General features: G+C 43.5%; 1 long non-coding RNA gene and 1 other non-coding gene across 2 annotated transcripts; both read right to left on the bottom strand.

Annotated features, from left to right (window-relative positions):
* Positions 1–57640: 57640 nt before the first annotated feature.
* LOC121134112 lies at positions 57641–62694 on the bottom strand. The gene is made up of 3 exons (XR_005871133.1): positions 62647–62694; positions 58556–58700; positions 57641–57933 (listed from the first exon to the last, which is right to left on the bottom strand). It is a non-coding gene; the product is annotated as an uncharacterized LOC121134112 (long non-coding RNA).
* Positions 62695–68748: 6054 nt separating this feature from the next.
* Positions 68749–68875, bottom strand: LOC121134202. Its single transcript, XR_005871241.1, has one exon. It is a non-coding gene; the product is annotated as a small nucleolar RNA SNORA40 (small nucleolar RNA).
* Between the last annotated feature and the right edge of the window lie 3214 nt (positions 68876–72089).

Below are 72089 nucleotides of genomic sequence, written 5' to 3'. Positions count from 1 at the left end.
CAGAATTGGCACAAGGGAAGGGTGGAGGGATACACTGGAGCAGCGTGTCGGGTTTCTGTGGCTGTTTTTAGGTTTTTTCCTTCCATCAGAATTCAGCATTCCCTTGAAGAACATGGTACCAGATGCAGCATCACCATTAAGCAACCCTTAAAGGAAGCCCTGACAAGGTCAATAAAATATCTGTAAAACACAAATACGGAAGGAGATGAAGATTAAAATGTTGCCCTAAAATTGTTTGCTTCCCTTGAGAAGGATTCTAGGACTAGACAGGTGGCCCAGCAGTAAAAAGAATATTCTGTTTTCTCAGGGATCCGAGTTCGGTTCCCAGGATCCACATGAGGCTGCTCACATCTGCTTATAATTCTAGATCCAGGGGATCTGACACCGTGGTCTCCACGGTGACCTGCACAAATGCGTATAAACCCATATGCAGACAACACATAATTAAAAATAAATTATTGTAAGAAAAGGAGGGCTCTCAAACAAAAAATAAAAAATAGAAGTGGGGGGGGGCGCGGACAGACCAAAGAGGATTCACAAAATGGATGAGCTACCCCGTGGGTTAATATATTTAAAGGTCTTAGGACAGTGCCGGCCACAGGATAAGCCACTCCAGGTCTGTGGCGTTGTCTCTGTCTTGCGGTCCATTCGAGGGGTAAGGATGGAGGATCGCAAGTGTGTAACTCTGGAAGAAGGTCAGGAAGCCACCGAGCAGCCCCAAGGCGTGGAAGGAAGCCCTCTGACTTCCAAATAGGGCAACAGCGGCGGGGGCAGGCGCAGGGGGCAAGGATGGGACATTTATCAGAGGATAGACAGGAAGGTGTGTGGTGATTTGAATAGGAATGGGCCCCGTGGATTCACAAGTTTGAATGATTGGTCACCAGGGAGCGCCACTATTAGGAGGTGTGGTCTTTTCGGAGCAGGTGTGGCATTGTTGGAGAAAGCGAGTCACGGTGGGGGATGGGGGGGGCTCTGAGGTCTCACATGAGCAAACCAGGCCCAGTGTGGCATTCTCTCTTCCTGTTGCCTGTCAATCCGGATGTGAACTCTCAGCTCTCTAGCACCATGTCTGCCGGCACGCCTCCTCTCTCTCTGCCTCAGGCTAGCTTCCTGCACAGCCTTCTTCAGCTTCCTCCTGACGCCCTGGCCTGTGAGGCCTAGCTTCCTTCCTGCCCCCGGCTCCTCCCCGGCTCCTAAGACCTTCTTTTGGCTCTTCTGCCTAATAAGACCCCAGGCTGTCTCCTCCCCCCCCCCACACCTTTGACTTCCTAAGCTCTTCAACATTAGTTCCTTAATTAGTTCCGTATTTTAAATAATCCCCTCTGTGGCTTTTCGTCCGGGGGGGGGAAGCTAGCTGAGAAGGTGAGGAAGTTGGAAACCAGAAATTTGCATACCAGTCAGTTAGAAAAACATAAGCTCTTTGTCCACTTCAAGAAATGTCTCCTGCAGGAGCCTTCGCACAAGTTTCAATAACGCTTGTGCAAGATTATTCATTGCCACATGGTTTGTAAAATAAAAGATTGGAAACTACCTAAAAGTCCAGTACTGTTGGGAGGTGGGAGAAATAGACTTGGACACGGCCGTAAACCAATTGGCTTAGAACAATGGGGACTCTGGAGTGCAGTTTCGGATCGATCTCTAAGACTAAAACGCCACCACACACAGAATAAATACGCTTATCTTCTTCATAATGACTCCCTCTGATAAGACAGCGTACACTGTCACTATGGTAGAGAAAGGAGACTGTTTTTCATTGCTTACTCTTTAGTATTTTCCGATTAAAAAAAAATAAGTCAGAGTCACATTTAACAATAAATATGTCTTTTTTTATGTACTCTACACTGTTTACAAAATACACACGCCTGCAGGTGTGGGATTGGAACTAGTTGTTGGAAGGAAAGTATGTACTATGACAGACTAAATAACAAGCTAGCGAATGCTTTCTTCCAAGGACGTTTTACGGCTGGAGAGGTGGCTCAGTGGTTAAGAACATATATTGTTCTTGCAGAAGACCCAAGTTCCCAGCACCTATGTTGTGTAGCTCTCAACTACCTGGAACTCCAGCTCTTGGGGAATCCAAGATCTCTGACTCTTACCAGCACACAACCACATAGAACAAACACGCGCGCACGCGCGCGCACACACACACACACAATTTAAAATAATGAAATAGGGGGTTCGAGAGGCGGCTCAGTGGTTAAGAGCACCGCCTGCTCTTCCAGAGGACCCAGCATGCACCTGCCCTTTTCTGATGTCCACAGGCACCAGCCATATGTGTGGTACCCAGACAAACATTCAGACTAGCACTCATACACATTAAATAAGTTAATAATAATAATAGCCTTTGTGTCAGCCACCTGTCTCTAGAAATGCTTTCCACCTGGGATCCTCAGCGTCCTCACCAGACCTGGCCTCAGACCAGTGTCTCACTGAGCCACCATCTATCAAAGAAGTTTCCTTCTGTGGTAAGTAGATGGGAATTAACACAGAGCCCCGCAACTGAACAATGTATGGAGAGTGTGAGACCTTAGAACACTCGAACCTAAATGGATGTCTTCATGAACTCCTTCTCCTCGTGGCTCAGGGAGCTATTAGGAGGAACGATTATTTAACATCAGAGAGAATGGGTGACACTAGGGAAATGGTGTCTGTGTCTTCCAAACACAATAGGAGTACCACACGTATGAACTCAGAGATTGTGGCAGCGTGCATAGGATCTGCACAGATCTAACCTAGATGGGGGCTCCAGGGTTGAGATGGGGAAGTAAATACAGGTGCCCATCCCCAACCCAGAAGCTATCTCCAATTGACAACCACGTGCAAAGGGAAAGTTAGTTTCTCCAAGAGTCTCGCTAGGAAACACATCACGCTTAAGGGCAGACCCCTGCCCGGTACTAGTTGGCCAACACAAAAACGAACTTTTGAAACATCTTAAAAAGGGGGGTCACATACACTGGGTGAAAAACAGAAATGAAACTGGAGTGTGCGTGTGGAGGGATGAAGGCTGATGGCTATCTATCCCCTTGTCACTCCAATCAATACAGAACACTTCTGCACCCTTCACTCCACTGCTCCATCTCTAATGGCGTCTCCAGGGTGCCCTTCCCTCTGGCTCTCAATAGTTTGAAAGACGGTTTCGAGGAAAGGAAACCTGAGTGGTGTGGGCATTTCTTCCACATTTTGTGTTCGTACCCTTTGCAGGGCATCCAACAGCGGTATGCTGGGTCCAGGACTCACCGCCTCACTGATCGGTCGCAGCCACTATGCTAGGATCTGGGGTTGTGGCACCTTTCTTTTGCGGCTCTTGAGACAGTTTTCTTTCTAACTTATTGAATAAAAAATGTTTTTTCTCAGACCAAAGACAGCAAAGTTAGATTACAAGGTACAGTGTATTTGCAAATTAAAATAATGGAAAGCTACTCTCGGGGCTGCTGGGGAAAGCTACTCTCGGGGCTGCTGGGGAAAGCTACTCTCGGGGCTGCTGGGGAAAGCTACTCTCGGAGATGCTGGGGAAAGCTACTCTCGGGGATGCTGGGGAAAGCTACTCTCGGGGATGCTGGGGAAATACAGATGCGAGAAGAGCAAGGGTGGCTGAGGCTAGAGGAATGTGATCTCAGACACCTTCCAGAAGGTGTGGATGCTCGGCTGTAGCACTGCATCTGGTAACTGCATCCCGAGGTTCTATTTCTAGATGCACACACTACAGAAGAATTCATTTGTGCACTAGGAGACAGATTATAGTAGTGTAATTAGTGCAGCACTTTGTAAAAGGCTGGAAAGGGGGAATAAAATAAATGTTAGTCAAACACATAGTGTGTAAATTATAATATTAGCAAAAAGGAGCAGTATAGTAAAAAAAAGTGAAAGAGATCTCTGAAATCAAAAAGAGATGAAAAGACAAACTGTATAAGGGTCCTTAGCTGTCCCAGCTATCTGTGACAGAGTACAACTCAGCGGATCAAGGAAACTTGAGTGATGTGGACATTTCTTCCTCATTTGGTGTTTGCACAGCTGCAGAGCAACCAACAGTGGCATGTTGGGCCCAGGATCCACAGCTCGGTGGATCCAGGTACTTGCTCAAGAGAACAGAGTAGGCACAACGGCACAGAATTTTTGTTTGTTTGTTTGTTTTTTGAGACAGGGTTTCCCTGTAGCTTGTTCTGGAGCTAGCTCTTGTAGACCAGGCTTGGTCTCAAAACTCACAGAGATCCACCTGCCTCAGCACTGAATTTTTTCAAGGCTCCATGCACATAAAATAAACATATAAAAATACATGTACATGAAACATGGCAAATTCGAATGATGAAGAAAGGTATCGAAGAGGAGAGAAGCAAGAGAGTGAGACAGAGAGTGAATTGAAGGAGTTCTGGGCCCTTGGGTGCACTGCTAAGATTTATGATAAAGAATAAAACGGGTTTTGATATTTGCTTGTTACACTGCTCTGTTTTTCTATATATTAAGAGAATATTCATCCCATGACGAAAACATTTGTGAGCTTGCTGTAACCTTAAGGGTTGTCTAAGGCATTTGGCGCAAACGGGTGGGAGTCAGAGGCCTCCTTCACTCCAAGTCACATTAACCAGGTTCCCCGGGAAGTGCTGCAAGCCAGTACAGACCCTCCATAAACACATGTCCAACTTGGAAGAGACTCTCTAACCTGTCAGCAGCCACCAGGCAGGCCGGAAGAGAAACAAGAGAGGCACCTGTGATGGTTAGCCTGGAGTCCCCGGCTCTGTGAACCATTAAACTGAGTGGGGCATGCCAGAAGCTCTAGGAATGTCATCCTGGAAAGTGGCAGCCTGCCAGTGACCACTTTGTATTCCATGAAGGGTATACGTTCAGATGTAACACAAACGCTGTCTGGCTCTCAGCCTCATCTAGTTGGAGGGCAGCCCTGGCCATATAGATTCATCTCGAACAGAATGATGCCCATGCAATCACCAGCTGAAGGGTGCATAGGCCTTTAGACAAGACATAAACACCCCCCTGGCTACACCCTGAGCCCCAACCAGTCAGTCCCCTGCTGAACTGACCTTAGGCTGATCTTGTGGCAGCCAGGCACACCGGGCTACACAGTTCAACTGGCAGTGTATGGTTTTCAGACTCACTGGAGTTTGGGGTCTGAATCCTGGAATGGCATACCTAAGTGCCAACAAGCTGCAATCTATTTACACTCACTGGAGTGAACCAGTAAATGGGCAAAGAGCTCATCTGTGACACTAAGCACAGCTTCTCTCTCACACGAACAGTCAACAAGCTCCTTGGCATTTCTGTTCCATTAAACATGGCAAATTAGAGTCCAAGGAGGAAGCTAATTTCCAATCAAACAGAAAAACCAAGGGGCTTGAAATCTGTTCTCCAGTTTTCACCCAGATGGCTGTGTGGGCACACACACAGACCAGCTCACCCACTTCAAACGTAGCCCAGCTAAATACATAAAAATAAACAAGTGACGTGTTTCGGGGTGTACTCATCCATTTCTGAAACAACTTGAGGGGTATGGTTGGGATGTTATAAGGGTACAGGCGTCTCAAGTGGGCTTGCTTCCTGGCTTGGGTTCTCCCACCACAAGTGACCACCAGCGGAAAGCATATTGCAATCTTCCGAAGAGCCACCGAGTGCTCTGCCAACCAGAGCACCACAGCCAGATTTGAGGCTCCCCGTTCTCCTTGAATATAACATGTCTCATTAATCTCTTCCATCTGTCGCTGTGTGCAGGGAAAATTCTAAGGGGAGATAGAAAGGACTGACACAGGATTTACTGCTCGGGCCTCTAATCCGTGCTCAATTTGTAAGGGGTTACAATTCCTCCAGATGGGACACATCTAAAAACTGGCTTTCCCCCAGTCCTCCAAACATTTGCGAGAACTTCCCAGTCGACTTAGGCAGCGTTCCCAAGGGTGGCAGCACGCAGATGCTCTTGTGACACTCTACCCCAGCACCGTCAGAAATCAAAGGCAGGACAGGATTTCCAAGGCAGGAACTGAGCGCTGCCAGCTCTGAGAACTTTCCTCTTCCCTCTGCCCCACTATCAGATCAGTCTCTTGCTCAACATCCTCTCCACCAGACTCTGATACAGGACAGATGAAAATGTCAGTCAGTGTTGCTCCTGGGAAAGATAGCAGTTGAAAGTGCTCCTGGGAGAAGGTGCTGACATTAAGTTGGCCGCCTTAAGGGCTAGAAACTGCTAACAGTACCATCTCCTGTCCTCACACAGCTGAGGATAAGTTATCTGTGATGGGAAATCAACACTACATGTAAAGTCCATCTGAACACTCCCAGTGAGACCAGACTTGGATAATCACATGCATTAATTAGTTCAACAAATGTTTGAGGATTCAGTATGTGATGTACCTTGTTCTAAACATCAGAATATTCAGTGGTACAGGAACAGCCAGAGTTCTGACTTATCTAAATTATTCAGTGTGTTTATGGGTTGCATTGTGATCCCCCAGAGACTCATGTACTACAGTCTTTTTATTTTTAATCTACTGTGTGTGTGTGAGAGTGTGTGTGTGTGAGTGTGTGAGTGTGTGTGTGTGTGTGTGTGTGTGTGTGTGTGTGTGTGTGTGTTATGCTGTGTACCACTGCATGCAATGGTCTGGAAGCCAGGGCATTGGATCCCCAGAAACTGGGATTGTTGTGAGCCACCATGATGATGCTAGGACTTGAACCTGGGTATTCTGGAAGAACAAGTTCTCTTAACTGCTATACCATCTCTCCAGTGTCATGTAGCAGTCTTTTAACCCTTAGAATGTGACTTTATTTGGAAATGGGGCTTTTAAAGAGAGGATCAAGTTAAAATGAGGTCATTAGGATATTCAATATGACCTTATCAAAAGTAGAAAGTTGGCTTGGGGAGATCGCTTAGTGGCAAAGCACTTGTTTGGCATGCAAAAGATCCTGGAGAGAGGGATGACAGACAGAGAGATGAGAAGGAGAAGGAGAGGAAAACAGACTAAGAGAGACAGAAAAGGAAAAGAAGGAACAGTGCAGTCCAAGGCATAGGTTGGAATGACAGTTCCAGAAACAAAGAAGATGCCAACGATCGCCAGTAACTCAGCAGCAACCTGCAAGAGCAGAGCAGTTCCCTGCTTGTTTCCCTTGGGAAGCAGGCCTGCTGACACCGTCATTTCAGACGCGTAGCATCATAACCGAGGCGATGCATTTCCTACGTTTTCCACTGCATTGCCCCAGCAAGCTCCATATAGACCTTTTCTATGGAACTGTGTGAAATGGGAGTCTTGAGAGTCTTCTTTTCAGGCACAGAGGCTACACTTGCACTTCCTTGTTGTCAAATCATCTGCAATAGCCATGACCATAACTAAACATGAGTGCTCGCTTTTGCCTAATCTTGCCTTACGCAGTTTTCCTTGCGTTGTCATGCAACTCTTGAAAAGCAAAAGCAAATAACTCCATTATTTTGAAAATTTTCCATGCATCTAGGCTTAGTGAGACAAAGAATCTTTATTGTTCCCCCCAAAAGAAAAGCACTGTCTTATGCAGATTATGAGATGGTCCCTGGCCTAGAGAATGCCAGAAATCTGTCCTGAGTGCTAAATGTTGCGCCTGTAGCCAGCTGAGAAACATGCTGTTCTATGTGTTGAACAGGTAGGTATGGTCCATTAGAAATTTCTTGTGAGCAATCTTAGAGACTATTGGTGGAGAAGAGAATGCGGTGTGGCAATCACTGAGATGATTGCTTGCTAGCCCAATGCTTCTTAGAATAGAATAGTATGGATAACACCTCTTAGAATAGAATAGTATGGATAACACCTCTTAGAATAGAATAGTATGGATACCACCTCTTGGAGAAGACCGTTGACACACGACAGTGGATCCTGGGTGTCAGTAGAGGCTACTGCTTTTGTCTGAAAGTAGAAGGTCAATTCTGAGACTTTGTATGTCAGCATCTCAAACTGAAAACAAGAAGGTCACAAGTATCTGACTTATCTCACAGAGCTGGCCTATGGAACCAAGACCTCCAGGGTCCGTCCACAGCTGCCATCTGCTGCAAGGAGAGGAATTCTGAGCCCAGAAGGACTTCTTGAATGTCATTCCTGAAATGATGAAGCTTGTGGGAAAGCTTGGGGATTAAATAGGGCCCTCCAGCCACACATTTCTCTCCATAAAACATCATTTGAGAGAAAGCACAGTGGGAAGTCAATATTTTTTCTTTAGTTTTTTGAGACAGGGTTTTTCTGTGTAACCTTGGCCTTGAACTCAAAAAGATCTGCCTGCCTCTGCTTCCCAAGTTCTGGGATTAAAGGCATGTGCCACCACATGGTAAAACATTGTTTTTCTAAATTCTTGTGCCTGCAGCCAGATTTTTCTACTGAATAGTACAATTGAGTAACTTGAAGTCCATTGGCAAACTGTCTACCCTGACCTTCCTTTTCTGTCCTCTAATGTGGGAGAATGAGGTACCATACAGGAAGAATAGTAGAGGAAGAAACTCCATATGTAGGTAAGTACAAAACCAGTCACCGGTCACCAAGGCCTGACAAAAGCCCAGGAGAGGCCAACAGCAGTGTTAAGGAATCAGTCCCTTCTAGAGGGGATCCCCAGTGGACAGACTGTGAACTGAAGATTAGCTCTCCACAGATAAACCGTGTAGGTCAGTGAAATGTGGTATCATGTCATTCAGGAGTTGGAAACTCTTAGGACTGGACCATCACAATTTCTTGCGCAATTCAGAGGGTACTGAACTCTGGGATGTTTTTTGTTCTCATTTCTAGATGGTGAGATTTCTAGACGCGGTGTTCAGACAGGGGTATGCATGCAGTGCTTGTGGGTAAAGGAATGAGGTTGCTGATGTGTTATTAGAAGAGAGGGTATGCATAAGCCAAACCAACAAGAGTCCCAGGTTACAAAACTATCACTGGGTTTGTCTGCCTAGGCCTCACTATCCTCAAGAGGGTTCTGAGGGTTGAAGGGACTTTCCTTGTATGTGCCTTTGTTTAGAAAAGCTTATCAGCAGAATATTATTTATCATCAGACAAAGAATGAAGCTTTGTAACAGCTTTCATTTCAGAGTTAGCTATCCAGTCTCACAAGGAACACACTGGTCAGAGAGTGGGGCATTCGATTTTATTTTCTAGGCCTCTACTGGACAGACACCAAAAATCTGACTACACACATGTCACTTTTGCTCTCTTCAGTCAGTGCAAAATCTTAAACGACTTTCTGAGCCCACACATAGAGTCCTCTCATCATACTTTTAATATCTGCATGACCTTTCCATTCTGTATATGAGGCACATTATTTAACCCATCTTTTACAGACAGCAACCATAAGTTTTCCCATTCTTACAAAGAATGTTTCCATAAATATCTTTCCTACAGATTACTTTGGCCAGTTGCGTGATTTATTTCTATAAAGTAAGTTCCTTGAAGTAACGATTACTGTATCAAATATGTCTTTTGGGGACTGGAGAGATGCCTCAGCAATTAAGAGCACTTGCTGCTCTTGCAGAGGACCTGGGTCTGGTTCCCAGAACCTGCATGGCAGCCCACAACTGTCTGTAACCTCAGTTCTAAGGGATGCAATGCCCTCTTTTGGCCTCTGCGAGCATCAGCTACACATGTGGAGACAATCACTCATACATATAAAATAAAAATAAATATTAACAAGAACCCCAGAAAGATGTGTTAGTCTGTATTGCTTTTGTCAATTAAGGGAGGCTAGGCCCTGTGGGTTGAGTATTTGTCCCCTCTGAAAGTCATTGAAACTTTGCTATTAAGGTACTTATGTTAGGAAGTGGAGTCTCCAACATGTGATTAAATGGTCATGAAGCTTATAGTTTCATGGATGGATTTTAAAAGGTGATTTGGAGGGTGTTTCCTCTCTCCTTCTCCTCCTCTTACTCTCTTCCTCCCTGCTTCTGTCCAGTCTCCTTGTCTCACCTGTCCCCTCACCAGATGAGAAGCAGTTACTTCCCTTCTGAGAACGGAGTGTGGAGGGCACTATCTTAGGAGCAGAAATGTGACCTCTGTCAGACACGAAGCTTGTCAGTACCTTGATCTCTAGCATCCCATCTTTTCAAAGAAATAAATTTCTGTTGCTTCTGTGGGCTGTATTCTGTTTAGTTGCATAGAACGGATGAAGGTATTGAGTAATTTATTAGTAACAGTTTATTTCTCAGTTCTGAAGTCTGGGAAATCCAAGATCGGGTGTTGGCAGATTGCTGTCTGGTGCGGGCTGCTCTCTTCTTCTAAGACTGTGCCTTATTGCCGTGTCCTCACATGGTGGAGGACACGATGAACAGACCACGTGACTCTCTGAAGCCTCTTACGAAATAAAGTAGTAGTCATGGTTAGAAGACCTCATAGTCTAGTCACCTCCCAGAGTCCCCACCTCTCAATGCTGTCCCAGTAAACCTTATCCCATTGTAAATTCCATTTATTATTATCATTATTAATAGTAATTTTCAAGGTAGGGATTCTCTGTGTAGACCTGGCTGTCCTAGAACTTGCTCTGTAGACCTGGCTGTCCTGGAACTTGCTCTGTAGACCAGGCTGGCCTCGAACTCACAGAGATCCACCTGCCTCTGCTTCCAGAATGCTGGGATTAAAGGTGTGCGCCACCATGCCTAGGTACATTGTAAATTTTAGACGGAAACAAGCATTCACACCAAATCAAAGGATAGGCTTATTTTTGTTAGTTTGGATAAATATTTCCAATTGATAGTTCTAACTTTTTCAGACACAATATCATGGCTGTAGACATTGATGTGACTTCAGCAATAAATGGTTCCATCTGTGACTGAAAAATCTCTCTGTTACTCAGAGCTACCTGCAAAGTCAGCCATCTCTCACAGCTTCCCCAGCTGACTGGTGAAAAAGGTGGCCTTCAGCACTTCTGGGAGAGGTGGAATTAAGGAAGTTTGCACAGTGGCATCCTCAGGAAGAAGAGCTAGTCAACTTTTCCCAGTTCCTGGTGAGCAAATGGACCTGTGGGCAGGTGCTATCCCTGGGTGCACACTACTCAGTTCCTGTCCTTCTGGAACGTCCTTGAGCATCACTCATCCAGAACACCTGGGTCTTTCAAACCCAACCTTGGAGGAGAATGCATGTTCTCATCGGGGCAGCTTCTGCTAGGCTGAGAGAGGTGTCCTCACAGTGGGCATTTCCCAGGATAGGGATGAACTCCATGCTCCTGGCTTAACTGTGACAATGACCAACAGACTGAAGTGTGAACCCATTTTCGATGGCGATCCTCAGTGTGTGGTTGCTGGAGAGTCGCCTTCTTCCATCCTAGTCTTTCTTCTTCAGTCTTGAACGTCTCTCCCTTTTGTAAGTCAGAGAGGGGCAAGTTCCTCATATCTCTGCTTCCCTCTCACCTCACTGAAGGTGGAAGTCTGCCTTGTGTGAGGTCAGTCTGGGAAGAAAGAACGGCCACCAGAGCCTGTTTCAGAAGACCAGAACTTGAGGCACGATACCCCCCTACACACACACACACACACACACACACACACACACACACACACACACACACTGCCCTCTGAGTAACTCCTCAGGCCCAGGAAAATAGCTTGTGGGAGGAAGCCACATTGTGGCCATATTTCTGAGTCCCCTGTCTAGCTGACAATCAGAAGGCAATATTTTTAGCTAACTTGTTTTTTAACTCTTGGTTAATGTAGAATTTATAGGAAAAGGGGTCTCATTAACTGGCTTCCCTTAATTCATAGCATTACCCTTAAAACCTGTGGGTGTCAAAGCTCAGGAAATGAGACAGATCTAATTATGGGAGCAGCAGCTGATAGAGTCCTCATCCACTATGCACAAAGCCCTGATTCATAGCATCCCATAAAGCAGGCATGGTGATGCACGCATGAAACCTCGGCATTTAGGAGGTAAAAGTGGGAGAATCGGAAGTTCAGTGTCATCCCCAGCTAAATAACAAGTTAGAGGCCATCCTGGGCGACATGAGACCCTGTCTCAAAACAAACAACTATTGTGGGAGCAAGCAAATATTCTGTGGCTTCCTACATGCAGAGGTGGTTGGCCCACAAGTTTTCCATTCTCTCCCTTCTTGAAAATTATTTTTTAAAAGCTTTGATAGTTCCATACACACACTCACACATATATGCATGCACACATGCACTAAATTTTAGTCTTTTTCATCCTCCCACCATCTCCAGCTTGTTTCCAACAGTTCAACCTCTACTTTCATGTGTTGGGGGAGGGGAGAGTTATGAGCCCTTCCCCTTTCTGTGTTGAAATGCTTTCTGGCCCAGTCTTGCTCAGGATTCATGTGGGTAATTACAGCGGGGGGGGGTTCTGGAGCTCATTAGCCATGTCATGTCCAGAAGATACTGTTTCACAGTGTTCCCAAACTCTGATTCTTTTACCTTTCTGCCCCTTTTCCTCAAGTCCCCTGAGCATTGGCAGCAGGATGCCTGTGTATAAAATAGATGAGAGGATGAACATTCAATGGTGATTCTCTGACCTTTGACTGGTTGTGAGTCTCTGTATCACCACCACTGCAAAAGAAGCTTCTTTGATAGAGACTGATAGCTGCATTAATCTATGGGTATAAAAACAAATATTTAGAAAGCAGTTTGCTACCATGTGCACTTAGAAAAATAACAGTAGTGGATTTTCTTTTGGAGCTTATGGGTACCCTAGTCATGAGTTTATAGTCCCAGACATGAGTTTCCTCATATAGAGTAGCCCTTAAATCTAGTCACAAATTGGTTGGTTACTCCCCATGACACTCATGCCACTATTACACTAACAGGCACATCTTGACAGGCATGTCATCATTGTGGTGTGCAGGGGTCATGGCCAGCTAAGACTGTTGATGAATTTTCTTTCCCCAAAGTCTGCATTGTACCTTCTGGCACTATGAAAGCTAGCCAGCAGGGAGGAAGCTTCCAGCTTGGTTTCTCCATGTCCTGTGACCAAAGCCTGTGGTGCTTGCAACAGTAGGGTCTTTTCATCAAGTGCTGTTGGGAAACCAAGAGCAGTAGCTGGCAATAGCCTGTATTGCTTTGGAGATACCTGAGATCTTCCCCACCAACAACTCACTGGGAAGTAGCCTATACCTGGCGTTGGCCTTTTTGCTTAATAACCTATGGCTTCTGGGAGGTGCATTATCTCTTCTGCTAGTCTCTTTTGTTCCAAGAATCATGAACCTAGCAGGTTGTAATCTCCAAGGCAGATACCTTCATGAAATAAGATTAGGAGCTATAAACATCGGGAAACATGAATAGGCATGTGAGGACAGACACTAACAGAGACAAAGTATAAATAAGAATTGTGAAACCAAACACACACACACACACACACACACACACACACACTGGGGTAGAAGAGAAAGACAAAATTGTAAAAAAGAAGGAAAAAATATTTTTTTCTGAGATAGGGTTTCTCTGTGCAATAGCCTTTGATTTGTAGATCAGGCTGGCCTTGAACTCACAGAAATTCCCCTGCTTCTGCTGGGATCAAGGGCATGCACTACCACCACCCGGAAAATGTTCTGGATTTATTTATTGTCAAGTCATGGGGAGTGGAGGATGTACACAAATTGCAAACTAATGCATTTACTTTAATTACATTTGTGTAGAAGCAAGCTCAGAAAGGCTATCTATGTAAATATCCATTTGCGTCTGTTTGACTGAGTAAGGGGAAAGCATGGAAAGTGTACAGTGTGTGTTAGCCTTGGCAGCTCAGGGGAATGGGGATACAGAAGAGGCCAAAGGAAGTGATGTTTCAGCTTCCTGTGGCTTTCTCCGTCTCAGCTGGTATAATAAGCATGCTTTTGTATTGAAGAACATCAGCCAAGGATAGCTGATCAAGCTAAAAGAAAATGCTTGTTTCTCCGTGTTTGAGAAGTAGGTACAGAACGGTCTGTATCACCTGGCCCTACTTATGCCACCCGGAATGCTCATTCAGGAGCTGAGGGTGTAGCTCAGTGGTAGAATAGCTGCTTAGCTGACTGTCTACCACCATGAAAAATCAATTTGCATATATATAAATATATGCATCAAAATATCCTTTAGAGTTATTTGAAATATTTCCTATGAGCATCTTTCATGTGTCACAAAACCTAAAATGTCTGAGGTGGTAATTTTGACAATTACCCTGATCAGATAATTATACATTGTGTGTAGGCACTGAAATGTCACCATATCCCATAAATCTGTGTAATCACTATGTGACAATTAAAAATACACATCAAAATGCATTAAAATAACATTTAAAGTGAAAGCATTACCTTTTAGCTTTTGTTTCTAGGAATAGCATTTCTCCCCTTTATCTTTTAGTTTTCATTGTTCCTTTGGAATCTCAAAAGCTATTTTTAGAATGGATTATATTTATAGGTAAGAAAATACAAGAAGAAAACACTTAGGATATGGGGACAACATGAAATTTGTTTATAAACTGCACCTTGAGTTGTGGTGATGTAATGCCATGTTAAATTCATCTTGAGTTGAAAATGCAGGCAATCACCTCTCTGTATATATACTGTAGTGTACTGGAATTTCTCCTTAGGGATTGTATGATGGCTGAGGCTACAGTTCACCACCTTGCCCAGCCCTGGAGCTCATGTCCTACAGTTTATTGCTAGCCTGGAAAACCACCAAAATTCAGACTTCAAAGCCTGTCTACTGAGTGGGTGTGACTGTTACACCGTTGTAAACTTGCAAAATTCTAGACTGAAGCATCATAAATGAAGGACCACCTAAATATTATAATTTCAATAGGAGTGTTGTACCATCAAAAGATTGGATGGGGAGACATGAAACTGTTCACGGTGATGGGAGAAATATATGGTGTTGGTTAGCATGAAGAAAGTGTTCTATGGTGGTCTGAATGAGAATGGCCTCCTCCACGGGAGCTCTTATATTTGAATGCTTCATCCCCAGTTGGAGGAGCTGTTAGAGAAGGATCAGGATGTTTGTGGCCTTATTATGAGGGGAAAGAAATCACTTGAGGTTCCTTTGAGGTTTCAAAAGTCCATGCCATCCCCAATTCTCTGTCTGTCTCTCTCTTTCAGTTTTGTGCTTCTGGATCAAGACGTAAACTCAGCTACTGCTCCAGCACCATGCCTGCCTGCCTGTCTGCTGCCATACTCCCTGCTGTGGCAGCCATAGACTCACCTTCTAGAACTGTACACTTCAATACATTCTCTCTTTTAGAAGTTGTCTTGGTGATGGTGCTTTGTCACGGGAGTAGGGAAGTGGGTATGGCCTCACCTCAGGTTTTAGGCTAGAAAGGGGTTGCCCGATTGCATGGGTAGCATGTTCTGGGACCACTGTACCAAGTTGGTGTGTCTTTGGGGTCACAAGTGATATCCTTAGCCTTGGATAGCACAAGAAACAACAATCATGCCAGTGCAGACAAAAAGAAGCTGTGGGTCTTTGCCCTGGTGGCATGGGTCTTCTTCTCTCTGAGAACAACAACGTTATTTAAGATGATAAGAATGCTGTCTGAACCAACATAAATTAGCAGTGCTGCATGCTGAACAGCTTACTTCTGCCCGGGTAACTGAGAGCATGAACCCTGGTGTCACGCTGCCCAGGGTTCACTCTGAGTCCCTCAGTCTGAATCACATCTCTCTGGGTTAGCCCGCTTCTTGTCTGAGAGAAATCAGCTTTAAAAGAAGGAAAGAGCTGTCTTGGTTCACAGTTTCGGAGGCTTGAGTCAGTGGTCTCCTGGCTTGATTTTTGTGAACCGGAAGTGAGCTGGATACTCACAGAGTGAGTGGAGTGAAGCAGCATTCCTCATGGTGACAGGAGTCAGAGAGACAGACAGAGACAGAGCTCTGCTAGCTGACTGCTCTACTAACATACTATAGCATGTTTTGAAGTCAGATATTGTAGCTCCCCCAACTATGTTTGTCTTGCTTTGGCTATTTGAGGTCTTTGTAGATCCATGTGAAGTTTGCAATTTTTCACTCCTAATAATTGTGTGAAGAATATCATTGGGATGTTGACATCAACAGCATTGAATTCATAGATGGCTTTTGATCAGACAGGCATTTTAATAATCCTAACTTTTCTACTCCATGAACATGGGGTGTCTTTCTACACTGTGTGTCTATGTGCCTGAATTCACTTCAATTGCTTTCACCATTTGTGGTGGTTTGAATAAAATGACCCCCATAGGCTCATAGACTTGAATGTTTAGTCACCAGGTAATAGATTGAAAGAATTAGAAGGATTAGAAGATGTGGCCTTGTTAGAGTTAGTGTGGCATTGCTGGAGGAAGCATGTCACTGGGAGATGGGTTTGAAAACCCATGCCAGGTCCGAGTTCTTTCTCTCCCTCCCTCCCTCCCTCCCTCCCTCCCTCCTCTCTCTCTCTCTCTCTCTCTCTCTCTCTCTCTCTCTCTCTCTCTCTCTCTCTGTCTATGGATCAGGATGTAGCTCTCAACTAATGCTCCAGTGTCACGCCCACCGCCACCATGCTCCCTCTTACAATGACAATGGACTAAATGTTTGAAACTGTGAGCCAGTCCCCAGTTCAATGCTTTCCTTTGTGATAGCTGTCTTGGTCATGGTGTCTCTTCACAGCAACAGAACAGTGGCTAAGCCATCATATTTTTATAATTTTCGTTGTAGACATCACTATCTTGGTTAAATTTAAGCCTGGTTTTATTGTTGCTATTTCTGTTGCTTGTTTGTTTGAATTTTGTTTTTTTTTTCCTACTGTGAGTTTGATTACTTCGTTGATTTCTTTCCCAGAAATTTCATCACTGGGGTATAAAACAGCTAGTGATTTTTATATGTTAATTTTATATCCTGGGATTTTTATGTCCTGCTGGTTTTATATCTTTACTGCATTCATTTATTAATTATAACAGTGTTTTGGTGTAATCTTTAGATTTTTCTATACATAAAATCAAGTTATGTGCAAACATGGACTACTGGATCTCATTTCCTGATCAGATGTCCTTTATTTGTTTGGCTTTCCTTTTTGCTGGGACTGAGAATTCTAATACCAGATTGAGTGTATGTGGTAAGAGTAGACATCCTTGTCTTCTTTCTCATCTCACAGGAAATGATTTCAGCTCTTCCTCATTCAGCATGCTGTGGGCAAAGGGTTTATCATCTATAATTCTTATTATGCTTCCCTTAATGTTTTTAAACGACTCACTCTTGAGGGTACTAATCTGGTCTTACGAGAACTACATGAATTCCTTCTGAATTCCACTCAATTTCCACTGGGCCTACCTTTTCAAGAGTCTACCACCTCAATACTGCCTCGCTGGTAACCAAGGTTCCAGAATATGAAATATTTAGGGGGCAAGCCATTTTCAAACCACAGCACGAATGTTCACAGCAACATTCTTCACATTACCAAAAGACAAGATCAGTTTGTGTCCATCAACGGATTTATCTTTTTTTCTCAATATATGTTTTTATTTAAATTAGGAAAGTGAATGTTTCACATGGCAGTCCCAGCTCCCTCTCCCACCCCTCCTCCCTTGTCCCTCCACTAGCCTTCCAGCCCCCCACCCAATCCCCACATCATTCCCCAGGGAGGGTGAAACCCTCCTTGGGGGGATCTCTAAAGTCCGACAGATTTATCTTATCATTTTACCACATACAAAAAAGGAAAACGCTTGGTGATACAACCTTGTCTAAAAACCTTAATTTTTTTATTATAGGAAATCAATGCTCATCTTTGAAATTAAAATTTTAAAAAATACCACATAATACATGCGTGTATATATAATACATGTGCAATCTTACTAACCATCACCAAGAGCTGTAACAGAGTTCTGTGTATGTATACTGCTACAAGCAGCTTTTTTTCCCTCTGAACAATAGTACATGGGTGTCTCACTTTAGCATCTGAAGTCATAGCACAGTCACAGAAGGAGGAACCGCACTCTGTGTGGACTGCAGACTTTGGCTGAGTTGCAGCAGGCCCCCAGCAGTAGGACCACGACCCAGTTACAGTTCAGCTTTCACGTGTTAGGCACTAAGCGTGTGTCACTTGTACTTCTCAGAAGCCGCATGAGTGCAAGTTTTCAAATTGCAATCATGTCGATGGGCCTCACTCTTCCTGCCCTTGTAGATAGGTAGGACTTAGAACAGGGATCAAAGTCATGTCCTAGAAGAAGAGGCTGATCTCTTCTGAGAAGGGCGCCATGGGACTTAAGGTGGATGGAACTCCAGATGAGAAACCCCACTGAGTTGTGAGTTCCAGAAATCCCTTCTCCACCTGATGCCCCCAAGCAAACTTGAGTTTCAGAAGCCAGGGTTCTGAGAGGATTATTAGTTGCTGGAAGTTGTGGAAACAAAGACAGGAGACACCTATATCCAGGTCTTGGAATTTCCAGGGGTAGATGGAATTGGCTTTAGATAGAGGTAATTAACCAACACAGTCAACATGTCCATGGTACTAAGCGGTATGTCATTCATACAGTGAACTGAGCAAAGTCCCAAAGAAATTTCTACTACTTATTTTCAAATTTTATGTCCTTGTATAATTACACGGACAAGGGCTGGCCTCTGGATATTTCTGTGGGGAACTGTCTTGATTATTAACTGACCCAGTCCACTACGGGATAGCAGGACATCGTTCCCTGAAACTGTATGCATGAAGAAATCTGCTAAGCAAGCTAGAGGCCTAGATGCATTCTCTTCATTCTGCTTTTGTCAGTGGCTGTGATACTTCAAGTTCCTGCCTTGACTTTCCCCGAAATGATGAACTGTGACTTGGAATCCTAAGTCAAACAAACCCTTTCCTCCTATTTGCTACTTGTTGTCAGGGTATTTGTCACAAGATAAACGGAACCAAGAGCACTCCCTGTCTTAGTCACTGTTCTATTGCTGTGAAGAGACACCATGACCATGGCAACTCTTATAAAGGAAAGCATGTAATTGGGGCTGGCTTACAGCTTCAGAAATCTAGTCCGTTATCATCATGGCAGGGAGCATGGTGGCATGCTGGCAGACATAGTGCTGGAGAAGTAGTAATAAGATGTAGGACTTTCTATAAATTACTATTAGTCACATATTCTAATGCATGTCCAAACAAATAGAACAGCAACTATACTTGTATCTCTGTGTGTGTATGTATGTATATACATACATACATACATAATCTGTTTTTATCAAAAAGCTGAGATTTAGAAAGGAAATTATGTTTAAGTAAAGAGAAAGTATCTGCCGTCCATCCTAGAGTCTATTATATTTGGACTTTGGGGGAATGTATTTTCTAGCAAATTCGGAAATCATTTCTTAAATCAATTTTAGACAAGAGGAAGGGTTTTCTGATTATGCTGTGGTGAGCAGTCGTCTTGAGAGGCATAAGCCTTCCGTGTGTTTTATTGACCTAGCCTTTGCAACATCCTCAGCATGAATCACTCCACTCTTATAGTTCTTTTAAAAGAACAGAACGATGGATTTAATGCACTAAGAAACAATAAAGATGAACAAACTAGTCAATCAAAAAGCACAACTGTGCTTTGCCAAATGTCAGCAGTTGGCCTACATTTCCAGGATACACAGTAGATTTTACAGGGATGTGAGCTTGATTGCAGCCAGTTCTGCTCAGGGCGGACTGGATCCTTTTGTTGATTCTAGACCACACGGCAGTCCCTGCCCCCTGCTATGCTTCATGTTACCCATTGCTTAGTGCCCTGGTCTTTGTGTGCAGTGAAATGCAAACCATCACCACTGGAAAACCAAAACAAAAATCCCCATCGCATCATCCTGTCATACTCTTTCAGGGTGTTTGCAACTACCCCTTCCCTGCTTCTTTTCCCCACAAGAGTGGGACTATAGGGAGTGAGACCCATTCCTTGGGAACAAAGGTTGAGGACTGAAAAAAAAAAACTCAGTTATCTAAAAACATGACATATTGGTGCAATGTTTAAAAAATAAGATCTAGTGCCAAAGGTTCATAATGAATGATATCTTAAAACTTCAATTTTTTTAGATTGAATTGTTTTATTTTATATGTATGAGTGTTTTGCCTACCTGTGTGTATACATACCAAATGTGTGCCTGATGCCCACAGAGGTCAGAAGATGGCCCTGGATCCCCTGCAACAGGGCATAGAGATGGTTGAAAACATGTGGGTTCTGGGGACTGTACTCAGGTCCTTTCCAAGAGCAAGGGCTCTTAAATACTTTGCCATCTCCCCGGTCACACGCACTCATACACACATACACACTTACACACACACTCACACAGTCTCACACAGTCACACACGCAGTTACACAAACACACACACACACAACATGTTAAATAACAACTTTCACAGTCTTCCCTCATGTGCTCTATTTCAACCTCAGCTTTGGCCAATGAAACTTCATTTGTTAAAAAAAAAAAAAAGAGCAATCTGGATGGCTCATTTCTAAGACTATGAGGCTATACTGGTTTTCAGTATGGGTGCAGGGTTTGTGTGTGTGTGTGTGTGTGTGTGTGTGTGTGTGTGTGTGTGTTCATGTGCATGGAGGCCAGAGTCTTCAAGCACACCATCTGTTTCCTTTGAGGTAGGGTCTCTCATTTTTCTGGGACCCATCAATTATGCCAGGCTGTCTATCCAGGGGGTTCCAGGGAATCCTCCTGTCTCTGCCTTTCTGTGAGCATTTTCATGTGGATTCTGTGACTTGAACTCAGTGGGCAACAACGCAGAGCAGACCGTCTGAAACACAATTAGGTAGTTAGTAAACATAACGGATTCGTCAACAGACTTGTGTAAAGTTAAATGCAGTGATCTGTTCACAATACAATACTGAGATATCCTCACCTCTACCACATTGCTATTCGGATTTTTTTAAATGGAAATTTAGAGCAAGTCCAGTGTCGGAATAAACGCAGTCACCCGAGGCAGGAGTCTGAAGGGTTCATCACTGACCGAGATGAGGAAGTTGAGCAGGGAAGAAAAACTTACTGAGAAAGTCAAAAACAACTCTAGATTCATTGTATACTTATTTGTATATAAATGCATGCACTTATTATAATTTGAAGAGACATCTCTGGTCCTAGAATCTATTTATAGAAGGGACCCATTAGGGGGACATCATTCTAAAATGAAAGTAACTACTAAGTTACTAAAAAAATAACAATTTTAGAAAGCGTTGTCATTTCCTTTGGCATATACTTCAAAAGCACACGAGTAAGCCAGGGGTTACAACCTGAAGAGTTGCCTGTGTGGATGTCTCCGCATTCTTCTGTCTTCCTGCTAGAGTTAAATAAAAATCAGCAGTACTATTCTCTATACAATAATAATCTGTGGTCTAGGAAGCCTTTTCCTAATGCTATCTCATTTATTTACGTGGGAAAAGGTATTGTGGGGATCAAACCAACCCAAGGCCTGGCGCCCTTAAGACTGTGATCTATGGCGGACCCACAACCAGCCTACGAATGCAGTTTTTGAAAACTGCACCTCAGGATCACCTCCCACCACGTACAAACCAATGCCCCATCCTGTCATCCTCCCTGTACCTGCCAGGAACAACACTCTGAGCTCACTCCATCTCTCTGTAATATTTTGTCCCAGAATTAGACCAGAACCAAGAGTGTTTTATTTTGCTTTTGTTGTTGCTGTTTTTCCTGATGCTGTCTTATTATATAGCCCAGGTTAGTCTCAAGCTCAAAATCTTCTTGCCTCTTCCTTCTAGGGCAGTGGTTTTCAACCTTCCTAATGCTTTCGCCCTTTAGTACAGTCCCTCATGTTGTGGTGACCCCAAGCCATAAAATCATTCTCATTGCTACTTCCTAACTATAATTTTGCTAGTGTTATGAATCATAATGTAAATATCTGATATGCAGGGCATCTGATGTGCAACACCTATGAAAGGGTCTTTCTACCTCCCCAAGGTGTCTCAACTCACAGGTTGAGAAACACTGTTCTAGGTGCTGAGATTCCAAGAACATATGACCATGCTGTCTGACTTTTTTTATAGCCTTCGTGCTTCCCTAAGTGTTCGCCCCAGAAGAGCTAATGACTGGTGTGAAGAAGTGTATTTATTTGCACAGACCTAAACTATAAACTATAGACAGGAGACCATATTCATTTTGATCACTGCCGGGGATGTCCACCTGGCTGCCGTGAGTCACCTATAGAACAGGATATTTATGAATGAAGTCCGTGTCACATCGTAAACTGGCTCAAAACATTATGGAGGGAGGGGGTTCGGGTTTTTGTTTTCTGTTTCTTCAATGTGAGTTATACAGATGATAACATCATTTTGAAATGTCAAAAGGTGGGTGGGATGCATTTAACTCTTGACTCACAAGGCTTTTAAAAAAGAGCTCTCACAGTGTTGTGGATTCTTTCCCAGGTCCCCTCTGACCTCACCAAAGGCACTCAATGTTTCTGATGCATTTTGGTTTTGTTTTTGGTGACTAAAGATTTTTGTCTGGCTCTAACTATCAAGGGTGTTCATACCTTTCACAGTGACTTCCTCCTCTGAGCTGTCATTGGAAGTTATTACTCAAGATCACAGTACAGATCTGAGTAAGAACCTTCTGGCCTTTCTGATCTCAGATGCTACAAATCCATGACCCATTTTGTGATTTTTTTCATTCTATAAAAAAGAAAGAGTATCTTTTTTCTTGAAGTGTTCTGCGGCCCTGACTAAGCTTAGAAGGCAGGCCAGATGATCTGGCTTTCTCACGAGAATCCTTCAGACAAGGGTCTGCGTGATGGAAGCAGCGGGGAAAGACTTGACACGCTGGCCGCATCCTGAAAAGCCTGGTGTGTCTCAGCTACTCACAGGCTCGCTTTGTCTCAAGGGACCATCCATCTGCTCATGCTGCCTGACACTATCGAACCAGACAAGCTGTGACCAACCTGGCTCAGGGTGCGGAAATGTCTGCTTGCTCCAGAATGGCTCCCTCCAGGTATGTTATTACAGTAGCACCTGAAGATACTAAAAGCAGGCTCCTTGTACATCTTCTAAAATTACCCTCTTAGGCATTAAATACTGAGACTAAGTTAGCTGAAGAAGGATAAAGGGGGTTATTGTATTGTTACCTTAATTAATTTCAAAGGTTTTATTTTCTTCCCCCCCTAAAATTCCTCTTTAGCTGTGTGGTATTTAGGGAGTGGGGATCATACATTTAAATACAAATTTGCCACCCAAATAATCCTCCCCTGTTCATGCTTTGTCGAAGCGAAAGAGGAGAGAAATTGGTTCTGCAGCCCAATACACATTAGCCAGGTAGCACGGGTGACATCTTTTGTTCTATGTTCGCCAGCAAGGATCACCAGAGCTCACACTTAGAATTCGTTCATTCATATAGGAAGATCGGAGTTGATGACTTCTATTAAAAAGAGCATTCCTTGGGAGACCAATACAATTAACCAAGAGGTAAGAAACTAGATATCTAAGTGAATAAACAGGCAAGCCTGTTTAGCCTTAGCGATCCCTCTTTGTTTTGGTGTCTTGAAAACAGAAAAGCATTTTCCACATCCTCAAAGAGTGATTTTTCCCTCTTCCTTAAAACCTTCCGGAAGGACACACCCAGGGAGTTCCATTTGCATTTTGATGACAGCCTTTGTCCCTTATTTTACTTCCAAAGCCTGTTATTGTGTTGCCTAACTAGACTGATAACTGCTTCATTTACAATCCAAAAGACTCTTTAAAAGTTATAAGGGGAATTTAATAGGTAATCCCAACTGGGTTCCTGAATGAGTACAGAAACCAATTATGCTAACCCTGCTGTTTTAACTCCCTGGGGTCTATCCCAGCGCCCTTTCCCCACCCCCATCCTCAAACTGTTGGCGAAATGTTGTTGTGAAAGTCCCTGAGAGCATTCCCCGCTTTGGGGAAAGAGTCCTAAGATCTGATCAGATTTCCAATAGCGTCCAGTGCTCAAGGGCATTAGAGCCAGCACTGCCCACATTGGATAGCCAGAGCCACGATCAACAAGCCTGTAAAAAATGAAAGTCACCTGACTCTCTCCAACAAAGCCTACCAGAGGTACCGCGGCTCAGTCAGGAGATTAAACCTGTTAAAACCGGAGGCCGGATGAGCTTCCTGTGGGCTCCAGAGGGATGAGACTCTCCTGAGAACAGGGACTTCTGTCATGGGTGCTGCACATCGCCACAAAGGACGCCAGAAAAAGAAATAAGACTCCTGGCATTGCTGGTTGCCTACCAAGTGGGACAGTGAGTGACAGTTGGCTGGGTCACCCTAGGCTCTCTCACTTTATAAGGTGCATTACTCTTCGGTCCTTACAAACCTCAAGTCCATATGGAGTTAGTCGAAATGGAAATGAACTTCTAAGTAGTGTGTTTATAGAAATAAGTGTAGCAAACACCCAGGAACAAGCAGAAACAGCATACAACTTTGATATATTGCCACAACATGAACTCAGGCCAATGAAGATAACGCCCCCCCACACACACATACACAAGCCTTTTCCTGTTGATTAAAATGACTGGTAAGGCAGAACGCCTCTCATGTATATGATTCTGTCTATATATGAATATACTCTCTTGTTAAGGCCTTTTTGGGTCTTTTTCTCCTTTGTGTGTTGAGGTATTGTCCTAGTTGGTGTTTCTATTACTGAAATAAAACACCATGATCAAAAGACAAGTTTTGGCCAGGCGTTGGTGGCGCACACCTTTAATCCCAGCACTCGGGAGGCAGAGGCAGGTGGATCTCTGTGAGTTTGAGACCAGCCTGGTCTACATAGCGAGTTCCAGGACAGCTTCCAAGACAATACAGAGAAACCCTGTCTCGAAAAACCAAAAAAGAAAAAAAGAAAAAGAAAAAGACAAGTTTTGAAGGAGAAAAGGGTTTATTAGGCTTACACTTCAGCATTGCTATTTGTCACTGAAGGAAGTCAGGACAGGAATTCAAGCAGGGCAGGATCCTGGAGGCAAAAGCTGATGCAGAAGTCATGGAGGAGAGAGGTTGCTTACTGGCATGCTTCCCATGGCTTGCTCAACCTGTCTTCATACACCACTCAGGGCCCCTCCCCCTCTTGGCATGGGTCCTCCCACATTAATCATAAATCAAGAAAATGCACTACAGATTTGCCTATAGGCAATCGGAAACATTTCCTCAATTGAGAATGTCAATTGTCAGTTGTACGTTTTGTGAGTATCTTCTGCCACAATGCTGGTGGCCATCCTACGAGGATTTCAGCAATGGAGGCAATACATAATAAATATTGAGTCCTGTCCTGGGATAGTTAGTCTTAGACCACTGCAAGTGATAGCACACAGGCCAGCCCCTTTAAGCTCTTACAAAGCCGGACCCCACAGCCTGAAGAGAGCAAGTTCTGCCTCTTTTCAGGGCTCCCTGAGACAGTCAGGTATCTGTGCCTGCACTCTAAACACTCTTAATGTATGAACCTGGCTTTCCCCTGTGCCTTGTCTCATATTCGGTGTTGAACTAAACCACAGAACATGCAGCTTCCCCCAGACTCCCAACTTTGCACGAGTCTGATATTCCCTTTGTTCTTGAGATTGGCTTTAGGGGTTCTCTCTGAAGAGGTTTCTCTGCACCCCTATCCTCCACATGCCCTCACTCTAACTCTTAATGAGGCTCCTCTCGGTTGTTTTTTATTAATTAAAATTTGTCATTTATTTTACAACTCAGTCACAGTTTCCCTTCCCTCCTCTCCTCCTGTTACACACACACACACACACACACACACACACACACACACACACACACACACTCCTCCTCTCCTCCCTCAATCTATTCCTCAGCTGTTTCTGTTCAGAAAGGGGCAGGCCTCCCATGGATGTGAACAAAGCATGGCATATCTAGTTGAGCAGAACTAAGCTCCTCCCTTTGTATGAAGGCTGGGTGAGGTTGCCCAGTACGGGCAAAAGGTTCTCAAAAACCAGCTCAAGCATTAGGGTATTGGAGAAAACAGCAGAAGATAGAAAAGTAGGTCTCTCATGCTCATGAATTAGTAGGATTAACAGTAAAAATGGCCATCTTACCTAAAGCAGTCTACAGATTCAACGCAATCCCCATTACAATTCCAACACAATTCTTCACAGACCTCAAAAGAACAATACTCAACCTCATATGAAAAAAACAAACAACCCAGGATAGCTAAAACAACCCTGTACAATAAAGGAACTTCTGGAGGCATCACCATCCCTGACTTCAAGCTCTATTATAGACCTTGAAGCTTGGTATTGGCACAAAAACAGACAAGTAGTTTGATAGAATCCAGTAGAAGAAACTGACATAAATCCACACACCTATGAACACCTGATCTTTTTTTCTTACAAAGAAGCCAAAATGGAACAATGGGAAAAAAGAAAGTATCTTCAACAAATTGGCATGACTGGGTGTCAGCATGTAGAAGAATGCACCCCGCACAAAACTCCAGTCCAAGTGGATAGAAGATCTCGACATCAATCCAGCTATACTGACGCTGATGGAAAAGAAAGTGGCAAGTAACCTGAACACAACGGCCCAGGAGAGCACTTCCTCTCCAGATTTAAAGGGAGGTTTCCCCTTTAAGGCTCCATTGAGCAATTTAAATATACTAGAGCATTTTCTGTCTAATGATCTCTCCCTCCCACCTCCAGCTCTTTTTCTTAAAAAATCACACCTCTAAAGGGAACTTGTGCCAGTGTCCTTTTGAGACCGAGCACTGCTACGCTTACTTTGCTATATTTAACCAAGGTCGTGAATTACCATCACATCTAAAGACAGAGTCCACTTGAAATAGATTTCTAAGTATGGGTGGGTCAGATTTCAACTTTTCTGTATGGATATCCAGTTGGCCAGGCACCACTTAATAAAAAGACCCCGTCATTTCCCACTGATCAGGGATGTTCCTTTGTCGTGGATCTAGCGTTGCATGTGTGGTTCTTTTAGGACGCTGTTTGTCCCACTTACTTGCCTTCGTACCAGGTATGTGCTCTGTTAATTTCTGTAGCCAAATAGAATCTTGATGCTAGTACTGGAAGTTTTCCAGCGTCTTTGTTTTCTGGCTTTTCTTGTCCCTTTGCATTTCAAAATAAGAGTTTAGAATCAGTTCCTCATGCCCAAAAGAAGCCTCCTGGGACCACACCTTTATCAGTTGGGGAGAAGTTCAATTCTCATGGCGTTCGATTTGTTTGTTTAGATTTTCTTTTTCTTCTTGACTGGTATCTGGATAGATGTTTTGCACATCTTTGTTAGGTTCATTCTTAAACAACTGATTTTAAAATATTAATTCTAGATAGCAATATTCCATAATCTTTTGTCTGATTATTTATTGCTGGTAGATACAAATTCCATTCATTCCCTTTTGTTTATTTGCATTGGTTTTGGGGTTTTTTTTTTGAGATGGGGGTCCTCACTATGTTGCTCAGCTAACCTTGAATTTCTGGGCTCCAATAATCCCCCTGCCTTGGCCTCCTGGGTATTACAGTACACTCCACTCCACCCAGCTACAAATGTTGTTCACTTTTATGTAGAGATATTATTACTTCTGCAGTCTATATATGTAGATTCCTTGGGAATTTCTCTATCATAGCATGTCATCTGCGGTCACAGACCTTTTCTGTCTAATCAGACCTGCTACCTCTTACCTCTCTTATTCCCATCCTAACTGTCCTCTTCTCTAGATGGAATACAATGAAGAATAGAGATAGCACCAGGGAGCCCCACCTAGCCTCACTCCTACCATTCCAGACCTCGCCCCTGGGAAAGTCCACCAAGGGTCAGCCCCTCCACCTGAGATGCTCAAGATCATGCCCACAAACTGCTTAAGCCAGTGGGTGGGTGGGTGTATCTCTCCCCCACTCCCCCCCAGCTCCCCAACTCCCACTTCTCCACCCCCTTACCCCCCCCCCCGCCACAGGGTTCCCTCCCCCCAGACCACCTGGGAGTTGGGAGTTGATTTATTCATTAAACCTGGACTTTTAACTCGGCCTGATGTGATTTATTGCATCGGCAGAGAGACTTAATATCAGGTATGGAAACCTTTCCTTAAGTTTCAGAAAGTCACTATAAAGTACAATGTTTGCTGTAGGATTTTTGTAAACACACATAATATGAAAATAATCCCCACTCACAGGTAACACACCTAAGGTGGTCTTGAACAATTCTCTCTTCCTGGTATTCTAGTTTTGCATAAAATTTCTCCTTCACTGAATCATGGCCGAACTGTGTGTTCAAACGGATGTGGCAGAAATGAGGTGTGACTGCCAAAATTATGTCATCAAAGGCATTTCAGTTTCCACCTAATTTCTCCGGAGGGTTTCTGGTAGATCACTCACCTCGGGGGAAGCCCACCACTGTGTCTGAGGAGACCCAAACAGCTCTAATGAAGATAAAAGAGTGATTCCAGCTGCCAACACCCAATGGTAATTAGTCAGGCACACTCCTACTTCACAGATCTGCCAACTCAAGTCTCGGTGTCACTGCAGAATTTTGGGTGACCCAGAGTGAGGGCTGCCAGTCTTTTCTGCTCTCGAATCTGTCTTTAGACAGTGGGAGAGGGACATGCGTTTACTGTTTGAGCCACAGTGTTCTGGAGATAACTGGCCATGCAAGAATAGATACTACTATTCTTACTCTTACTTCGTTATGAACTCTAAGGAGCTGTTACATTTATCCACATGCCTTTCCTGCATCTACTAAGATGCTCATGACTTTTCTCCGATTCTACCAAGTATGAGGCAGACCCATTCTCAGAAATGGAGTTTCCAATCCAAAGGTAATACACATTTAAATTCTGATGGCCAAATAGTTCATTAAAAAGGGGCATATCAGTGTATTTTGCCGCCATGGATGCCTATTTCTTCATAACCTTGACAATAATTTGGTAGCAATATTGTCTCACTGATTTGTCTAATTATAGATTTTCAAACATATTTCTTTAAAAAGAGAATATACTCTCTGAGTTCTGAGTTCTGAGTTCCAGGACAGCCTGGTCTACAGAGTGAGTTCCAGGACAGCCAAGGCTATACAGAGAAACCCTGTCCCAAAAATTAAGGAGAGAGAGACAGAGACAGAGACAAACTTTCTTATCTGAGTTATTAAATGCATTTAACTTTAGAATCCTTATGTCTTTCTGGCTGATGCTCTTTTATCTTTTTGAAAGATACATCCTACTTTTGTAACACTTCTTATCCTGAAGGCACTTTGAGATGATACTCTGACATGACTGCACGGTATATGTTTTCTCCAACCTTTTATTTGTGAGAAGACTCTGGAGCCCATTCATAGGGAATGGAAAAATACATGTACCATGCATTCAACTGACTCTTATGAGTAATGACTTCTATGTTTAGTTTCAGAAGTTGTTAGGAAAATAATATGTTTTCCGACTAAGGGAGGTACAGCACAGCTTTACCAACTAAAAATTTTTTTTAAAATTGCTCTGGCCTGGCGGTGGTGGTGCATGCCTTTAATCTCAGCACTCAGGAGGCAGAGGCAGGAGGGTCTCTGTGAGTTTGAGACCAATCTGATCTACAAGAGGTAGCTCCAGGACAGCCTCCAAAGCCACAGAGAAACCCTGTCTCAAAAAAACAAAAACAAAAAACAAAACCAAATAAAAAAGATTGCTCTGTAACAGAGAAACTCATCCACAAAGAAAGGGAAAGTCCTTCCTAATTCCCTCTGGTGATTTGTTTGTTTGCTTGATTATTTTGTTTTGTGTTTTTCAAGACATGGTTTCTCTGTGTTGCCCTGGCTGTCCTGGAATTCACTCTAGACCAGGCTGGCCTCAAACACACAGAGATCCCCCTGCCTCTGCCTCCCATGTGCTGGGATTAAAGGCATGTGTCACCAGCACCAGCACCACCACCACCACCACCAGGCCCCTCTGGTGTTTTTGTGGAAGAAAATGGACAATGCTCAGTCAGGCATGTAGACAGTTCAGATGACTATGAAATGGGCCTCATCTAATTCATAGATCCATCAGAACTTGCTAGGACTCACTAAAGTAAGACCAAGGTAATTAGCATGAATTACCTAGAACAAATTCTAGGAAGTAAATGTGACCCCCTGCCTATTACATCAAACCTCAGCCTTGATTCTAGCAGAGGAAGCAACTGTGAGAAAGTAGGATATAAATACAGAGTGTCTGAGACGGAAACAGAGCACGGTACTAGCATATCTCCCCCAGACTTGTGTTCTGCTGCCTCATCATGTTTTGGTACTTTGCCTATCCTTTCAATTCTTTTTTTGTCAGATTTGCTCATTATAAGGTCTTCTTGCTTGTTAATAAAACTCTTGATGGTAGAGACTGAAGTTATGTGATAAAGTGGAGAGTGTCTGGGGACTTGGAGAAGGAAGACATGCTTTCATTAGCAGTAAACCATTTTTCTCTAGGCTCTCTCCAAGTCTCAGTTTCTCCTGCTGTAAATGAATGATGGTAGCTTGTGGAATAGTCCTTTATACTGTACAAATATAAGTCATCGTGGTTGGGTTATTTAAAAAAAAAGCTAAACAGCCAGGAGCTAGACAGGATTTTGGGGGGCAGAGAAAATGCTGGGAAGAAGGGTGGAGTCTGAGGATTTGCCAGCCAGACAGGGAAGCAGCTGCATGGGAAGGACATAGATGAGGTAAACGAGCCTCAGGGCGGCACATAGATGAATAGAAATGGGTTAATGTAAGTTATGAGAGATAGCTAAAAAAAAAAAAAACAAGCCTAAGCTATCAGCTGAGCTTTCATAATTAACAATAAGACTCTGTGTGGTTATTTGGGAGTGGCTGGCAGAACACAGCTGATCAGAGGTCCAGGCAAAAAGACTCCACCTATGGTAACATCTCTTCTTTTCAGAACTGCTATGAGTATGAAGATGACTTAGTATATGTGTATATGTTAAAGGACTGTAGAACTGTGTGGGAAGAGCTGTACACACACCACACCAGCTGATGTTGACTGACAGTTGTCTACCTAAACTTTTTCGCTATTTCACTTATTTAACTGAAACTTCATTCGAATAGGCACTGTGTGTACAGTTCCAAAAATTACATCTCTTACCGCTCCTTGGCTTTCAGAAGCCTTGTGGGGGCTTCTTGGAACCATTTTACAGCCATGGGCACCACTCTTTTTCTCTGTATGCTGTCCTTCCTCTTTGCTGCTTAGACAGTATTACAAACTACAGGGCCAATTTAAAATCATGAGAGAAAAGACTGCAGATACCTTAGCTTTGAGGATGTTGGACCAACTTGGGTGATTTAATTGTTAATAAGTGTTAAGCCTTGCTCTTTCAGGGTAAAAACAAAAAAACAAAAAACAAAACACTCAAGTTTTAGGATGTTAATGGCTGTGGTTTAACTTTTCCTACTGGGGCTGATTTCAAATTACCAGTGTGATGTCACTATGACAGTTAATTCTGATCATTCATTTGACTGCCTAGGAAGATTGCCTGGAGGATTCTCACAGACACATATGCCTGTGACAGCATTTCCAGAGACAATTAGACCCTGAGAGCTGTGGTCTAATCAAAAGAATAGCTCCTTCAGGATTCAGAATAGGGTGGCATCATTGGGAGGTGCTGAGATGCAGGCCATGAGGTCTAGTTAGAGAAAGTGAGCTGCTAAGGGGCATGTCCTTAGAAGTGTGTATCTTTCCCTGACCCCTTCCTGTATTCGGTGTTTCCTGACTGCAGTGAGGTAAATGCCACCTGATGTATGTATTATGGGTCCAAAAGCACAAGGTCAGGCTACCGTAGACTGAAAGCAAAATAAGCCCCTCCTTCTTGACTCCTATGTTTTTCTCATGGTTTTGCAAAAATGATTTGCAAAGTCATGCAATACAAAGATGAACCTATACACAGGAGTACGCCATGAAGCATGCCAAATGTACTTGAGTACAATAAAAGATATAAATAACCCTGAGAACAGACACATAGCATGTAGTAGTATCATTAGGAAGTGATGAGTTATGTGGTATATATCACCTTTGCAATATAATTTTTTCCCCAGTGTTGAAGTTTGAACAGAGAGTTTTGTGAATGCTAGGCAGGATCTGCAGTAGAATATCATTTTAAGATGTGTTACGTTTGTTTATGCTCTGGAGTAGCTGTTTCACGATGCAGAGATGTGTTGCTTGTGTCTATGCTGCATTTGTTTAACTCTGTGAAGCTGTGATTCTTTGTCTGTCTAAAACAACTGATGGTCTAATAAAGAACTGACTGGCCAATAATAAGACAGGAGAAAGGATAGGCGGGGCTGGCAGGCAGAAAGAATCCACAGGAGAAGAAATGTGGGAAGAGAAAAAAGGAACAAGAGAAGGAGAGAGGAAATCAAGATCAAGGAGAGGGAGATGCTAGGGGCCAGCCACACAGCTCACACAGTCACACAGCCACAGAGCCACAGAGCCCACACAGCCACACAGCCACACAGCCACCCAGACACACAGCCATGCAGCCACACAGTCACACAGTCACACAGCAACACAGCCACACAGCCACACAGCCACCCAGACACACAGCCATGCAGCCACACAGCCATGCAGCCACACAGTCACACAGTCACACAGCAACACAGCCACACAGCAACACAGCCACACAGACACACAGTCACACAGCCACACAGCCCAAAAACCACACAGACACACAGTCACACAGCAACACAGCCACACAGCCACCCAGACACACAGTCCACACAACCACACAGCCAAACAACCACATAGTCACACAGTCACACAGTCACACAGTCACACAGCCACACAGTCACACAGCCACCCAGACACACAGCCACCCAGACACACAGTCACACAGCCACACAGCCACACAGCTACCCAGACACACAGTCACACAGACACACAGCCACACAGCCCACACAGCTCACACAGCCACACAGGCACACAGCCCACACAGCCACACAGCCAGTCACAGAGTGAGACTGCAAGTAACATACCAGAAGTAAGAAAAGGAAAAAGTCCAGAGGCAAAGGGTGAATGGAATAATTTAAGTTAAGAAAAAATGGCTAGAAACAAGCCAAGCTAAGACTGGCCTTCATAAGTAAGAATAAGCCTCTGTGTATGATTTATCTGGGTGCTGAGTGACAGGTCCCCAAAACAGTAATAGCAAAGAGTAAAAAACAAACAACTACAAGGAACTTTATCACTGAGCTATATTATAGGGACAAAACTCTATTCTATATAAGTTTTCAATTGTTGAAATATTTAATATCTACCCTGCAAAATTCCTGAGAATTTAATCATAAGCTCTCTTCCAATGTGCCATTCCATTTGAGCCAACGTTAGCTGTGTTATTCAATGTATATATTTGAGCTGATGCAATAATTGTATTTATAGAATACAGTACTACAATTTGACATTTGAATGAGCAAATACAAAGTATAATGAATAAATCAGGAAAACTGTCATGTCCATCACCACCAACTCTAACATTTTCGTGTTGTTGTTTTTTTGTTGTTGTTGTTTTGTTTTTGTTTTTGTTGTCCAAGACAGGGTTTCCCTATAGTTTTGGAGGCTGTCCTGAAACTAGCTCTTGTAAACCAGGCTGGTCTCGAACTCACAGAGATCTACCTGCCTCTACCTCCCAAGTGCTGGGATCAAAGGAATTTTTTAGAAACCCACCATGTCCTAAGGTGCTATCTGAAAAGATGAAGATGACACTATGCTGGAGAGCAGATTCTGTTTCTTGTAGTATGCAGTGTGACCATGTAGACTCACATTAGGACTTGATGTGGCTCTGCACTCAGCCACACCATCAGGAGCACAGGTGGAGAGATGGCTCAGTGACTAAAAAGTCCTTGTCACTCTTCCAGAGGGGTCAAGTTTGCACTCTGCACCCATATCGTTGGGCAGTTCGCAACTGCCTCTAACTGTCTGTGGCTCCAGGGGAATCCGACACCCTCTTCTGGTCTCTGTTAGCATCTGCACATGTGGAACACACACACACACACACACAAACACACACACACACACACACACACAGAGGATATAAAAAAGAAAAAGACCTACACGTCTCCTTTCTGTGAATGAGGTTAGGTTAGTTTCTCTTAGTTGTCTGTTGTTCTATAAGAGACATTCTAATGTCTAGTACTTCAAGTAAACCAGTTTGTGTGCTCACAGGCCTTGGGGTCAGTAAGCTGGGGTAGGAGCAAGAGGACAGGTGACTTTTACCGACACTGCTTGATGACACGGTGGCCGCTAGTCTGAAGGATGCCAACTAGGATTGCTGATCTGCATTCTATGTAGCATCTTTCTCTAGAGGTCAAGCCTGGTCTTCACACAGCAGTACCACTATTCCATGGGGCTGAAGGCAGACTTTGCAAAGCATCATGTGGCCTAGGCTTAGAAGTCATACACCATCACCCCTCCAATGTTTTACTGGTCACAAGGGCAGCCCAGCTCGAAAGGGCAAGCAAGCAGATTCTTGATGGGAGGAGCTGTAGACTTTGTGGCTGCTCTGAATCTAGCACATCAGTGCACCCATCTGATTTTATCATCCTACTCCAATGCTTCCTCTACTCCCTGCACTCGCAGGGACAATATTCTAAATGGTGGGAGATGAAACCTTTTCCAAAGAGATCTCGGCTGCAGTGGGCATCTGCAGGCTCCTTCCTTCCTCCATAGCTGTTGGTAAGGACAGCCATAGCAAAACTTTCCTGAAGCTGTTACCAGTATCCCATGAAGAGAGGGCAGAATGGTCCCAGTTTGCTGTCTAGAGACATGAGTAGGGAAATGGTTGAGTGCCCTTTTCGCAGAACCAGCGTTAGTCAAAGACCAATAAGTGCGCTGCCATTTCCTAAGAGCTGTTACCACTAGACGCACGTGGATAAATGTGCTAATGAGAGAGTTTTCTTAAGGGCTCTTATATCCAGGATTATTCCAAGCCACCGCTGAATGCAAATATCATCAGAACAGTGTGTTATGCTCAATAGCCCAGGATGCTTCTGTAATACTTTATCCTCTGTATACTTGTGACAGATCAGCCTCTGAAATAGGAACGAAGCCCCGGGAAGAGAATGGCTTTAGTCATCAACCCTCAGGTGGGAAAGCACTTCTAACTAATGACGTCCCCGGGCCACGCAGTTTACAGAGTCTATACATCTCCAGTCTATTCAAGACAGAAACCAAAATAATCATTTGCTATCAAACCGTTTTTCAAGCCTTTTGTGTACTTCCTTGGCAAGGGAAGAGGCCAGAGGAAAGAAATTTAGTTTCCACACCTCCCCCCCCAGATACTGAGCCCTTCCACCGTGGTTGCACAAGCCTCATAGGTACCTGGAGTTCAAGGTTATGCAGGATTTATTCATTCCTTCTTGAGATTACAAGTTCTATCTGGACAAACCTTTGCCTCCAAAACTATTTACATTGCGATTCATAACAGTAGTAGAAGTACAATTATGAAGTAGCAATGAAATAATGTTATGGTTGGGGGTCACCACAACTTGAGGAACTGTATTAAAGGGTCACAACATTAGGAAGGTTGAGAACCACTGTCTGACCCCTTCCTGTTATGATTGTGCTATGCTTCCTGTCTACAACGGTGTGAGCAGTTCTACTCCGCCACCCATCACCATGGTGATGGATTGAAACATCTGAAACCATGAATGAGCAAAGATGTCTTCCTTGGGTTCTTTTTGGGACAAGAAGTCTAACATAAAAAATGCTTGATTTTTCTGACATCTGCAACAAGAAAGGTCCCCTAACATGAGGGGAAAATGAGTATGAGTGTCTACTGACCAAAAAGGAATCCACTAGACACTCTTCCCTGAAAGGATACTAATTAAAATATTTAGCAGCATCTTCAGTACCAGAAACTCCTAATCCATTTTCAACATAATTTCAGTCCCAACCTCACCCCTCTAGATCAGACACTATTGTGACTCCAGTTTTCTAATGGAAAACCACAGAGGTAACCTCATTTGACCAAGGACACACTACTGTAGGGTTAGATAGGGCAGTCCAATCCAGTGTTGTATAATGCCCAGATCCAGCAGCATCAAACCCTGTGTTATCTCAGCTACTCGAGACATCCCAGGGCTGCTGACTCCCACCCCAGGCAATGAACACAGAACAAAAGAAAATTATTTGTACTCCATTTTCAGGAGTTGGGAAGATTAATTCATTTGCTAATCTACTTCTGCAAGATTTGGGAATGGATATTGGTCATCTACATTGGTCAAGTAGAGGACTGCCAACTCTCTCTCTCTCTCTCTCTCTCTCTCTGTCTCTGTGTGTGTGTGTGTGTGTGTGTGTGTGTGTGTGTGTGTATCTTTATGTGTTCCTGGGGCTCAAGCTGAGGGTTTTACATGTGCTAGGTAAACACTCTGGCACTTAGCTACTCTGGACTCCATTCCAAGATGGGCAAGACTCCATGACCTTTTCTCTGACCTTATCACCCATAAGCAATGTGGTTTTCTAAGGAACCAGTACCTTATAAAGACAAACACACACACAAACACACACACACACACACACACACACACACACACACACACACACTTAGAATTTAATGATATAAAGAGCTTGAGTGACTGGAGAGATGGCCTCAATAACATGCTTTCCATGCAGGCATTAGCACCTGAATTTGATTCCCAGCAACTATGCATAAAAAGCTTGATCTAGTACCCACAATGGGGAGGGAGAGACAAGTGGGGTTCCTAGGCCACCACTGGCCAATCAGTCTGAACGTTCCAGGTGCACCAGAGACCCCATCTCAAAGACATAAGGTAGAGAGTAATTGAGGAAGACACTCAACATTGACCTCTGCCCTCCCCACATTCAGCACACCCATGCATGTGTACCACCCCCACACATATATGGACATGTAAATACACACAGGATGCAAGGACGACTTTACCTCAGTGCTCATAGTCATCACATATGCAATAAATTTCATTACGGAAAGGGACACAGGCCCACAGATCCACAGTCAACCATGACTCACCAAATTTTAAGGGTGGAAATCAAGATAAAAGCACAGACACACCCACTTGTGGGATGCAAAGCCTCTTTAAAACATTTCCTTAGACCATGATGAACAACATAATTTGGGATCTGATGACAAAATCTCTGTCTGGAGGCTACTTGAATTCAGCATCTCTCTGCCATGGCAGACTACCAGAGTACAGCTTATCATCAGGCAAACAAAAACACAGAAATACTTACTGTTCCTGGGCTGGGGAGACGGTTCAATGGTAAAGTGCTTGCTGCTCAAGCCTAAGACCTGAATTCGGATCAGTAGCCCATGTCAAAGACCAGCCACAGTAGTGAACACTCACCTGCAATCCAGTGTGCTGCTTCTACTGGGAGAGTGAAGCTCACAGGCAACAGTGTACAAGAAAGGTAGGTGGTCACACACACAAACACACACTGTTCGTGGGGTAACACATTTTAGTGCTGTTACAATTCACCCAAGGCTTAAACCCTTTCATTTGAGAAACTGTTTATTCAAATAGAATGTTGGACTGAATCCAGGGTGGTTTTGAGGGAGGTGAAACTTTCCTTCCGCCCTCTTAGGGTCCCTGACTGAGTCTTCAAATTTCACCAACACAGGAAAGTTTATCCAGAGAACGCATCATGCTACTTGTACACAGAAAACCCCCAGAGGAAAATGTCGCTCGGGAAGAAGTGGCAAAGCCTAAGTGATGTGTGCTAGGTTGAACAAAGACGACTGTGATGTCATTTACAGGCATTAAAAGGACTTAAACGTTCAGCTGTTTCTGTTCCTAGTTACCTTTCTGATAATGGGTGGTTCTTGGTGCCTACACATGCTCCTTAGCCAAAAATGCCTGGAGGGAATGCCTGGTTCTCACTTACACACCAGTGGCCCCCAAGCGATGCTTTCAGAAGGCTCTTTCACTGCTACCATTCCTTAGGGAGCCAACATAGCCCTCAGGTACAGTATACACACTTATAACCTCAGTACTCAAGAAGCGGAGGCAGGAGGACCACAAAACTGAGGGTAGCCTGGGCTACAGGGTGAGACCCTATTTCATTTGTTTTTCTCTGTAAAAAGGGCTTCCAAAAGGAAGCATTTTTGTTTGAGGAGTTCCCCGGGACCATGTCCTTCCAAAGAGGATGTGAAAATGAAAAACACACCTTACTTCCTCTTTGAGAATCTCAGATACATCAGTAAATATTTTCAGTTATCCACACTACCTGGAAATCACCTCGGCATGGGTGGGTGTTGACTAAAGTGGGTGGTTATCATCCACAGTGAGGACAAGTCCTCCTTTTACAGACCACATTATCTGTTTTATCAAAAATATCAGGGCATGACTTCCCCTAGTCACACCCATACAACTCTTCCCTTGATTCTAATGTGATTATTTGGAAAATTTCCCTAGTTGAGATCCACCTGTCCCATAGGACTCACTACCATCTTCAGGTGTGAGCAGCAATTTATTACATCAAAAGTTCAGTCTGGTAGATAATTCTGATTGGTTTGCAAATTTATTACATCAAAAGTGCAGTTTTCCTGTTGGCAGATAGTTCTGATTGGTTTGCCCTTTGCTTGACCATTGGAGTTAGAAAGTCAGGTTTTGGACTTGCTTCTGAATTCTCCCCAGCTTCATTCATGTTTCTGTTCTCTAAAGCCCTAGACGAGTGTGATCTAGACTTGCAGGACTTCCACTGGGCAGCAGGAAGTGATGAAAGGGATACACCCATCGGTCTAGTTTATACAATGCTGGAGAGGTAACCAGTAGCATTTAAACCAGGCTCAGGCAGTCACAGAGCCAAGCAAACTTTCTTAAACTAACAAACCCTCACCCTCCTCCTCTTCTCCACCCCAGTAGTTATCGTAGCCTAAGTCTCCTCTGCCTGGTAATATTTTCAATCCTTTCCACTCCATACTTAATTAACGGGTCATCCCTCATCTGTGGGGAAATTGCAGGTATCAAAGGCTGCAGGTGCTCAGGTCCTTTATGTAAAATGGCACAGTGTTTGCAAATAACCCACACAATTCTCCCATGTACTTGAATGTTCTCTGGTTTATAGACAATACTGTATGCATGCCAATGCTATATAAATAGAAGTTAGGTTGAATTGTGTGGAAAGGACACCAAGACAAAAGTCTGCATTTGTCCATCATAGATGCATTTTTCCCCAAAATATTTGATTTGTTTTGTTGAGGCATGGTCTCACTCTGCATCCCTGGCTGTCTTGGAATTCACTATTTAGATCAGGCTAGCCTCGAACTCATGGAGATCTGCTTGCCTCTGCCTCCAAGGTGCTGGGATTAAAGGTGTACACTGCTACATCTGGTTCCCCCAAATATTTTTGATCAGCAGTTGACTAATTACACAGATACAAAGCAAAGGCTTGTCGCATAAATGTTTAGCTCCAACTTCAGTTTTGTGTCTCTATTTCCTTATGAAGACTCTCATGCCACTTAAAATTTAGGTTGAATAAGTTTGTACATTCTTATATCAGTTTATGTATTGGTGCTATCATATCAATTTAATTCTCAGAAAACATGAAACAAAACAAAACACCTTAAAAGTGCAAGGGTAGAGCCAGGAAGTTGGATCCATCAGTAAAGAGCCTGGTTAAGCATTAGGTTCTAAGTTCAAATTCTCAGCACAGTTGAGCAGTAGCATGAACCTATAATCCCAGCAGTGGGGAGACTGAGACAAGAATACCCCCGGGGTTTTCTAGCTAGCCGGTCTAGCTGATTAGGTGACCTCTAGGTTCAGTGATGAAACACTATCTCAAAACATAGAGTGGAAAGCAATTAAGGAAGACACTTGAATCCCACCTTGGTCATCTCTGTCACACACACGTGCACCTGCACCCACAAACATACTTAATACGGAAACACACACACAACTTAAAACAACAACTAAATAAACAGGGTGGTTCTCTGAAAGGGGAAAATCAGTACCTTTTAAGTGCTAGAAAAAGGAGAATGTACACACGTAATGATTATTCTGTGAGAAGGACTGATGGACAAGAGTTGTGGATTTGACAGATCAGAAAGTAATATATAAATGGTTGGTTACAAACAAGGCCCTCTGGTTTCCACTAGGGGATGCTATCCTGGGCCTGATGTCTAGGGGGTCACTCCAAGAGCCTGGCTCCCATGATCTTGGGCTCCTCATATTCACTGGCCACTGAACGAGGATACTCAGTTTTAATTGGTCCCAGGAAAGTGCCATTCTAGGTTAAAAAAAAAAAAACCCAGTCACTCTGGCAGGAAGCAAGACTTCCTGTAGATCACAAGACTTCCTGAAAATCACAAGACTTCCTGAAGATCACAAGACTTCCTGTAGATCACACGACTTCCTGTAGACCACAAGACTTCCTGAAGATGACTCCATTCTATGGACACTGCCTGTACCAGGCTTGGATGGCTCTGTCCTCAGCTGCTGAAACTGAGTCTTGGCTTATCCCTGGTCTCAACATAATAGAGGACCAGCTGCCTCCATATCATTGTAAGAGGCCCTGCCTCATATCTGACCATCTGTTTAGCATGTGCCCCAGATAAGTCACTGCATGTGACAGTATGAGAAGCCCTGCCCTAATCCAGGTCCCTTCATAAGCCCCTCCAATTCAGTCTATTCTTGTTAGGTCTTTTTCAAATCCAATCATGGTCAAGTTCACCTTGCAAATTGCTACATCATTTTGGGTTTTTTTTCCCACTGACTATAACATGGCTGTTTTTCTAATGATTTTTATATTCCTGGTAAATAGGTCACCTCTAATCACAGCTTTTATACAAAGCAACTCTTATAATTTAGGAATATATATATATATATATATATATATATATCTGAAGTCATTGTAGCATTTTGTTCCTTTTCAAAGCCCAGAAACAAACTGAGCTAACCTGACATTAGAAAAAACTAATATTAAAATCCCAGGGTTCTAACTATGGTGTATTTGCATGTATACTAAGTAAATATTGCTGTAGAATAACCTTTCTGTACACTGTAAAAGTGTGCTGCTCTTATTGTTAGTAAAAAAAATGGATTGGCCAATAGCTAGGCAGGATTTCCAGGGCAGAGGGAATGCTGGAAAGAAGGGGGCAGTCAGAGGAGGTGTCAGCCAGATGCAGAGGAAGCAGGACATGTAGAAAAATGAGGTAACAATCCATGAGCTACGTGGCAGGGGGTAGACAAGAAATATGGGTTAATTTAAATGTACAAGTTAGCTAGTCACAAGCCTGAGCTATTGGCCAAGCATTTATCATTCATATTAAGTCTCTTTGTTGGTTATTTGGGAACTAGTGGGCGGGAAAGAAACATCTGCCTATAAAACACATTCTGCAATTTGTTCCCAATGCTTCCAATCACTTCCAGGCTCCTAGTGGTGTTATGTTGACACAATAATGTGTTTCTATCTTGAACAGGTGACTGGATTCTATTTTTACTGACTCCACTTCCTAAACCCATGTGACCTGCTTTGCCCATTCAGAGCTGAAGACCTGGGAAACTCCTGCCTAGCTCTCCCAGCTTCAGGACAGCCAGACCCGGCAAAAGCACAGCCTCGTGTCTGTTTTTCAATATTCTGGTTTCTGGGAGGCCAGGGAGCATGGTTCTTCAAAAGAACAAACCAGTGTTGAATAGGTTTCCCCAGCCCTACTTTTCTGTATTGTTGGGATGGAACCCAAAGCTTCTTATACCCTAGGCAAAAAGCAAGTACCTTCGTGCAAAGCTCCGTGCTCGCCCTGATGCTCCTTTTAATGAACTTCCTTCCAGTTATTTGCTCTCCAGCCTCAACAGCCCATGTGTCACCTTATGTTCTGCCATCCCCTCCCTTGCTCCAGACTGACAATGTGGAGGTGAAATCAACCAAGTGTTACCCACACTGTCCTGGAAAATTTTAGATTTGATTGTCAGTAACTCGGATTCAGGGTTTTCTTAATCATTCCATTCTCAGCCTTAAGTACATTCCATTAATTATTCCATTAGTAGAGATGAATCCCACTAGGCCCCTTTCCCCTTAGGGCACACTCATTGAATGAAAGGTGGGCTTTCCACTGAGACCCACTTAAAGGAAATGGTTCTTAACATTTCAATGGATTCTTAAACAAAATAATGCATTCATTAACACTAAATATTTTGTACATGTACAAAGATAGATATGCTGTTGGCAAATATCGTTACCAACAAAAGCTCAGAAGTGCCATGACCAAGAGGAGCAAAGTTCAGAACATCTCCATTGACTATGGAAGCAGGCACAGGGAGGTGAGAATTGCACACGGAAATATGACATGATAATAATGAATATTTATTTCCCTGTTTGCCACGTTTCTATTACTCATGGAAACAGTCTTCCAGGCAGGCCTGGATATCTTGCAATTTGAGAGGCTGCCCCTGGCTCACATAACCAGTTGGCTTTCCATGTGAGCCAAGTTCTATGACCCAGCCAGGGGCCCTGGACTCTGGATGCTGTCTGCGTAGTGTGCTTTGGGTCTGCGGACTGGGACTCCTTGCCTTTGCTCCTTTTGCCTTCCAGTGCCACATTGTTGTCTTCGTGTAAACATTTCCATGGGTACTTATTTACTGTTCTAGGAGGAGATCCGAGCTGGACAGAGAAGCGAAAGTTTAATTGCCATTCAGTGAAAATAACCCCTGGGGAGTTTGGAGCATGAAGGCCCGCTCAACAGCAGTCTGTAAAAATGTATCCAGGGCAGATGGCTTCTCCGAGGAAAGAGAACCTACAGACATGAGACATCAAATCAACAGGGGTCAGCTCAGCTGGATGACCACGCAGCCGCTAACAGAGACAAAGATGGAAGGGTTGTTCAGGTGCAAGATTTACTTCTGTTGTAATCTGTTCTGAGAACACTCAGGCAATCAGTACACAAATCCCTGCCTGCGGCTGGGTCTCTATCCAACAAACGATAATTAAGACGCTTTCACTTTCAGGGCCAGTGGGATCCTTTCGCCATTAAAGATAATCCATCCATCAGACTGTGTCTCACAAAGAAAAGAGCTGCCCACCTAAGGGGGTGTGGCACCCAGAAGGAGGAGGGGGTTTAGTCATCGGAACTCCACCGTGAACAATTATTGAAGGAGACAGGCACCAGGAGAATGATGATATGAAGCCTCAAGCCCCAGAATCCTGAGTCCTAAAATGTGATGGGAAAACTAGAAATTTTAGTAGCTGAATTTACTGTTCCTATTTAAAGCAGTGACCTTTGGAGGAGAGGGGGGACGGATCCTAAAGAATAGAGAAAATAAATGATTAAGAGATGATCATTGGCTCAGTAGATCCAGGCAACAGTGAATGAAGAATGAATGTTTCTTTCTTCTACGGTCATCTACTATTCAGCTGTGATAATGGCATGGCAGGTATGTTACAGGGAAACTCATGTCATCATGAATCAAATGACAAAATGTTAATGAAACAAAATAATAATGTTCTCAAAATATAGGGAGTCCAAGTGGATGAGATAAAAATAGTAAGACTACTGGAGATTGTTACAGTGGGATAATGGTGGGTGGGAGCTAACCACAGTGTTTCATAAGAAATCCAACCAAAAGATAATGGCAGAGAAGGGTGGAAAACTGAGGGTGGCCTGTGCCCGGATGCTCTGAAACCTCCACTCCATCAAAACAGAACTGTTTTCTTGACCTGGTATAATAAGCAGGAGTTATGATAACAACGTCTTGGACTATAGTGGAAAGTAAAGGAAATAGTCAAAAACCAAAAATCGAGCCCAGTATGAACACACTTTTAATTCCAGCCCTTGGAAGGTACAGGACAGAGGGTCAAGGACTTCAAGGTCATTCTTAGCTACTAGTGAGTTTGAGGTCAGGGAAAACTAGGAGAGACCTGGCTCAAAAGGAACCAGCAAAAACAAGGGAGGAGTGGGAGGGAGGGCAGGCGCAGAACTTAAGTCTTGAGTTGGGAGCTTGCAGCGCTGGTAAATTAGAGGATGAAGAAGAGCATGCCCTGATGATGCTACTCACTGCCTTTAGGTTTCTAAGCTCCCGAGGAGCTGAACGCTAAGGAGGCTGCTCCCCACGAAGGGAAAGTGAGTAAGAACCTCACAAGTCTCAGCTGTGAGTCAACATCACAATGACACAACTATTTAATACTGACATCAAACGTGCCTGGTAGTTTTAGAACACTGGAAATGGAGGAGCAGTAGGCTAGACAAGAAAGATATTATGTCTTAAGCTAACTTCTCATCTCCTGTAGTAATAATGACAACTGAAGAAACCTAATATGGAGATACTGTAAGGTAAGGTTGTCATATGGAGATACTGTGGCATTTGGTTAAAAGAATTAGGAGGAATTACCCCCAACAACTACTTCTACCCCTTTAGAGAGGGTACAGCTGGGCATTTGTGAGATCCGATGTTATACAAAAAAAAGTTTGTAGACTTCTTGGTTATTTTTCTGTTGTGCTGGTAAAATTCTACAACGAAAGCAACTTAAGGAGAAAGTGTTTCTTGGCTTACAGAGGGATAGATAGATTACACCAGGGGAAGGAAGGAACAGGAACAACCAGGGAGAGCATGGTGGAAGGAACAGGCTGATCACATCCGTCCACACAAAGGAAGCTGTGATAGAACAGGAAAGGCAGCAAGGCTACAAACCCTCAAAGTCGGCACTTGGTGGCACCTCCTCCACCAAGGAAGCACAGAAAGGCTCTGTAACTTCCCAAAACAGTGATACTAGCTAGGGACCAAGTGTTTAAATACATGAGTCCCTGGAGGACATTGCTCATTTAAACCACCACAGTAAAATCAGGTTTACTGAATTTGCATATAACATTATTTTTATGAAATATGATTCGCATTTAATAAGCTACATAACTTAAGGGATTGCAATACTTGTAATCATATACCCCCACTGAAATCAATATATAAAGAATTTTTACAACCCCAAAATGTCTCCTTTGCCCTTTTGTAGTTAAATATCCTCCCTCAGTCCCAGATACTATATTCAGTGATCTGTTCTTTTTTTTTTTTCCTACAACTGTTAGCCAAACATCTCATAAATGAATCTATACGGAATGTATCCTTTTGTGTTTGGTTCTTGCCACTTATTGCAACACTCTGGGACTCACACAGATGTCAGTACAGCATTCTTCTTTATTACTCAATGACTTTCCATCATGTAGATATATCACAAGTTTGCAGATTTGAAGGACATTTGCATCGTTTCCACTTTGAGTGTGCTGTCACTAAAGCTGCAATGAGCATTTTCATACAGGTCTTAGAGAAGGCATGTGGTGTCATTTCCCACAGAGCAGTGATTAGGAATGGGGTTGCTAGCCCGTATAACCGTATATGTTCAGTTTCCCAGAACTTGCCAAGCTATTTGTCAAAGTGGGTATTCCCACTAGCAAAATACAAAAGTTCCAGTTACTTCACTTCTTTGCCAATACTTGATAAGCCCACACTTAAAAAAAAAATAAAGATTTGCTGGAGAGATGGCTCAGAGGTTAAGAACAGTGACTGCTCTTCCAGAGGTCCTGAGTTAAATTCCCAACAACCACATGGTGGCTCACAACCATCTAAAATGGGATCTGATGCCCTCTTAGGGTCTCCAGGTGTACGTGCAAACACAGCACTCACACATTAAAAAAAATACCTTTGATCCCAGCACTTGTGAGACAGAGGCAGACAGATCTCAGTAAGTTTGAGGCCAGCCTGGTCTACACAGTGACAGCCAAGGTTACATAGAGAAATGAGAAGCCCCACCCCCAAAAATGATTTGTTTACTTTCATTTGTGTGTATTAATGTTTTGCCTGCATGTATGTATGTGCACCATGAGCATGTCTGGTGCCTGTGGAGGCCAGCCTCTAGAGGGGTCAGATCTGGGACTGGAGTTACAGACAGTTGTTAGCAACATGTGAGTGCTAGGAATTGAACCCAGGTCCTCTGGAAGAGCAGGCAGTGTTCTTAACCACTGAGCCACCTCTCCACTTAGCCCCCAATTTGCATTTCCTAAAGTAATTTGATGATGATCTCATGTGGTCGTTATTGTTCAGTCAGCTGAACACGTGTCAATGAAATGGGGCTTCTTCTTATTGTTGAATTAGCAGCCTGGTAGATTTGGGGTATCAATTCTTCAATATCTTCTGCAAATAATTCCATCTACCATTTGGATTTTAAAAACATCATTTACAGGGCTGGAGAAATGGCTCAGTGATTAAGAAGAGCACTGGCTGCTCTTCCAGAGGACCCAGATTCAATCCTCAGCATGCACATGGCAGCTTGAAATTGTGTATAACTTCAGTTCCAGGGAATCTGACAGCTGCTTCTGGTATCCATGGGCACCAGGCACCAGAACGGTGGGTGCACAGACATACACCCAGGCAAGACACTCACACTCATAAAATAATAAAATAAAAGCTTTAAATGTCATTTTAAGGATCTTTTGAGAAAGAGTTTTTCGTGCTTTTTACTTTTTTGGGTTCTATTCCAGAAATCTGACTAAACCATCATCACACACACAAAAAAAATCCTTTTATACTTTTTGTAGAAGTCTTATAATTTAATTTTTGTGTTTAAGCCTATTATTCATTTTAAAGTTTTTAAAAAATAGTGTGTGTGCGCGCGTGCGTGTGTGTGTGTGGGGGGGGGTGTGTGCGCGTGTGTGTACACTATGGTTCTTGAGTGGAGGACATGACAATTTGTAGGAGTTGGTTCTCTCCTTCTGCCATATGAAACACCCTCACAAGCTGTGACCTCTCAGGTGATAAAAAGCCTTATGTTTCATGCTAACTTCTCTGTGTGGCACAGTGTATTATTTGTGTTCTTGTACACGGGTTTTGTGCAATGGTTGTTCCTCCATCGCTGAATTATCTTTGTGTGTCTGCTGAAATTGATTGGCCAGAACTGTGTTGGTCAGATTCTATACACTTCTTTGCTTGTCCTTACCAGTAACTGTCAGGGCACGAGAGGGATGGTTCATCAGTTAAGAGTGTGTGCTGCATATAATTAGAGATAATAAAGATAAATCTTAAAAAATAGTTGTCAAGATTCTAATCCTTAGGTAATTATTACAACCCTGTCTTAAGCCTTAGGATTGTATAGAAGTCCTCCAAATTTGACATTCCTTTTCAAAACTGTTTGGTTTTTGCTAGGCTCTTTACGCATGTATAATTTTGTTTACTTGAAAAAGATATGGGCATAGTGGTATACACTTGTTATCCCAGGTAGGTGGGAAATGTTTCCTTGAGCTCAGGAGTTCAATGCTAGCCTAGGTATCATAATAAAATGATGTCATGCCATGACCTCAAATAAATTAACTGAAACCCAAAGTGAAAGACCATACCATATAAAAGGAAACTATAGCCAAAGAATATGAAGAAGGTATTCAACAGTATTTATAACCAAGGATTCTTGGTTTTTGTTTGTTTGTTTGTTTGTTTGGGTTTTTTTTTTTTTTTTTGGTTTTTCGAGACAGGGTTTCTCTGTGGCTTTGGAGGCTGTCCTGGAACTCGATTGGTAGTCCAGGCTGGCCTCAAACTCACAGAGATCCGCCTGCCTCTGCCTCCCGAGCATGCCGGCATAACCATGGATTCTTATCTATCACATGTACACTGTTTCTATATTTCAAAATTTATCATTATCAAAAAGATGTAGAGGTCTGGAGAGAAGGCTCAACAGTTAAGACTCTGTGCTGCCCTTTCCAGAGGCCCTGAGTTCAGTTCCCAGCACCCACACTCAGTGACTTACACACCGGGAAGTCCAGCTCCAGAGGAGACAACACTTTTTTTTCTGGTCTCTGCAGGCAATTGCACTCATGTACCCATATGCCCACATAGGCACACATGCGAACACATAATTTAAAATAAATCTTTTTGGGTTTTTTTGTTTTGTTTTGTTTTTTCATGACAGGGTTTCTCTGTATTGCTTTGAAGGTTATCCTGGAACTTGCTTTGTAGACCAGGTTGGCCTCAAACTCAGAGATCCGCCTGCCTCTGCTTCCCGAGTGCTGGAATCAAAAATGTGCGCCATCAACACCCATCTTAATATAAATCGTTTTTTAAAAAACGTTTAAAGTGTACAACCCTTCAAAACCAGATCTAGAACCTACAAACACTTAATAGCAAACAAAGCAGACATGGCAAATAAATACTTGAGTAGAAAACATTCTCAACCTAATGATTAGGAAAAATCGAATTACAATAACAAGAGCATATCAACATCTTAATGATTGGGGAAACAAAATTTAAAAACAATAGCTTATCAGTTTATAATTTAAAATACTCTATAATTTGGGGAAAATAAAGAAGTCTGACAATATTAACAGTTGGTGGGATGGGAAACAATAGACAATCTTAAACACTGACAGTGAGAGATAAGTAACTTGGTAAAAATGGTTTTGGAAAACACTTGGGTTATCTAGCACAGAAATAATGAACCAGAAATAATGTTATTTAGTATAAACGCAAAGAAAAGTGGTAACGGCAGGGATGATTGCCCATATGATATTTGTTGAACAGTAGAGATTCAGCTTTTGAATTTGGGAAATAAGAGTAACATTAATACTTACTTTCAAGGGAATTTACCTGGGGATGTAATAATATACGCACTGCGTTTGGCACAGTGGCCAGAACACAGAACAAGTATTCAATGAACATTTTTTAGAACCTTACGTTGACTGAGTGTGAAGGCATCCAGCCATCATTGTATTAAGTTGTTGGCTTTTTGGCATATTTTTCTTTTTATTATTATTATTATTATTAAGTTTAAATTTAGATTAGAAACATGGTTGATTCACAAGTCAGTTCCAGGTCCCTCTCCCTTTCCCTCCCCTCCTCCCATGCCCTCCCCCCCAACTCCCCCATTATCCCCTCATTTCCCACGGGAGGGTGAGGCCCTCCATGGGGGTGTCCATAGACTGTCATTTCATCCAGGGCAGGGCCTAGACCCTCCCCCACAAGAGTTCAGGGTGAGAGTTCATCTCACATTGTTGGATGGGAGTCCAAAAAAGTCCATGTGTATACTCGGGATGAATACTGATCTACTGCCCAAGGCCCCATAGATTACCTAGGCCTCCTCACTGACACCCCCATTCAAGGGGTCTTGATAAGTCCCATGTTGGATTCCCAGGGATCAGCCTGGGATCCAAGAGTTAACCCTTGTCAGGTCAGCTGTTTCTGGGGTTAAACCAGCCCAGTCTTAACTCCTTTGGTCATCAGTCCTCACTCTCTGTTGCTGGCTTTCTTGAGTTCAGCTCAATACTTAGCTGTGAGAGTCTGCCTCTTCTTCCATTAGCCACTGAATGAAGGTTCTGTTTCCCAGACTCTCTGGCCATGGGATTATAGACTGGCACTGCCCAGATCTATGTCTAAAATCCATATATGAGAGAGTCATGCCATGTTTCTCTTTTCATAACTGCATTACCTCACTCAGGATGGTTTCTTCTAGTGTCATCCATTTGCCTGCAAATCTCAGGATTTCATTGTTTTTTTTTTTTTTCTGCTGAATAGTACTCCATTGTGTAAATGTACCACATTTTCGCTATCCACTCTTCGGTTGAGGGGCATCTAGGTTGCTTCCAAGTTCTGGCTATTACAAATAATGCTGCTATGAACATAGTGGAACAGACATCCCTGTTGTATGAATGGGCATCTTTTGGATATATGCCTAAGAGTGGAGTTGCTGAGTCTTGTGGTAGGTTTATTCCCATTTTTCTGAGGAATCTCCATACTGATTTCCAAAGTGGCTGTACAAGTTGGCACTCCCACCAGCAGTGGAGGAGTGTCCCCCTTTCATCACATCCTCTCCAGCATAAATTGTCATTGGTGTTTTTGATTTTAGCCATTCTGACAGGAGTGAGATGGTATCTCAGAGTTGTTTTGATTTGCATTTCCCGGATGGCTAAGGATGTTGAGCACTTTCTCAAGTGCCTCTCAGCCATTTTAGACTCCTCTATTGAAAATTCTCTATTTAGTTCTGTGGCCCACTTTTTAATTGGATTCTTTGGTGTTTTGGAGACTTGCTTCTTGAGTTCTTTGTAAATTTTGGAGACCAACCCAGTGTCAGATGTGGGGTTAGTGAATATTTTTTCCCATTCTGTGGGCTGCCTTTTTGTCTTGCTGACTGTGTCCTTTGCCTTACAGAAGCTTCTCAGTTTCAGATGGTCCCATTTATTAATTGTTGATCTCACTGTCTATGCTACTGGTGTTATGTTCAGGAAGCTGTCTCCTGTACCAATTCGTTCAAGGGTACCACCCACTTTCTTTTTTTTTTTTTTTCCGAGACAGGGTTTCTCTGTGGCTTTGGAGACTGTCCTGGAACTCACTTGGTTGTCCAGGCTGGTCTCCCCACTTTCTCTTCTAAGAGGTTCAGTGTGGCTGGATTTATGTTGAGGTCTTTGATCCATTTGGACTTAAGTTTTGTGCATGTCGATAAACATGGATCGATCCGCAGTCTTCTACATGCCAGCCTCCAGTTATGCCAGCACCATTTGTTGAAGATGCTTTCTTTATTCCATTACATATTTTTAGCTTCTTTGTCAAAGATCAGATGTTCATACGTGTGTGGGTTAATATTAGGGTTTTCAATTTGATTCCATTGGTCTACCTGTCTATTTTTGTGCCAATACCAAGCTGTTTTCAGGACTATAGCTCTATAATAGAGCTTGAAGTCAGGGACGGTGATGCCTCCAGACATTGCCTATCCTGGGTCTTTTGTTTTTCTATACAGAATTGATTATTGTTCTTTCAAGGTCTGTGAAGAATTGTGCTGGGATTTTAATGGGGGACTAGGTGTACTTTTAAGATCCACTGACCAATTACATTTACTTTCTAGGTGTATAAAGGATAGTGATGAATGTAATTAATCTACAGTAATTAATCTACACATCACACAAAGGCAACAATCACTCACCACAGTCTCCTGTGTTAGTAAAGACAGCTCTACCAAACAAAGGGCACAGTCTAGACTGTTCCAAACCACTACTACAAGGGGGCTTTTCTCTCTTCCACGCCTGTGCTCAGCTACTGTACTTGGGACTATCTAAAGACAGTTGATCTCTCCTTGTAAATCTCAAATTCCTTCCATTCGCAAGTTGTCTGATGACATACCAATCATTTCTGAGGTGATATGCAAAGAGGGGGAACTGAGATAATGTCCTCAAGATCCTTATTTACATTTGTAATGATCTCACCCACCTCCGGAAGCTCAACTTCCAAGTCCCATTGTGACACACACCTATTCCTGGAAATGCCTGAAGGGCTATCACCTTGACACTTACAGACAATGGACGGGGACGGTAAGTATCTGAAGGAACTAAATTCGGAACTAAATTCCAGGGACATTCGGAATTTTATCAGTATCTTTCAATCCAAGGCAAACATCTCCTGTGATTGCAAGCACTAAAACAGGAATTAGATATCCCAGTCTTTTGGTTGTCATTTTTAAATTTTATTTTTATTTGGCGTGTATGTATCTAACTATAACCTTGTGCTTGCTGGTATTGGAGGAGGCCAGAAGAGGGTGTGTGATATGCCTAAGACTATGCTGGGAACCCAACCCAGGTCCTCTGCAAGAGCAGCAAAGTGCTTTTAATCTCAAAACAATTTCTCCAGTACTGGTTTTTGTTTGTTTGTTTTGCTTTCTGTAAAGATGGGATCAGCTGGGTGGTGGTGGTACATGTCTTTAATCCCTGCACACTCAGGAGGCAGAGGCAGGCAGATCTCTGTGAGTTTGAGGCCAGCCTGGTCTACAGAGTGAGTTCCAGGACAGCCTCCAAAGCTACACAGAAAAACCCTGTCTCAGGGGAACTAAAGAAAACAACCCAACAAAAAAGGTCAGAGGGCAGCAAGTGCTTTGAATCTCTGAGCCACTGTTGTTGTTTTCTTTTTCTTTTTCATCTATTGACAAAATGGCTTTACATGCTTCAGTTCTACAATAACAAGAAACTGAAGTCCACTTCAATAAGCAGTGATGAGGCATGCCTACTTGTTCCTTTTGTGCACATTCAGCACATTTCGAGAGCAGGGCTTGCACTCATGGGTTCCCTTGGGTTTGTTTTCCAGGCTCTTGGTACATCTGTTCCAAGGATGATGGACACATCATCAGTAGGAGTCCAGCTGACCTCCACCACTGCTGCACATCACGTGATGACTCATGGGAACAGTCTACCGCTTGCCACTGACCCTGACCCCCAGTTATCAATAGAGAGGATCAGGTCTCCCCTGCCTGGGCCACAGCTGCTGAGGCTCAACTTTCTGAGCCAGATAAGCCTGCAATACAAAAGCAAAGGAAGGGATTGGAGCGATGCTAGTCACCACTTAAGAATTAGGATCCGCCTATCACACCCAAGCAATAAGATTTGAGTTTTCCTCTTCTTACTCAGAGAAGAGTGCTCCAAGCCATCCTTCCATATTGAGACTCCTACAGGACTGGAAGCTTTTGGGCAGGCAGTCACCTGACATTTACAAAGGGATCAGACTGGACCTCCTCTAGTCATTTTGGGGGATGAACTCCTGATGAGAAGTCTACTGTAAGGGCAAATGCATTGAGTGGAGAGTACACAGAGCCTCGCCATCACCAGTGACTACCAACTACCGCTTGTGATTGCAACAGGCACTTTTATATAGATCTTGTCATTTGACTCCTAGGCCGTTTGGAATTCACTAGTGGTGTCTGTTAAATATTCCTCTGTTTATTCCTCTTTAAGCCACTACTGAATTGTAATAACCACCTACCATTTAGTTAGAAGAAGGGGCAGAGAATTCTGGCCAATGAATTGTAAACAAGCAAAAAAAAAAAATAGTGGGCCCCTTCTACTTTAAATTGTTTATGATAATTCCAGTGCCAACAGCCACATGCAAGCTAGGAGTGGCTCTATCTTGGGTGTTGGAGCAGCTGGCATGGGCAGGATAGAGCCCCAGAACAGCTGCGATGGGCAGGGCAGAGAGTAGTATTGGTCATTGTTCCCTCACTGTCACAAAATACCGAGAAGAATGAACTTACAGAGAGAAAAGGTTCATGTGGGCTCCCCGGCTGAGATGTTCTGGTCCATATTTGGGCACACCATTGCCTTTAGACCCACATCAAGGCAGCACACTATAGCTGTACCAGGAATGGCACTGTAGGCATACAGAAGCACACAAGGCAGACACCGTCCTTCGCCCAAGAGCTAGGGCTACAGATGGACACGTATGGGGAAAGCACCCTGCTCATTGAAGTAACTGGGCTTGTCAGCCTCTCTAGGGTCACTCCTCCCCATCCCCACCTGTAAAATACAAATATTGCCTTCCTCCCAAGATGTTTTGACATTCTCTCTCTCTCTCTCTCTCTCTCTCTCTCTCTCTCTCTCTCTCTCTGTGTGTGTGTGTGTGTGTGTGTGTCTGTGTCTGTGTCTCTGTGTCCAAGTGCCTGTGAAGGTCCGCATAGGTTGGTAGTAGAGCTGTAATCTGACTTGGGTGCTGGGAACTAACTCTGGTCTTCTACAAGAGCACCAAGCAATCTTAGCTGCTGAACCATCATTGCCCTATAAAAATATATTTTGTGTGTTATTAACAGTGCCTGGGATATGAGAAGGAAAAGCTAGGTGGCTATAAATTCTTTCGTGCTTCAGTATAAAGTACTTTGGTGTGTGTGTGTGTGTGTGTGTGTGTGTGTGTGTGAGAGAGAGAGAGAGAGAGAGAGAGAGAGAGAGAGAGAGAGAGAGAGAGCAGAAGATAAGAATTTAAATTCTCAGTGGGAAGTGGTGATGCATGCTTTTAATCCCAGCACTTAGGAGGCAGAGGCAGGTGGATCTCTCAGAGTTCAAGGCCAGCCTAGTCTATAGAGTGAGTTCTGGAACAGCCAGAGCTACACAGAGAAACCCTTCTCAAAAAAACTGAAAAGAGAGGGAGAGAGAGAGAGAATTTGAATTCTCTCATGGTGGATTGATATTTTCAGACTATTCTTTATTCTAAATGTCTTGGTCTTTGTGTTGTTCTTTGAGTTTAGTACTCAGTGCCTATTTATAGTGTAGGTACTTGCCTCATCTAGGCTGCAGGTTTATAACGTAGCCTGGGTTTTCCTTGGAGAAAAGCTGTCTCAGAGAGATCCCTGTGTTTTCAGAGGGTGAATATACAAAGAACAAGCAACATTGTCCCCACAGACTCTCAGTAGCATCCAAATGAGAAGAGTCTGACTTAACGTCAGCACCCAAATTAACTCAAAGAACATGAAAGTGAGGAAAAGTAAAATATCTCCAAACAACAGCATGGACAGAGATAATTGGGAAGGCAGAAGGCATGGGAAAGAGTTGCCTGTTATGATTTAGAAGATAATCCCAGCACTGGCAAAGTTGAGAAAAGTTGATGGGTTGTTCCTTTCCAGCCTGGGCCATACAAGGAAGTCAAATCTCAAAAATAAAATAAAATACAACTTAAAGAAGAGAAAGAAGGGGAAGGTGGTAAGAGGAAGAGAAGAAATGGAATGCGTGAGGCCCAGTGATTATTTTTGTGTGCACGAATGTCTCCATGTGTCGGTTAATATGACTCAGGCCATGCCGGAGTGCCCAAGGATGAGCATGGTTGAAAGATGTCCCACCTCCTCAATGTTAAGCAGCAAGTGAGAAGAGAAGACTCACAGAGGAGGGGTATTTCCTTGAGATGATCATCACTGTCTCAAAATAGTCCCTCAGCCCTATAGGTCATAGTGGTGGTATTTGGCCTGTCTAGAAAACATGCAAAGTAGCTGTGGATTTAATCTTTAAGAAGTTAGCGGCAATGGAAAAAGAAAGGTCTGAGCTAAGGATAGAGCTGGGTGGTAACACATTTGTCTGACATTCATGCTGCCCTGGGTTCAAACCCCAGTATTGGGGGTGGGGGAGAAAAAAAGGAAGAGAGAGAGAAATGGCAGGCGCCCACACCTTGATCATCAAAGATGGTGAGCTGTTGACAAATCCACCTGAAGGTGTAGGTTTTGGGAATTTAAAGTCAATGCTTTTGGTTTGGGAGCACGTTAGATTAGGGATGCCTATGAAGGCTAAGTCAAAAATAGGAGTTGACGCCTTGAGATGTTATTTTGGGGTTGAAAATAAATATGTGACAGTAATCTTTGAATGGTCATCGTATCTTGAAAATAAATGAAGCTAGTTAAGATTCTATCTAGAAAATTGAGACAGAACTAGCTAAGGATAATGTGACAGTTGTCAAAACTACTTAGAGCCTTGGGCCTTTTCTTCTGTGTGGTTGTGAAGGACTCCAAGAAAAATAAAAGGGGATATGTCCTTGTCTTCTATTTTGGTCATTAATGACTCAAATATGCCAATTTTACCGAAGCAGTGTAACATACAAAACAGAGATTACTAGATCTTAGAAACAGGTTGATCAGAATTTGAATTCCAACACTGAAATTTACTAAATGAATGCAACTTGGGCTTCAGTATCTTCATCCAGTATAACATACTGATGTCTTCTACAAGTGACCACCATGAAACTAAATAGCTTATACTGAACAGTAGTACGTGAATCCAAAATGCTCATGATTCTAAGGAAAAGTCAAATGTGTGTTTAATGAGGAACCAGATCTGCTAGGAGCAGATGCCCAACCAGAAACTGTATTTCCCAGGTTCCCTTGTGTTTGGTGTCTGGGTACTGGAACCATGGTGAGAAGATGCCACATGAACCTCTTCAGGTCTGATGCACAGAGTCCGCCATGCAGCAGCTCCCATGACCTCTCCCTCCTTCTCCTTCTGGATGGGGTAGAGGCGGCTTGGGGGTAATCCTGGGAGTCAGAAACTGGATGATGGAGTTAACAGAGCCTGGATCCAGGACCCATCCATGAAAGGAACTCAGGCTGCTAAACAACTCTGAGGGATTTACATTCTCCATGAGGCTTCTTCCAGAAGGTAAGAAGTTGATAGGGCCACGGTTAGACAGCACAGGCTGCCTACCCTGCCAGACACACTGATGCACAGCTTCGAGACACCGCTGGGGACAGGAAGTTGGAATCTGCATAAATGTGGCCAGTAAGGAATTGCCAATGGGGACGTGTCACCGATGTATGATTTTTTTTTCCCCACTTTTAAGTGACTTCCATTGTAGCAGCAGCAGGAGCTCTGTCACTCCAAATCTTAACAAATCTGACATGTACATACATGCTCTCTCTCTCTCTGTCTCTGTCACTTACACACACACACACACACACACACACACACACACCAATGTTGAAGCAGCCACAGACCAGCCACAGTTGGGAGGGGGCACATACCAAAGAAGAATGAGATTCTATTCAGATTCTTTAAACTAACGACGTATGTCCCAGGTGTAAAGGTGAGGTGTGCTGGTGTGCATGAGAACGGCCCCATTGGCTCCCATGTTTGGATGCTTGCTCCCCAGTTGGTGGAACCGTGTGAGAAGGATGAGGTGGTGGGACCTTGTTGGAAGATGTGTGTCAGTGGAGTTGGGCTTGGAAGTTTGGAATGACTCCCAGTGTGCTCTCCGGCCCCTGGTTGTGGATAAAGATGTGAGCTCTCGGTTGTTCCCACCACCATGCCTTCGCGCCGCCATCATAGACTCTAGCCCTCTGAAATCATAAGCCCAATTAAACATTTTCTTTTATAAGTAGCCTTGGCCATGGTGTTTTGTTACAGTAATAAAAAAAAAAGCAACTAAGACAGAAGGCAGCTGAATTCATTATAATGTAAATTGATCAAAAGGCACATAGTCCTTGCTCTTTTGAGGCTTCTGTTAGTTAAACACTCAAGCACATGTGATGATACACCTTTAAAATAACTCAGATCGCCAGGCGGTGGTGGTGCACGCCTTTAATCCCAGCACTTGGGAGGCAGAGGCAGGCGGATCTCTGTGAGTTCGAGGCCAGGCTGGACCGATAGCCTCCAAAACAATACAGAGAAACCCTGTCTCGTAAAAAAAAAAAAAAAAAAAACAACAACAACAAAAAAAACCTTAGATCATTCTCTCCAAATATATACCTGTAAAGAAGCTAACATTTAACCATAGTGGCTTGGATCCTGACTCAGAGGATAGCTCACTGAGATGAGTCTGAGTAAATCCCAGTGAACTACATCATACCAGGAGTGTTGGGGGATACTGGAAGCCTGACGGAGCCAGTGGTGAGACCAGAAGCAAAGGGGTGAGAGGCAAAGCTGTCAGAGTTTTTCAGAGTTTAGAAAGAAAGCCATTGGGTGAGAAGGTTGAGCCATGTGCAAGGGGATTCCCCATGAAAGGCAGATATTTTACCAACCACAGCAGGGTAAAAATAGACTTTAATTTACCTCTTTTTTTTTTTTTTTTTTTTTTTTTGGTTTTTCGAGACAGGGTTTCTCTGTATTGTTTTGGAGGCTGTCCTGGAACTCACTCTGTAGACCAGGCTAGCCTCGAACTCACAGAGATCCACCTGGCTCTGCCTCCTGAGTGCTGGGATTAAAGGCGTGCGCCACCATCTTCTGGTTAGTCATCTCATTCTTGTTGGCAGTTTTGTATTAGCCAAAGGTTGTAAGACACCACTCTTGAAACGATGTCCAAAATAGAACACCAGGCTAAAAACAATTAAAAAGTGAGTGCCTAATGGGGTATGCAGACTATGACTACATGTACACACGAAAAGAGTGGGAGTTGGCCAGGCAGTGGTGTTGCACACCTTTAATCCCAACACTCGAGAGATCTCTGTGAGTTTGAGGTCAGCATGATCTACAGAGTGAACGTCAAGACAACCAGAGCTACACACAGAGAAGCACTGTGTCAAAAGAGAGAGTGAGAGAGAGAGAGACAGAGAGAGAGAGAGAGAGAGAGACAGAGACAGAGAGACAGAGACAGAGAGAGAGGGGAAGCAACTTAACATGTGCATGTTTTTTGCAATGAAGACTGTCTTTGGAGGAAATTGGCAACCATGAGGAGACATCAGACAACTGAGGACAAAGTTGGGTCCATGGTTCTGTTTTCACTGCATTTTATTTCTGGTTGATTTTTTTTTTTAAAAATCATATATCTGTTTATTATCTTTACTGAAAAATAGTAATAAATAGCAAGAAAATAACCTGTAAGGCTTTTGTTTTTCTTTTGCTTTAGGAAGTCTGATACACACACAGACAAACAGGAATGCACTAGAGAATAAGGAAGGGGTAAATAAAACTGGATGCACATTTGAAATCTGCCACCGTCTCCCCTGAGTCCAGTTTCGCCAGGCCCTTCCAGAAGTTATAATTGGCTGTGCACACACACAAGCCTACAGGGAGGAAATGAGGTAGTCAACAGGCTGTTGACGGTGCACTGGGGCTTACATTTCATATTCTAAATTGATAATCTTCTCTGGGGACTTGGATTATTATGCATTTTTTGAGCTAAATAGAATAAAAAGATTATGAAACTTTGATCAAAAGTCCAGGAATTGCCCTTGAAGTACCTCTGGTAAGGTCAGCTGGCCTCATCTGTACAAGAGACCTCCAGTTTATCTAGAATTTTCCACCCACCACGAGGGTGGTCATCACAGAAAAGTCCAAGTCTAGGTGCCCTTTTCCAGCATTATCTCCTTCCTCACTGTTAGTATTCAGGCATCTGTCCTGTCCTGTCCTTGGGGTTCTGACAGGACACGCCCTCAGCTGCAGCCACTAAGAGCACCACATTCACTGTGCTCCCTTTTAAAAGGGACCTGCCCACCTCCCATCCTCCCCCCCATTCTGTTTGTCTGCCCCCCCGTTCTCTCCCCCTCTTTCTTCTTTCCTGCTGCTCCTGTCTCCATAGGCTGGTCTTCCTGCTTCCCTTTCCCCTTTTTATGATTCCTTTCCCTTGAACCCTGTAGCATGGTGTCCTTCTCTCAAGCACTGCTTTTCTTAAATTACGACACTCACCACCAAGACTTGCTTTTTGTCTTGTTTTGTTTTGCTGATGACTTTGTGATAGCCCATTTCCAGCAGGGAGAGAAGGAATGGAAAAGTTTTGTCCCTCTTCCATGATTCTGCACCTCATCTGGGAGCCAGAACATTAGCAAAGGACCTGTCATGAGGCAAAACAAATAGAAACCAAAAAGAACCACAAAAATAGCAAGGCTGGGCTGTTCAAGATACTGTGTCATTAAGTGTGATTTCATCAGCCCTGGGCTCCAGGGGCATGATTTACACAAGCCAGTCAGCCTGCTCATGGTGGGAATTCATTTTTATAAAAGATAGCAAGTAGGTTTATTCTGACCTGTGACTATGAGTCACCATATTTGAAGCCGTATGACAAACACCACCAGAAACCAACAGATGACCTTGGCCATGGGACTTTTTATTCTTTCAGGAAAAACCAAGTGTGTTTCCTGACTGCAATACTGAGGGCTGAAAAGTCTACATCAGATTGGTAAAAGATGTGTGGGCCCGTAAATTGAGACAACCAGAGTGAGCCGTCACCGAGGCCCTTCCTCCTCAGCAAGCCTGTGATTCGGTGCCCAGGGAAACTGGAGGAGGAAGTACAGAGGTTCTGACTAAAACTGAGCTGCAGGGGGAGAGGAGGGTAAATTACTGCCACCACTAAAATTACTACAGATTAATAGGCTGAAAGCTCAGCAATTGCTTCCCCCTTCTGAGTCCTTCATACTGTGACAAAACACCTTTTCCAACAGGGAACTGAGGAGGAACTGATGGGTATGGGGGAACTTGGGATGCTCTGGGCTGTCGGCCAGGGAAATGAAAGAATGAACCTGAGTCTGGTACCCTGTGAGGTCAGAAGTCACTCTCTTGAGGGGACACTTGCCCTCCATAGTCTGTGAGCTTGCTTGCTAAACTGGGAGAGCAGCTTGCTAAGATGGCATCAGCCCTCCCCGTCCTCCTCCTCTGGCCTTCCAGTCTGTTGTACATTTCTGCTTCTTGCCTGAAAGCCCTGCCCGACCTACCTACCACTCAGTAGTGAGGCAGGAGAATATCTGTTTCTGAACCCGGAGAAGGAGATGGGGAAGAGCACAGACTCCTGAATGCAAGGCAGAAATCTCGGCCTCACCCCCTCCCCAGACCCCAATATACACACCCACAAAATGAACACAACTAGATCCATTTCTAGGAGCATGTTTTGTTTTTAATTTTAGCCCCAAATCAAACTGTGTCCCCACCCCTCTCATGTGTGTGAACATGTAATGCTTGCTTATGTTCATAGGTAAGAGAAAAGTCTGGGGAAATGCCAGAGAAACAGACAACGCTGCTTTTCAGGGAGAGGGCTTCTTGGTTTGAATGTTGAATGGTAGGTAGAAGCATTCCTCATCTATTGATCTATATGTAAATCTATACGAATAAAATGTAGAGAAACAGAATTTGGAAAAACTTAGTCCTGTCCCAGGGCACTATTAGATGTATTGGAACCTGGCTTCTACACTGATTCATTTGTTCATTAATTAAAAAAAAAAGGTGGTGGGGGGAGGATCTGTTACGATGGTGCATACCTTTAACCCCAGGACTTGGGAGGCAGAGAGAGGAGACGTAGTTTCAGGCCAGCATGATCTACATAGTGAGTTCCAGGCTAGCCAGGGCTACAAAAAGAAACCCTGTCTAAAAAAAAAAAAAAAGGAAGGAAGGCAGAAAGGAAGGAAGGAAGGCAGGAAGGAAGGAAGGAAGGAAGGAAGGAAGGAAGGAAGGAGGAAGAAAGCAAATGCATTTAACTGACGATTTGTCTTATAAACCATGTTGAACTTAATGTGATAGTAAGTCAAGCTAAGGATGGAAATGTGTAGATGGGAGTCATAGTGGACTATCTCATAACCAACCCCACACCCTCCTCCCATACTTATACTCCCTGCTTCCAACATGTGATAAAGGGGCTGATTTGTTGTCTGGTCATGAGCCCAGCTTTTAAAAGGCTGAACCATCTCTCTAGCCCTTAAAGGGCTGGTTTCGAGGCTCAAGAACATACAAGTCTTCCATATTATTTTTGTGTCAAAGTAATTGTGATGCAGACTTTTCTGTCCTTTCAGTTCTTGCCTCCTGTACAGGAGGAGAGCTGAACCTCAGGGACAGAGGGGAGTGAATGAACTAGTTAAGGGTTTGTGAAGTGAAACATGGAAGAGAAAGTTTCCCTCTGACAGGGAGAGGTCCTAAGCAGGTGTTTTCCAGACCTGGAGGTAAAGTTCCTGAGATGATATACACACCATGCTTTGAAGTTAACAAAAAAGCTGTGTGTGTTGGGGCTTGCCTGTGTATGTTAACGAGGTAAAAACTTGGAGGTCAATCATGAAAGAAAGGCCAGTATTCTGGTAAGCCGCTGAGAAGCTAGGGTCTGTGAAGTCTGTTCTACATGGCAATGGGGAAGTTCCACACAAGGAAGGAGATGCAGCATCACCTAACTCGGTCCATGGTTCATTCCTGTTTCATGATGTGCGACACAATTTCACCAGGAGACCCCATTGTTCCCTCTATCTGCCTATTGTTGGACTCTACGTTTCAACTGTAGAAAACACTTTTAAACATCTCCCGCCCACAAAGAAGAAATGATCTATAAATTCTCCAATCAGAATCAACCACTTGAACAACACCATCTTTCAGCTGGGAGGAGTATCACAGACGACATCTTGGTCACATATGACTAAGCCTCGTGCATGAGTTACGTTTGTGTCACTGTGACAGAATTTGTGACATTTAACAATTGGTGGGAAGAGATATTTTGTTGCTGCCCATAGTTTGAGAGGGTCTCAATCAGGCATGACAGAGAAGATACGGTGGAATTCATGGGATGATGGTATAAGGGAAAGTTGTTCACACAGTGGCAAGCCAGGGAGAGAGAGAGAGAGAGAGAGAGAGAGAGAGAGAGAGAGAGAGAGAGAGAGAGAGAGAGAGAGAGAGAGCTAGAATGAAGTAGGGATGACTGTATAAACTTTTCAGTCTGCTAGGCCCCTCATCGACTAAAGGCTCCAAAAACTTTCAAATTAGTGTCACCCCTGGAAAACAAACACTGGAAACATGAGTCTGTGGGCAATATTCCAGATTCAATCCATAACACCGCCATATAGAATTAGCTTAGAAAGAGCAAACCCTTTTAAAAGTCAGCCCTAGTCCACAGTTTGATGCTCTGACTTATTTCCCACTTGAAACCTTTCAATTAATATGGAATTAGAAATAAAATAATTACAAATCCAACAGACTACTAAAAAACGAAGCAGGTTTAATATGCCATTCCAAAGAAAGAGACACCAGCATAGAGAATCGGCAAACATGGCTGGCAGGCTGATTTGGCACAAGGCAATGGTTTTTTTTAAAATCCCTGATTGACAGTCATTCCTGTTTTCTCTCCCACAGGCCAGGAATTTCATTTGTTTGGGGCACAGAGCCTTATCTAAGAAATAGTTTGGAGGCTGAGACTGCCCTTTTTTTCTGATCATGGGCTTAGTGACATAACTGACTACTTGTGACTGTTTAGCTTCCAGAGTTCTGAGACACCAGGCACCAGACCAGATAGGGGAAAGATAGCACCCCTACCTCTCCACTGCTCTGATAGCTCTAAACACACCTGTATTGAGGATGGACCTTGATAAGCTTACATATAACATTTTTGGCTTTATCGAGGAAGTCGAAATCTTTGATCCATTCAGTATGAGAAGTTCTCCAGGATTTCTTCAGAAAGTAACCTGATAATTTCTAATCTGGACAGACTGGGGTTGTAGTTTCCCAGAAAAAGAGGACGTGGTCACTGCCAACCACATCAATGAACTATAGCAGTCATGGGTTCTTCATGTCTGTTACCAAGGGAGAAGTTCTGGCCATGGACAAGATCCTTTAAAACAAATGCAGTCTCCTGTTAAAGAGAAGCTTTTTCCTTGAGAGAAGCCGTTCCGCCCGCCTGGTTCTAGAGCCGAATCAGTCCCAAATAAACACACAGGAGGCTATAATAATTATGAAGCTGTTGGCCTTGCTTGTTTCTTACTGGCTAGCTCTGACTTAAGTATTTACCCCATAATTGTTAATCTAAGTATGTCTCTTACCGGAGAGGTTTCCGGGCTTCCTACCCCAATGGCGGTTACATCTCGAACTCTCTTGTGTTTCTCCTTCCCAGAATCCTCCTGGACTCCTAGCCCCACCTATCTAGATTCCTATTGGCCAGACAGTCTTTATTGATAAATGCACAGGACTTCCCCCAACAGTCTCCATCCAGTTTCCTTCAAAGAAATAAAACTCCAGCACATTTTATTGTACTGTGTTTGTAAAGGTGACCTCCCTCTGTAGAGTTAATGTTAAAACAAACCCAGAACAAACCGGAGTAGCACAAATAAGTTGAGGAAGGTGTAATTGTTAGCACTACTTACACTATGGTTCCCCAGTGTGTTACACAAAACACTTACAGTGAAAGGGAGAAAAATATGATCTTTTTCCTCATCGCCCGTAAGTTTGCAGTTGCCACTGGCAATTGAAACAAAAGGCAGATCGATGAGAGGAAAGCAAGCCTACTGAACAGCGTGTGTGCCATTCTTCATTCTGGAGAAACCTCAATTCAGCATTAACTCCAAGCAGTGGCTCAGAGTCTAGCTCATACACCACCTTCAACAAGGAATGATATATTTTAGAGAAGAGACGGGGCAAGGGAGTAACCGGCTTTGGTTTCTGAAAGTGGCAACACCAACGGAAGACTGAGTCTCTAAATCGCTGGCTTTTCATCTGTGAAATTAACCTCCTGGGGAGTTTTTTGTGAAGAAGAGGAAGAAGAAGGAAAAGGAGAAGGAGAAGGAGAAGGAGAAGGAGAAGGAGAAGGAAGAGAAGACCCCCAAGCAAAGGATGTAGCTCTTGCCTAGCATTTATGAAACCGTGCCTGGCTTTGAGCCCTGGTGTGGTGAAAACTGGGTATCTGTAATCCACACGCTCTGGAGGTGGAAATATTAGGATCAGAAAGGCCATTCTTACATGACTACATAGCAAGCATGGGGCCAGCCTGGCATCCACAAGATTCTGACTCAAAAGTAAATATAAAATAAATAATTAACCCAATTCATACTACTCAGTATACACTTGTGCTGGCTAATTTCATGCCACTTTGGTGCAAGATAGATTTGTCTGACAGGAGGGAACCTCAGTTGAGAAAATGCTTCCATAATATCCATCTGTAAGGTGTTTTCTTAATTAATGTTGATGGTGGAGACCCAGCCCATTGTGGGGGGCGGTATTTCTGGGCTGGTGGTCCTGGGTTCTATAAGAAAGTGGTCTGAGCAAGCCAGTAAGCAGAACTCTGGCCTCTGTGTCAGTTCCTACCTTCGTTTCCTGCCTTGCTTGAGTTCCTGTCCTGACTTCCTTTGATGATTAGCAGAAATGTGAAAGCATAAGCCAAATAAACCCTTTCTCCTGAAGATGCTTTTCATCATGGTATTTCATCTTAGCAATAGTAACCCCAACTAGGACATCATTATATAAATCGCATCTATTATCACATTTGTCCCTACAATATGGAAAGGAGAGTGCCTGTGTTGTGGATAAAGAAATGTTTCCCAGTCTCCTGTATTCTTTTTTTGTTTGTTTGGTTTTTGTTTTTTTGAGACAGGGTTTCTCTGTAGCTTTGGAGGCTGTCCTGGAACTAGCTCCTGTAGACCAGGCTGGTCTCAAACTCAGAGATCCGACTGCCTCTGCCTCCCTATTGCTGGGATTAAAGGTGTGAGCCACCACCGCCTGGGTCTCCTGTATTCTGTCTTTGGGCTTTAGAACCCTTGGCTGTTTGGGAGCCAGAAAAGCAGCAGTTAGATGCTTGGGCTCTGGCTGCCATGAACAGCAAACCAGTGAACAACACATATACCACCAGAGAGGAGTGGACTTTTCTATATAGGATTTGACTAAATAACTGATAGGCTTTCCCTAACTCTAGACAATACAAAGTTAATAGATTTACCTCACCCTGCCCCAAAACTCCAATTTGGGAAGGTAGGCAAAGAGAAGTCAAGGATTTTTAAAATCGCCTTGATCAAGTCATATGTTTCGGCACACGACTGCAGTTTCAGCCACTTGGAAGATAGAGGCAAGAAGATCGTGTATGTCCATTAGCTGAAAAAACAATGGAGGTAGCACATCTTTAAATTAAAAAAATTCCTTAAAAAATACTTTATATGGGCTATGAACACAAGCTTCCCCAGAAACAAAGGGAACATTCCAGTCACTAAAGGATTGAGTAAGTGACTTCAGGGAACTTTAGAGTTCCCAGGCCTTCTATCCCAGATCACTAAGGTCTCATGGTCACAGAGATTCAGAGCTTTCTAAAATGGCACACATTCCCTATGTCCCACAGCAGTGGGAATGTCAGCATGTAAAGAGCTTGTGTTCAAAATGAGCACTTTCCCACCCATGCAGGGACAGAGCTATATGACTGGCCCCGGTCCAACTCACGTGATACGTTCTGTAAATTCTTCCACTGTGTTCCTAAAGCGAATCTATGAGAATATGCACTACACTCCCACGCTTTTCCCCTTTCCCCTGTGCCCTCCTTCCCTTACCAAATAACAATAGCTGAAAAAAAATCGGATGCCTTGGATCTGACTGACAAGTTTTCCTAAAAGAAGTCTCTGTCCTGTTTATTTTATGAGAGAGAAATTAGAAGGAAATGACATAGAACATTGATACATGGCATTATTTTACTGAATAAAATAAGGACTGTATGGGGCTGGAGAGACTGGCTCAGCAGCTGAGAGCCTTGCTTCTCTTGGAGAGAACCCAAGTTCAGTTCTCAATGCCCATATCAAGCAGCTCATAACCACCTGTAAGTCCAGCTTTGGGGGTTTCTATGCCTTTCTTTGGCCTCTGCAGCACTGTATACACATATGCATGCATGCATGCATACATACATACACACACACACACACACACACACAGAGAGAGAGAGAGAGAGAGAGAGAGAGAGAGAGAGAGAGTGAGAGAGAGAGAGAGAGAGAGAGAGAGAGAGAGAGAGAGAGAGAGAGAGAGAGATCCACACATAAAAAACTTTCAAATCAAAAACAAGGACTACAGGTCCAAAGCTAAGTTCTATTTTCACCATTTTAAAAAGAAAAGAATGCTTTGGGAAAATGTATGTGTCCACTCAACCAAAAACACACACAACTGCTTCAGCCCTGCAACTAATGCTGGCAAACTGATATCCTTCTGTAAGCTCTGAATGACCACTTTCAGGAAACCTGTTTAAAAAGACCAAGAAAGCTACATATAAGGGGAGACCTGTTGGATGAGTGAGGCCACTGACCATCAGAGCCAGTGATATTGCCATTGAAAATGGGGCCATACATCCCCCTGGGATAAGGGAGGAGCCACTGCCTGTTATGTTGCTAGTCTGTGTGCTTGTAAATGGAGACTTGTGAACAGACCAGAAATAGCAATTAAATGTTCCAACTAACGTAACGACTGGCCTACTTTTCCAGAGTTTCTCCTTGATTGGTACTGTAAATCTCCCATGATGTGGAAACCACTCATACGGGCAACGTAGGATAGTTGGTCACCTTTGCTATAGCCAAGATATGACACAGATCATCCCTACTCATAACTCAGAGTCCAGAGCCATTCTTGTTATTCTGCCTCACCGTAAGAAAGGCAGGAAGGTATAAACTTAAAATGTGCCCCAAAGTGGAAAGATGCAGAAATATTTGACAAGCAGCATGATTAGCAACTAGTTGATTATTCATTCTCCCATTTTTTTTTTTTGGCTTTTGATTTTAGTTATGTAAATATCTCAGTTTGTTTGTGCTGCTGTAACAAAAAACACTGTATAACTGTTGTGATTTGAATGTGAGATATTCCATATAGGCTCATGGTATTTTAACACATGGCCCCCAGATGATGGAGGATATAGGACTCTCACAGACATATCCATCCTGTGGCCTGCAGGCTGCTCCCATCCCAGGATAGCTACGAACATGGCCCAACACATTGATAGATGACAATAGCATTCCACAATGTCAAAAGGTTGGACAGCTAGCCAGGGTGGGCCCCAGTTGGACAACACAGGTCACTGAGGGGCAGCTTTGCTGATTATAAGTCTTCCTGGTTCCAGCACCCACTCTCTCCTTCCTTCTCTACTGAGACACGAGTCTTGATGCTCCTGCTTCAGTGACTTCTGTCATGCCTTCTCAGACCAGGATGGACTGTGCCTTCTACCATGAGCTGCAACAAACACATCCCCCTGTAGGTTGTCTCTGCCAGGCACTTTGTCACAGTGATGAGAACATGAACACTCATACAGTAATCTACAAAGGATAGAAATTTATTTAACAAATGATTCTGGAGGCAGAGCTCAATGGGTGTAACATTGGCAAAGGCCTTCATGATGTGTTACCCCATGAAAGATGGTAGAAGAACAAGTAAAGACAGGAGAGAGAGAGAGAGAGAGAGAGAGAGAGAGAGAGAGAGAGAGAGAGGGAGAGAGAGATTGCAGTAGGAGACGAAGCTCACTTATATAACAAACCCACGCCCACAATTATGACATTAATTAAATCAAGAAGGTGGAACCCTCTTGACTGAACTGCCCCCATTCTCTTGACTGAACTGCCCCCATTCTCTTGACTGAACTGCCCCCATCCTCTTGACTGAACTGTGAACTGCCCCCATTCTCTTGACTGAACTGCCCCCATCCTCTTGACTGAACTGCCCCCATTCTCTTGACTGAACTGCTCCACATTAGACCCTGCCTCCCCAAAGTGCTGCACTTGGAGGAAAGTTTCAACACATGGCCCTTGGAGACACAATCAAACCATAGCAGTAAGTAAATTCAGAGCATAGATCAATGTGTTGAATTCTTATCCCTTTGCTAAATTATGCAGGAGTTATGGAAACAAGCAGTTATAACCCCTTTCTTCAAAGTACTCAAGGACAATGGGAGACACAAGATTCTAACCTTTTATGGTAAAAGCAAAACACCTAAAAGGGGCCAAGAAATGGCCACCCCAACCTAAAGGGTCACTTGAAGGAATAATCCCAGTAGACTAGCATTACAGCATTTGGACAGAATCATACCTTCTAACTCCCTCCCCTCCAAATGTCTGGAGCTAGAGAGACGATGGCTCAATGGTTAAGAGCACTGGTTACTCTTCCAGAGGACCAGGGTTCAGTTCCCAGCACCCAAGCATCTGCATCTCCAGTTCCTGGAGCATCCAACACCCTCCCACATCAGGCACACACACGGTGTACAAAATAACACGTAGGCAAAACACCCATACACATAGTAAAATAAAATAAAAGTAAAATTCTAAAAAAACAAACAAAAATTAAACCTGTAACATCCAGCTCCAGTGATCAAACTCTCTATCAAATGGCCTCAGAGTCACAAGGCTTTAAACTGATCTCATGGCCTTATTATTTAAGTGTTATTTTCTTAGCCTTCTTATTTTTAAGCTTTTTGTAAAATAAAAAACAACTTCCACATTTTGAGCAGTAAGTGTTTATACGATGCTATGTTGTCCTTCTTGGTATTGTTTTCCCCAACACTTCTACAAAACCTCTATGGTATTCTAAATGTCTTCAACCCTTATAAAGGAAAGTTACATTGCTGTCGCCAAGTGGGGATGTCTTGTCCTCCAAAAGCAATTCATAATGAAAATGACCAGCCTTTACACAATTCACTTGCAGTCAGCAGGGCAGATGTCATGTGTGCTATTGCAAGCCACTGATTTAAGGCAAAAATGGCACCTTTGTGTTTCTGGAAAGGACACAGTAAGGAGGAATGGTTTTCTTGCATTCTGTCAACTGGCCCTTTCCCAGCCAGATATGGGAAAGCAGCCTTGGGAAGTGGCATCTATAGCGTAAAAGGCTGGCATTCCTCTCTGTGGTTTACTCCAAGATGGTGCTGGAAAAAGTTAACAGGGCTGCAAACAACTCTGAAATGGGAATCCAATGCCCACGATGGGGAACCAGCCAAAGGCAGCATGGGAACGAGATGCATGTGTTCCTCACACTCTGGGTCCCTCAGCAACAGGCAGCTAGTGCACCTACTCCATACTCTCTCTATCTCAGCATCTCATTGCTGTCAAATGGTCGTTCTGTTTGGTAAAGGTCCCAAACCTGTAGCAGAGTCTCTCCCACTTTGCTCTGACCCACCTACCTGTGCCCCAACCACTGTTCTTCTTTTTTCTTATATTCCTTCTTACATGTATCAAAACTCATACTGACAACGAGTTCTGGGTTGCAAAAGAGGATTTATTTTTGCACCTGTCTAATCTGCCTTTGTCCAGCAGCTGAACAAAAACGCATGCAGGTGCTGCCCACCACTGTCCTTGATAAACACTTTGATGTACGACTTTCTTTATTCTAAAACTAACAAAAGCTTATGTAACCTCCCCCAGTGAAACATGGTGTTTGAGGAAGCTTGAATCTATGTTTTTGGGCCATGGTCACTTCTGTTTGGCTCCAGAATAAACTATCTCATTCCTTTTGAAATCAGAACTGCTTCTGAGTGGACACAAAACAAAATCCCAAATCCCGGCTCTACAGAAGCAAGCAAGCTCAGCCTTCGGAAGGCCACCTTCCCTTAAAAGACAAAGCTGATCAATATTCTGCCTGAGGTCAGGCCTTGACCACACAAGACCACAAGCTACAGTTTGAATCCTTTTGCGTGAAGAGTCTCCCTCTCCTTTGTTTTAGAAGCTGCTTGGCTGGTGTCCTCTTAGTCATAGCTGCCTTTTCCATCTGGTTGGAGCAGATGTCCCAAGAAAGCCTTCCCCGAATTCCTCTGGGTTTAGCTTTATTTCCATCAGTTTTTGACCCAAACACAAGGCTGTAGTAACATCACGAATATTTGCTCTCCTCCAGAGTAACATGAAATTTCTTCCAAGTTCACGGTCAGCATAAACTAATCTATTTGTTCAAAGCTTTGGGATAAAAATAATCCATTCACAAGTTTTGGTCCCTGCTTGGTAGCAGACATGGTGCTAAATCTGAGACGCAAAATAAATAATGATTTACTTCCTACCATCTAGGCATTCTTCGGGCTTCCAGGAGGGATGATGGGAAAACAAAGGTAGCCCACTGTGAGAAAGACCATGGTAAAGAGAAAAGGTGTGCTGGTAAAAGAGGATTTGATCCGTAGCCAGACAGATGTGTGGCTGGTGTGGGGCCTTCTTAGCTCAGCCTGTGTCGTGGCACATGTCTGAGTATGACTGTTTTTTTGTTTTTGTTTTTGTTTTTAGACAGAGCCTCATTACATATCCGTAGCTGGTCCGGAGCTCGCTATTTAGACCAAGTTGGCCTTGAATTCATAGATATCTGCCTGCCTCTGTTCCCAAGTGCTGGCACTAAAGGCAGGGACCACCTCTACAGGCAGTCTGACCTTCAGCACACTGGTGATAAGGCGACAAAGAAGCTTGCTCATTCACTCAGCAAACATTCTTTGCAGGTAGGTAGGGACTCTATGTTTGGACCTGAAGATTGCAATCAAGATAAAGCTCACTCAGGCTTCTCCAAGCTTAACATCTAGAGCAGTGGTTCTCAACCTTCCTGATGCTGTGACTCCTTAATACAGTTCCTCATGATGTGGTGACCCCCAACCATAAAACTATTTGGTTGCTACTTCACTACTGTAATTTTTGCTACTGTCATGAATCATAATGTATGCGTAGGATATCTAAAATGTGACCCCTGTGAAAGGGTTGCTTGACCCCGCCCCCCCAAAGGGGTGGTGACTCACAGGTTGAGAATCACTGCTCTAGATTAATGAGATGGACAGGAAATGAGCAAATATAAGCTATGGAGATAAGAGCTTGAGGGGGGCAACACAGGGTGATATGACAGCGAGGAAGGGGACTAGCTAGAAGCCTACAGCAAAGGAGGTAGACACAGAAGGTGACCGAGCAGAGGACAAAGCAAGTGCAGAGATGAGGAGGCAGGGACAGTAGACCCTGAGCTAAAATGGCAGCTTAGAAACTCAAACTTTACTCACAACTGCTTCACGCAGCTCAACTCAAACAATCACAAACCAGTCACACGAGTCTATGTGTGTACAGTCTTAGAGCCTACTGAATACCTTCCACTCCTCCTAGTACCCCCTGTAGACACAGACATCATGAGCTTTCAAGGGCATGGAACATGAACTTGACCCTATGTAGAATGTCAGCCAAGAAAACAATTAAGCATCATGTAACCATTCTGGGATTGAGCCAGAGATACCAAGGTAGAAATACTTCTGATTTGGAAGCATGGGGGGAGAGATGTCATTCCAGCAGATGGTACTATGCCCATAATAGTTGAAAACCTATTGGCCATCTCTAACTTTTCCACATGGAAAATATAGGCCATGTTTGGCCTTGAGAAACTTTTGGCATTTTCCTGTTCCACAGAAATCCATGTACCCTGAGAAAGCCTGTGTCATATGAACTATTTTTGACCATCTAATCCCAAATGCTGAAAAAAAAAAAAAAAACAACTGCACCAAGCAAGGAAGTGTGGGAGTCGGCCGGAACTTATGCTCACATTGAGTCCACTCAGCTCTACAGGAGACAGTCCTCTCATCTCTGGTACACAAGCTTCCCCTTCTCATCCTGGAAGATTCTTCCATGTGGTTTAAGTCACTGAGTTTTCTAATTGAAAACTCCGTTTGTTCAGGATGTATTTAGCTATTCCTGTGATACGCTCCTGCTAGCTCTGTAGCTCCTGTGGGAATTGGACAGGGACATTTACTTATAAGTCCCCAAAGCACGCTAAAATGACAAGTGGAGAAGAGCCATCTGGCAAATGGTTGGTAAAACACACACACACACACACACACACACACACACACACACACACTTTCCCTGGATTTGCTTTCCTTGTAAGTCCCATGCAAGGGAGTCTAGCACGCACAGTCAAAGCAAATCTGAAAGTGTACCACGTGACCCTGACCCAAGTCTCCTTGGTGAGTTATCTGGGGAAAGCAAACAGGCAAACACCTTCCAGGTATAAAATGCAGGCTCAAGAAGGCAGACAGACTCCCCATCCCCAGTGTTAGGAGTAGAAATGGGTCTTATGCAGACTTCTGATAGGTTCCTCTCAAAACCATCATAGCACACTGCACCAATGGAAATGTCTTGCCTGGCAGTTATTATAATACTCATCGGGGTAAGTTATTTCTCATCTAAGTAAGACCTCTGGTGCTTTTCTGTCCCTCAGAACCCTGAATAGAGTTTCAGACATTGAATGCCACCATTGGTGTGTGGAAGTTTCTAGCTTAGGTCCAACTTGATTTGTCTGTATGTTGCCTCCCAAGTGTGCCGTACCTTCTGTGACAGTCCTACCATCTAGTCCCCATGGGTGTGGATGACCAACAGTGATGGCAATAGCCTCCATTGTTTTGGGAGCCTCTTGAGGCTCCCTGGCCAACAACTCGTTAGGCGATATCTCATACCTGGTACTGGGATTTTTGGTTAAAGACTTAAGGCTCTGAGACCAGTATTATCCTACCCATGCAAGGCACTTGTATACATTTCTAAAAAAAATCAATTTA

This window comes from Mesocricetus auratus, unplaced genomic scaffold, assembly GCF_017639785.1.
Source record: "Mesocricetus auratus isolate SY011 unplaced genomic scaffold, BCM_Maur_2.0 Super-Scaffold_100026, whole genome shotgun sequence".
NCBI lineage: Eukaryota > Metazoa > Chordata > Mammalia > Rodentia > Cricetidae > Mesocricetus > Mesocricetus auratus.
The sequence above is the reverse complement of the archived record's forward strand: the minus strand, read 5'-3'. Positions and strand labels throughout refer to the sequence as shown.